At 31.6% G+C, this 60948-nt stretch overlaps 4 protein-coding genes across 6 annotated transcripts; 1 reads left to right on the plus strand and 3 right to left on the minus strand.

The window, feature by feature from the left end:
* Positions 1 to 21178: 21178 nt before the first annotated feature.
* On the plus strand, positions 21179 to 24476 carry LOC118031417 (vesicle-associated protein 4-1). Its single transcript, XM_035035828.2, has 7 exons — positions 21179 to 21659; positions 22214 to 22284; positions 22694 to 22775; positions 22897 to 23015; positions 23725 to 23802; positions 23938 to 24057; positions 24133 to 24476. Exons 1-7 carry the CDS (start codon positions 21323 to 21325, stop codon positions 24190 to 24192), a joined length of 867 nt encoding a protein of 288 aa, XP_034891719.1. The 5' UTR covers positions 21179 to 21322; the 3' UTR covers positions 24193 to 24476.
* A 5467-nt stretch (positions 24477 to 29943) lies between these two features.
* On the minus strand, positions 29944 to 32850 carry LOC118031418 (sugar carrier protein C). Its single transcript, XM_035035829.2, has 4 exons — positions 32566 to 32850; positions 32055 to 32374; positions 30757 to 31386; positions 29944 to 30651 (listed from the first exon to the last, which is right to left on the minus strand). Exons 1-4 carry the CDS (start codon positions 32696 to 32698, stop codon positions 30169 to 30171), a joined length of 1566 nt encoding a protein of 521 aa, XP_034891720.1. The 5' UTR covers positions 32699 to 32850; the 3' UTR covers positions 29944 to 30168.
* Positions 32851 to 41266: 8416 nt separating this feature from the next.
* Positions 41267 to 43866, minus strand: LOC118031419 (uncharacterized). Of its 3 annotated transcripts, none has more exons than XM_073412470.1 (2): positions 41951 to 43866; positions 41267 to 41451 (listed from the first exon to the last, which is right to left on the minus strand). In XM_073412470.1, exons 1-2 carry the CDS (start codon positions 43425 to 43427, stop codon positions 41285 to 41287), a joined length of 1644 nt encoding a protein of 547 aa, XP_073268571.1. In that variant the 5' UTR covers positions 43428 to 43866; the 3' UTR covers positions 41267 to 41284. The 3 variants fall into 3 exon arrangements, with proteins under 3 accessions (XP_073268571.1, XP_034891723.1, XP_034891721.1); XM_035035832.2 differs by having other exon boundaries at positions 41355 to 41483; XM_035035830.2 differs by lacking the exon at positions 41267 to 41451 and having other exon boundaries at positions 41688 to 43866.
* Positions 43867 to 49212: 5346 nt separating this feature from the next.
* LOC118031420 (protein TRANSPORT INHIBITOR RESPONSE 1) lies at positions 49213 to 55572 on the minus strand. The gene is made up of 4 exons (XM_035035833.2): positions 54645 to 55572; positions 52172 to 52664; positions 50484 to 51257; positions 49213 to 50037 (listed from the first exon to the last, which is right to left on the minus strand). Exons 1-3 carry the CDS (start codon positions 55142 to 55144, stop codon positions 50493 to 50495), a joined length of 1758 nt encoding a protein of 585 aa, XP_034891724.1. The 5' UTR covers positions 55145 to 55572; the 3' UTR covers positions 49213 to 50037; positions 50484 to 50492.
* Positions 55573 to 60948: the final 5376 nt, after the last annotated feature.

A 60948-nucleotide genomic window follows, 5' to 3' on the forward strand; every position in this document is an offset into this window, starting at 1 on the left:
TGTCGCCAACATGAAATAGCCACGTACTCCTCCCACCTTTAACATGCCCTTTGCTACAGGGTTTCTTCTTGAATTCATGCATGGCTTGAGCTTGTCGTGTCTCTGTGTGTGTGGAGAATCATGCTGTACCCTTTTACATCATTGATGGGCTACTCATGTTGACGAGGGCCGCTTCAAGAATTTTAGCTGGATTTTTATGGAAATGATTACCGAACTGATTTTTATGGAAATGATTACCGGGCTGAGTTTCAACCTGTTTTTTTTGATAAATTTTGAATTTTTTTTTGTTAAAATTAAATGCGGTTTGTATTTTTTGGATTGTTTTGATGTGCTGATATTAAAAATAATTTTTAAAAAATAAAAAAACATTATTGACATGCTTTTCGGCATAAAAAATTATTTGAAAAGCAACAGTTACCACACTCCCAAACACCTTAAGCAGTTTTAGTTTTGGGTGCAATAAATGAAGGAAAAGCATTTATGATGCAGATTGTGATAGTTCTCCTCTAATTATCTTTTCTGAGATTAGATTTTTATTTGGATTCATAGATGTTTCTACTTATCAGATTTTTTTGTTTTTATGAAAAATATATTTTTTTATTAACATTGATATTTAGACTAATTTACATGTACTTTGATTAATTTTATATGTTCTAAAATTAACGATCATATAAGTCTTCAGTAACCATTATATTAACAACTACAATACTTAAATATAAAACTATATAATTTTTTTTTTTTGATTTCAAGCTTTTTTTAAGACCTGTTTCATTTCAATGCTTCAAAAACAGATTTTATATATACATGTACGAGGCCTATTTCGTTTCAATCATTCGAAAAAAAAATGTCTATATCTTCTTAAATCATTCGAAAAAAATTGTCTATATCTTCTTACGATCATCTGGACTGATATAAAAGGCATGAATTATGGATTAATTCAAGAGAAAAGAGAACATTTTCCCTTGCTTGTTGTCATATATATATATATAAAGCAGATTTTTTTTCTTTTACAAAATTGGGAAATTTGATAAAAAGTTTGGAGGGTTTTTTTTTTTGAGCACAGAGGGATACCAAGGAAAGGAAGTTTGGTTAATGTGAATACGAGGACTATAGCATGCAGCCCAGCTGACTTAATGGAGTTATACAAAAAGCCAATTCTTATCTTTTTGCTGAGAAATTTCTTCCTCTTTTTTTCTTCTACTGTTTTGATAGGTTAATTAATTTTTTTTCTACTGATTATCCTTTTACACCAGTGCTTAAAATTTTGAACTGTGATTTAAAATTGAATTTTTTTATATACGGAAATAAGCACTTTTCTTATGGGAAATTTTCTTTCTTTCCGGATTTCTTTAACTTTTTATACTATTTTTCACTTTGATTGAAGTTGATAGTTATGTTTAGATCCAATTGTAGTCTGTTTTCATATTGGTTTCGTGTTTGGCAACCAAAAACGTTTCCCCCACAAAAGTTATATTATATTTCAATTTGTTGGGCCTTCTTTGTTATATGATTCATGATTAGACTAGCCTTGAGATCGATGCCTCTGGTGACATAAATAAATCGTGCTAGCTCTAACCATATGATTACTCCATAATTCAAGTGGAGATGAGCTAGAAAAATATGTGTTCATGCAGTTGCAGATTGTGATTTATGAACAACTATATATATATATATATATATATATATATATATATATATATATATATTGGAAGTGTTCCTGCAGGGAGTATATATGCTTTAATTTTATTAATTTATATTTTTCTGAGGAACTGTTCTTAGTCTACTCAGGAAAAAAAGCTATCATCCCTGAAAATAATTGCTCAGTTGATTTGTCGAAAGTCAATGAAGTTGAGGTCTTGACGTTTTGCTTGACAACAAGTAATCAAGTACCTGTGGCTTAGGAAGAAAGTGATTAATGGAAGGTGTGATATCACACACGTGTTTTGTAATCTGATAGTGTTTTTTTTTTTTTTTAATATTTTTTATATAAAAATATATTAAAATATTTTTTTTATTTTTAAAAACTATTGTTGATATTAACATATTAAAATAATCTAAAATATTTAAAATAATATTAATTTAAAATAAAAAATAATAATAAAATTTTAAATTTTTTTATCAACAGTATTAAAAAACTAATGATGTCCAACTGAGCTATTTTCCACTCTCGAACAGTGATAAAACTCTTTTTTTTTTTATTTTATGGCCCTTCTTTCCTTTTCTCATATGGCCTTTCGTTTTGTTTTTCAATAAACTCATAATAGCATTAAATATAAGGATCAATTTGAAATTGTGCCAACTTTTAATTATGTGATTTGTCTCTCCTTTTCAATCAATATGGATCAGACCTAACACGGTAGCTATCTATGTATAATATAATACAAATTAAGCAAAGTTAATTCGTTTGAAGCTTTTTTACTCATAAGTTGCCTCCAGTTCGAATGATTGGAAGGACAAAATTGACATAGAGATTTTTTAAAAAAAAACTTTTATGTCCAAGTCATGCCTTTGGATTATATTTTTTAAATTAAAATTAAATTTGATTTAATTAGGTAAATCATATATACACGACCTAATTTAAAAATTCATGATAACTTTTATTTATCATGAATCGGATTAAAAACTTTGAATAATAATGCTTAATTATAAGAAAATTGATATATTTTTTAACCATTAAACCAACTCATATAATATGTAAAAATTTTTTAGGGGTGTAGCTTAACTGATTAGGCTCTAGGTTTACTATCTAGAGATCACCAGTTCGAGTCTCATAAACCTCAGGTTATTGGAGACTTACATGATCATTAATTTCAGGGCCTGTAAGATTAGTCGAGGTACATACAAGCTGATTTGGATATCCATATTAATAATAATAAAAAAATAACAAAATGAATATATATGCAATATATGGTAATAAATCTGCTTAAAGAGCGGATGCTCTCATCGGTTAATTATTGGTATACTATGCATGCATGCAACTCACACGCATCATCAAAACCACTTGTTCTTTATTATAATCAAACTATAAAAAAAATGGATGATCATCCAAAATATAATAGAAACTATATATTATATTTGCATGAATGACGACCGCGACAATATAATATTACTAACAGTGCATATATATATATATATATTTTTATATAAATGTTTGTGCTTAATTATTTTTTTCTAATCAAGTAATCTCTGATTAGTCTAATCAAACGTGTCACCATGCGAGAAGCTTGATTGGCCTTCAAATTGAAGGATGTAAGCACTTTGTTAAATCCTCTAATATGATGGTTAGGCTATTATAATTAGTAATTTGACAGGGGGTGTCTCCATGACAACTAGCACGTAGACATTAGGCATGCCTGAGATTACGGACGTGTATTCATCAATCCTATCAGTCTTTTAAAAACATTGCCACGAAGAAAATATATTTATTATTTTCTTTATTTTTAATTTTAAAAAATATAATTTAACTAATTAACTCTAACTTTATTTTTTAGAGATTATCAATTTGAGTATCATAAACTTCAAGATTACTAGAAATTTATATGATTATATTTCAAGATTTCTAGAAATTAGTTGAGATTTGTGTAAGCTGATCTAGATATCAACACTTACCCAAAAAATTATATATTTTTATTTGTCCTAAATTAAATTTTCATGGGAAGCTAATCAAAGGATTACTTCTAATTAATCATGAATAGAATAATTGATCAAGGTTAGAAAGATATCCAAGAAAGCTAATGAGGATTGGGGATCGATAGGGTCAAAACTCAAAATTTATACCTAGAGAAACTACGGTAGAAATCAATAAATGATAAATATATAATAATATATGACCCCATTTACCTAATATTTTGCATTGATGGCTAAAGGTGGACAAGACAGTTTTTCATGATTTTTTACTGGTGATGAATAGTAAAAGTAATTAATTAGCATAATGTAGACTATCATTTATGCTCATTTCGTGTATATATGTGCATAAAAAATACTAGTAAATTAAAGAACATAATTTAATTAACTTGTTCACCAGACTCTTAGGATAAAGAAAAATGAACTCAGGAGGGAAGGAATAATCCTCTTTTTTCCCATGTATATGCTTAATTACAAGTGCAATAACACAAGTAAATTGCATTATTGTATACAATATATGTTTATGTTGCTTCATTATCCCACTAGAGATATGGTGGCTACCGGCTACAATAATCAACATTATATTATATATCATCATGCATCTATATATAGCTAGATCCATTGATGTCAAGGAGGCAAAGAATTGATGATCGATGAAAGAAAAAATAAACAAAAGAAGGAAAAACTTCTTGTCGGGAGCCGACACCAGGCGTCATATGTTAAATCGTGGCAGCCTGTTGATGGCCTGATCTTGCAAAACAATGTTTCCTGTGCGTGGTCCTGTTTGATACGGTAATTAACAACGTTTGCAAACGTGATCATATTCGTCTTTTTAAACATTTTATTTTTTTTATTAAAAATTATATTTTTTATTTTTATTATCATTTAGATATGCGCTGATTTCAAAAATAATTTTTTTAAAAATAAAAAAAATATTATTTTAATATATTTTAACATAAAAATACTTAAAAAAATAATCATAACTGCCGTTTTAAACAAACACTAAATTTACTTTGTGCCTTGATTACCCGTAGAAGTTGCATATGTATTATGGTGACCTCAACTGCTATCGATGTACATAGAAACTTGGTAGAATTAACTCAAAATATTTATCTCATAAAAAAAAACTCTCTTATAAGTATAGATTTTTACTATAGTAAATTAAATGAAAAGGATAAACTCTCTTTTAATAGTTTTTTTAATGCTATTATATCAAAAAATAAAATTTAGAATTTGAATTAATATGATTTTTTGAAATTATTTTTTAAAATTTTATAATTAATTTTAATATTTAAAATTGTTGGGATAAAACTAAATATCTGCTATTCAGTTTAATTTTAAATATAATTATTATATTATTCTTAATACTTTAAGCTGTTATGTGAGATTCTATGATATGATTTATATTATTTTTATATTACTTTATATTTAATTTTTTATCCAATAAATAAAGATTGTAAGTTTCAAATTCATGACCGCTTGGTTATCAATATTTTGATATTATGTTTAAAAACAATCTTAACCAAATAACTTAAATATTAGATGAGATTTTAAAATATAATTTATATTATTCTCTAATATATATTAACATATTAAAATGATATGAAAATATTTAAAAAAATTATTTTAAAATAAAAATAAAATTAATATTTTTAAAATTACTTTTAAAACATAAAAATAAACAAAATCAATCGGTGGGGAAAATTAGCAGTGAATAATGATTTCTTGGAAAGGTTAACGTGGCCAAAGCAGATTGATTTGAAACTGAAAAGCGCTTGCCAGTTCACATGTTAGACCTCACATTGATTGGTACAACAGCAAAGAAACAATGTATAAGACACGTTTATTGGACGAACTCGTTTTGGACACTGTGGCCCATGATTGCAAAAGTTAAGGAAGAGCTTGGAGGCTACAGGTCCACGAAGCAACAATGTAATTAATGTCGAGGTGTGTATGATTCCATAAGAACTTAACTAGCCCTATGATTTCCGATGAATATTTACGCCGGAATTATTCAAAGTCAAATATAGCAAGGTTGACAATTACTTCTGGCATGTTACAATAGCCCGTGTGAAATAAATTTTATCTCTCTGGGTTCTGAACTATAATTTAAATTTTTTTAATTTAAATTCCAACGAGATATTTTAGATTTACTTTGTCCCTTCTGTTGCGGTCCACATCTAATTTTTCAGAATCATATAATAAGATGATTATATAGTGGCATCAACTTGTCGGTGCAGCTAAGAAAGAAAATTCAAGCTTTAAGATTTTGTCGTATTGTCAATTGGGTGGCTAAAGTAAAAGGCCTTCACTAAGTATTTGCTATCACATGAAAAAACTGGTCAAGGTTTGTGCCAACCCATCCCTAACTAGGCAACATCTTAAGAACACCTTTATCTCTACGTATAATTGAGTCCTGATAATAGAGTTTATCAGATCTTGATTTTCTCTCCAAATCCTGATAATGGAGTTTGTGATCTCAAAACAGATACAAGATCCCAAAACAGATCGTTGAGAAGCTCTATAATTGGGATTTGTCGTTCTAATAAAAAAAATTAATCAAAACGAAATTGATAATCTTGAAATATAGTATTTTGTTGAAAGAGGAAATACAATAATTTGCAATTTAAAGGTCTAATTGCAACTTAAGTGTTTAAATTGAAAATTTCTAAAAAAAATTTAAAAGTTATTAGGGTTTTATTATATCCATAGACTCATTATACTATAATTTAGAACGGTATAATGATGATTTTACCTGTAATGCCATGTAATTTAAACTATATTTATACTTATTTCCAACAATCATATATCTAAAAATTCAAGTAATTTTTTTAATTTTGAAATATTATTTACCCTAATTTATCATCTTGTATTTGTCTGTAAACATTAAAAATAAATCAAAATACAATACACAAATTTATTATTAGATTACTTATCTCTATCCATACTAACTTACAATTTCTTTTATTCATTATTTCAAATGTTGTATTTTTATCTTTCATCACCTATAATATGTCCTCATAATCCTCATCTTTTTTAATTTAATATCCTTCATATTTGTCTCTAAAGCTTATTTTATCTTATATTGATTGAATGATTATTTATTCCAATAGAATTTGTTAATGATCAATATGTTTCTAATTTACTTTATTCATAATCATTAGAATTCAATTGAACTCAAGAATTGTCCCAAATTCTCTATATAATACTCATGTTCCGATTCCAACAATCTTTTTACATCTTTACCTTTCTAGCTTGACAATTGAAAATGCATTCATAGTTTTATATTAAACTAATTCACTCTTAGTATCACATAGCTTAATATCTTTTATACTCTCAACATTTTGTAATTCATTTTATGCTAAATTAGTACTAACGGCTGAACTATAGACCCAATAATCCATTTTACGCACGTTTATTTTTTCTCCATGGATGCAAATATTTCAAATAGTAACCATAGATCATACTCTATTCTCATTATAAATTTTTATTATTTTAATCCATTTAATCTTCTCAACATGGTAAGAGACTCCTTGATAAGTGTTAGCTCAATCCAATAGTCAAATTGAAAATTATGCTTAATAGTGTATAATCAGACAATAGATAATTTTACACCAAAATCAAAATTTACTTGTTCAACCTTTTCTTGAATCATATCATTTTATATATTGTTTATTTACTTGAATAGTCAAGATTTTTAAACTAATTCATCTAAAACTTTCATCCTTTTTCGGTTAAAACACGATTGTACTCGAGGTTTATATCGACAGTTAGTTTTATTTGCACATAAAATCATACATTAATTTGTTTGAAATTATAAGATATGTTTTTAGATATTTTCACCCCAAATTCACAAAAATTCTTCCTTTAAAAATACTTAATTTACCCAATGAAGAAATTTATATGATTATCACTAGTTAACATTTCACATCCTATTTTTATTACTTGGACTTAACTAATTTTTCTAGGAATTTTTCACCTCCTATACTAAAAATTTCCATTTTAATTTATTATTTCAAGTTGAGGATTTCCCTATTTAACATTGCTTTACCAATTTTTGAGTTTAGGGTTTACATTACCCTTCTAAAAAATATAAATGAACCACCAATTATAGGTAATACAATCTTTTTGCAAGGTTTATTAGTCATTATTATATTGAATAGGAATAACTCGATCTTTTCACATTTTCAAAGCATAGTAAAATAACTAAATTTTCTTAACATAAAATTCTCTTTAACTGGCATCATGGGTTTTTTTTTTTAAGTTATAATCAAGTTGATTGAGGAAAAAATTCATATTTTCATAAATATAGTATATTATTTAACGCCAAAATATGTTTGCGCATGCATTTCATGCATCAATGTGTCCATTTATCCTTTGTGTTCATACAATGCACATGATGGATTCTTTTTACCAGGACGACCTTCTTTATATCGTTATAATCTCTACACTATATAGTTTACTAACATTTGATTTGGCACCGATGTTCTTTTCTATTTTCCCCTCTATTTTCTCTCTCATTCTTGTTTTCCATACCTAATCCTTCAAATTTTCAAAACAGCACTTTAACTTCTTTTTTTGCCATCAAATTTGGTTTTTATTCGTTTAATTACTATTTGTTTTATTTAAAATAGTTTATCAAATTATTATTTTTTTAATTTCATCCTTATTGAATTTTTTATCTGTTATATTTGGTACTCATTCTTTTGATAATTATTTTTTAAAGATAATTTTTGAAGTTGATTTTTTTTTATTTTATCATTCTTCAGTTTTTTCCTATCAGATTTAATCCTTATTCTTTTGATTTTTTAAATTTTACTTTGATAGTTTTTTTTAAATTAATTTTTTTTTTCTGATTTTATCCTTAAATATTAAACTAGTTGAGAATTAGTCTTCTCAATTGAGCTCGAGTCTAGAATTTCATAAGTTACAAATTTGTAAGATTAATCTGGGTTTAAAAGATTCTTTTGGGTTTGTTTTTATACTTTAAAAAAAAAACCTCATGTTTTTCAGTTTTAATATTTAACTTTTATTTAATTGGAGATTGAGTTCTATTGTTTGTTCAATGTTCACGATAGAATGACAGTGAGTCTCTGGTGAGCTTTTATCTCTTCTCACCTCTAGTATAATATTGACAACTTATTTTTTATAATTTATTATTGTCAAATTTTTTTGTTTAATTTATCTATTATTATTATTATTTTAATTATATTATTAAATTAATCAAGTTTATTATATATAGTTAAGTTAATCATTCAAGTCTCTTATGTTTTTTTTTAAAAGTATCAGTGTCATTTCAGCATATATATATATATATATATATATATATATATAGAGAGAGAGAGAGAGAGAGAGAGAGAGAGAGAGAGACATTGTTTAGACAACAATCTAGGAGGCCTTTATTTTTAGTACAAAAGCTCAATTCAAATTTTGACAGAGAAGTAGCTGAAATAACTGGCATCAAATTAATTGAAAAAACCGATTCAAAGTATCAAACTGAAAAAAAAAATTAGAATATATATTTTTTTAAAATCAGTTTGGTTCAGTTTTAGAGCTCAAAAACCAAATTATACCAAACTATTTTTTATATAAAAAAAAAAAACAAGAAAGAACTCAAAAAAACCTACGCTAATTATTATATCAAAACCAATTTAAAAAGGCCAACTGTAAGGCCCATGTACACATTTTTTTAAAAATAAAAAACCAAATTGGTGGATTTGAACCATGTATTCGGTTTGGTTCAATTTAAAACAAATAAAAACCCGATCATGTCAGATTTTAGTTATTCAAACCGAGCCGAACCAACTGCATGCTTCCCCCTAGTTATAGCTGTAGCTAGATTTTACTCTTCGAAGGAAACAGTAACTTGGTAGAAAACTGCAAAAAAAAAACTGCAAAATATGATATATCGCATCCCCCTCCGTTTTCTTCCCCAGGACCATGAACATCTTTGAAAGATTATTCAAACAGTTTACATGCACAGATTATTGATCCTGGAAAACTCTAGATCAGTTGGCATGATGAATTAATGACGCACACAACATCAATGCATGACAAAAATGGGGGTTTCTTTCTTTGTTAAACCTACAGCTCAACACTCAATCATCACCTCACGAAATGTCATGCACTGCGTTGTTAATTTGGAAATAAACATTGCTGTCAAGATGAAGGACTGGTTCCTTAAGTCTGCCTTTCACATGCACGTCAAGATGCTGCATTTCCACTCTTGGAGGCCTTTCACATCACATGTATAGATATTCAATTAATATTGCCTCCTCCACATAACAATTTGTGAAGGAAATTATACTAGGAAGAATTGACCGGCAATGCTTGGAGAAATCCGTGCTCGCTCTATGACTTGTTAAGAGCAATTCATCTGGGAATTTGTTTTCTTCAAGAACAGCAGGGGATTGCTGTCAGCGTCTCCAAATGACTCTTTGGATGGGTACATCGAGCCAAGTTGAACCACATGGAGTATCCCCTGCTATTCATGAAGAAGATAAGAAAACACAGCTTCAGAACATCCATGGAAAATATGGAATATCATTCTCAAATTCTAAAATGTCAGTAGTAAACAATAAACAGCAGTTTAGCGCCCAGATGTTTTTGGGTCACCAAGCATGAGTTGATCCCGTAGCTAACATATAATACCCTGTTATGGAAATAATCAAGATATATACTCTTCATTATTTCATAATCAATAAAATGAAGAAATTAAGGAATCGAACAAATCAAGATAATTAAAAAATTAGCTTCCACTTCTGCAGCGACAACTTTATGTTTTTTTTTTTTTTTGTAATAATCGAAAGATAACTTTATGTTATCATGAGACCACTTTAAAATACTTTGTTTTTAATTCTGTTCTTTGTCTATAAAATATTTTATTTACTTTCCTCTTTAATGATATATCAACTCATAATTTATTGATTGATCTTCATTGATAAAACTATCACTGTGATTATTATGAAAGCATAACTGTGCCTTTTGTGTCATTTCTATTTGGAGTATTTACTGCTTGTTTGTTGTTATATCCGAGCAGCAAACATGAAAGTTTAACTTGGAACTTGATTTACGGTGCATGATTGTTTCCCATGATGTTTTTATCGTTATAAATATTTTGTATAATTTATTTTATTTTATTTTCTTATATGTTTTGTTGTTGTAATGCTATATAAACTTTACAGGAGTTAAGACAAAATCTATAATCAAATAATTGAATAATATCCTTTTCTTCTATTCTAAATTTCTACAACACTCAATAGCGTGGTTTTCTTCTGTAATAAAATTTGAATGGTTCACAATGTGGCATGATTCTTCACAAGTTTACTTCTGTGAACTGGGTTAAAAGATTGAAAAAAAGTAATTTAAAACCATTTTTGAGCATCACTCAATAGCGTGGTTTTTTGGTTTAAAATGATTGTTGATTCTTTGTTATAATATCAAGAACTTTAATGAATAGTTTCAATTTATTTAGTAAAATTTAGTACAAGATAGAGGTAGTCCTGATAATATAAAGCCATTCTTCAAGCCTCATCAATATATTAAGATTTTGGGTTGAGATAGTTCTTTATCAAAGATATCTGGAAAAATGCAGGTTGCAGATTGATCTAAGGTTTTATATCCAAAATGATTGGCATTTTCCCATCAAGGAATTCATGAAGTATAAGAAATCATCTCCAGGATCTGGTTATGTATATTGCCAGTAGTCACATGAACGCCCCTTGAAGTTTCAAGCTTCATGGACACATATTATGCCAACAGCATGATCCGAAGCCTATAGAATACATTTAGTTGAGGAATTAGGTCATGCTACAGCAGTTTTGGAGTTCATTTCTCTAGAAGGAAGACTGACGCTCTACCTAAAGCTACCATTCATCAGTACTTGCATAAACTTCATAGAAACAGAAGAACTTTTATCATGGAAAACAATCCGAAATTGATGTGATGGACTACAGAAAATAAAAGGATAGAGTTGGAAAAGCAGAAGCATAGAGCTGAAACACAAACAAAAGGGTAGAGTTTTGAAGAACAGATGATGCTAAGTATAAAATTATATGCACAAGAGCAGGGGACTAAAACACAGAGGTCTGCAGATGAAGAACCAAGACATGAAATCATATAGCATTTTTGTCAAATCTCACATAGTATTTTGTTTTGACAGATACTTCAAAATTCGCATTTCAAAAGACGAAGTTTAGGCTGAATTGTATTAAATAAACAGTGAGAAACTTCATTTATCACTAGAAATTTCGTGGTGAAAAACTTTTCACGAAACAGAATGTCTAAAAAAGTGCAGAAATCTCATCACCGAAGCATTTTCAGCTCCGGAAAATCAAGGTTAAAGTAGGCACGTATAAGTAGCTAAATGTAGTTAAACAGCAGATGAATCAGACTAAAACTTCCACAACATGTCTGCAGAAGGAGAATCTCTTTATATCAACATGAACCACCATTATGATCTCTGATTTGGAGGGGATGCTTTCAGATATTTGAACACCAGTAGTGGATTAGTGGGAAATAGCCTCCTGCCAGTTAGGGCAGCCCATGATACCTAATGCAATCTAGCAAACTTGGGTTCAATTTTTGTTTCTGCTAAAGACCTATCCAGCAACTATAAATTACAATAGAATATAAACCCAGAAACTCGGCATTGTTCTGTAAAACTGGCCATAGAAAGGCTATTCACTTAGCTTAATTGATCGTCCTTGGACGGAAAGCTTTTACCTGTGATCTTTGTGGGTAGGAAAGCTAAATTCATTCAAGGATGGCACCATCTAGATACTAAACCTAATTTCATTGGGACAATCGTTGGAAGCTAAGAGGATGTCTCTACAGAAACAATGAAAGATTATGTGTGCGTGCAGAAAACATTCCATCTGATTATGTGTGTAGCTTTATGATGGAACTATAAATATATATTTCAAGCATCATTCAGGAGTTTTAACATAAGTTTATTATACTTAGTCTCGTCAAATATATTCCATTGCATCGTCACATTGCCCTGCATTGACGATATTGTTATTTAATATGATTTTTATTATTGTATTTGTATAAACATATATTTATATTAATAAAGGTTTAATTTATTTTTAATATTATATAAATTTTAATATGATTAATAAAATTTTATTTAATTGTTTCTAAAATAGTTTAGGATATTTATAAGAATCTTTTAATATGATTAATTTTCTTATTAAATTTTGAGAAATGGCTTTTCAAAGAAAATTTGTATTAAATAAAATTTATGATGTTTGGGAAATAATTCTAGTCATGGAATAATGAAGTAGGAGCTTGATTGATTAAATTTATAAAATCATTTTCAAATAATATATGAATATTATTTAGGGGGTAAACTGATATTTTGTCTATTTATAAGGTTTTTTAGATTTCTCTATAAATAATAAAATATGCCTTTTATTTGTTGTTGTTGTTGTTTGTTAGACAAAAAACAATTACTTAAGTCATATAATAAAGAGCTAACATCATATATATAATAATCTTTCTCTTCTAAATAAGGATTTAGGATATTTCTCACTGGTAGTTCGTGTAGATTACCATTGGAGGCAGGATAATTAGGCCGGTCTATAGTTTGCGACAATCCAGCTTTTATTATTCAAAGTAGAAGAAGATCGTAATAAATTCGTAAACAACTCTAAATTCATTTAACAGGATCTTAGGGACTCATCAAATAATTTTGTTTTATTGTTTCTGCTGCATGTATGATATTCAGGAACCCAACAATGATATCAGAGCTTTTGTTAGATAATTAGGGTTGTTGATTGCATCAAAAATTAGATTTAAAAACTTTTTAAAGGCTATTATTGCCTCAGGCTGATTTTTTTTGATCTAGTCAGAATCCACCATTGAATTAAAAAAGAAAAGAGGTTTTAGACGGTAACAACTGCCGGCATGGCTACAATATAGGGTAATGTAAGGGTTGTTGCCTACGCTGCCACTAAATATAACATAGTGCCGCTACTGAGAGCTATGTGAGCAATTAGCAACAATAATAAAAAGAATATATATATATATTAAGAAGAAATTGATCGTGTTGGTTACTACTTAACTCTTAATAAGAAGATGACACATGGGGTTGTGGCCTAGTAGTTGAAGGGACTTGTTCCCTTCCTCCACACCAGGGTTCAAGCCCCACTTGTGTACGCCTGTCACCTCCGCGGTGCCTTACATGCTCACTAGGCTTGCAGGATGTTCAGTGAGCCCGGAGATTAGTTGTGGTGCGCCCAAGCTGGCCCGGACACCCCGGGTTACCAAAAAAATTCGGAAAAGATACAATGGTTACATAAATGCTTAATGCACATTCTATATTTGTGATGAAATGTTGTGAATTGATCAGTTTTGTTGGTACGGTTTTGTATAGGTGAATCTTTGTTTAATTTTTTTTTTAAAGAAGAAACAATTAGCCTATTTTAGGCTAATATAACTAAATCTATTCCATTTTTTCAATTACATCATGTCCCAAACTTGGTAAAAAATATCTATTATTTTTTTTTATTTTTTTTTATTAACGTAGGTGTCCGGGTTAGCTTCCGTGTATCTCAACTAATCCCACGGGCCTTGAAATTAACGACCATGTAAACCTCTAGTGGTCATCATATTAACAATTACATAACTCGAACCTGAAATTATAAGAAAATAAATCTTTTGGTCTCGAGCTTTTACCTCTAAATTATTTACTAGATGATTATTTTTTTTAGTACTTTTTACACATAGTTCATCTTGTTGTCATATGCGACAATATACGTGATAGTTCATTTTACTTGCTAGTTTACGGTGAGGGGTAAAAATTATCATGGGTTATTATTAAAATAAAACTCTTAAATGTCATGTCTCCAGAGAAAGTATTACAAAATTAAATTATATGAGGTCCTAATAAATTATTTAAATACTACCGAATAAATATAAAATTAGTCTTTTTATCTCTCCTTTTTTTAAGCATTTTTCTTGCCTTGTATACAAAACACAAAATCACCACTTTCCTCCAAAAACATTAATGTTAAGAAATTTCTTCAAATAAAAGAACCTTTTCCTAGTCTAAAATTAAAAATCATATCCTATTTAGAAAATTCTACTAGGGATGATTATTTTAGATTCGATTTTTATTAAAAAAAAAACCAAAATCGGTTCAAATCAACGGCTTCGGTTCGGTTCGGTTCTTTTTTAGAACAAAAACCGATTCAAACTAGTTTGGCACTGGTTTAACCAGTTTTTTTCACTGTTTTTTCACTCACCCTAGAAGATACATCAAGCATTATTCTCAAATTAACATTTGATGATCTCCAAATTAGTGGTACGTACAAGGCAAATTCCTCACCAATTAATTTACTCTAAATTTCTTTTCTATAGAATACAATATGTTTTAATTAACTATTATTTATTTTATATGTCTGTTTATACCAATGCGAATTATTATTGTGAATTGATTTATAATTGGAAACTTGATGTATTAAATTGAATATGATTCCTAATTAACACTACTGAAAAAAATAATTATGACCAAGTCACTGGTTCATTTTTCTTATTCTTAGAATCTAGAAATTTCTAGTTTTGAAAATTCTATATACAAGAAAAATGTATCGTGAAGAAAAATGAATTAAATCCACCACCACAAGTCGAAAAAGCAAGGATCGTTGATTTCCTAAGCATATCGTTTTCAATTAAATCTTACTTTTCTTTGTTCAGAAGCCGAATATTATTAACCATTCTCAAAATCCAATCACGAAGAAGGCATCATTTAAATACATTTTAAAAAACAACAACAATCCATAGCGTAAAACCTTCAGAAAATTCAAGCACCTGATTTTTCAACAGTCCTACGTAGACTTTCTCGTGTCCTTATCCAAATCTCCCTCTCGCGTAAGCGACACGTGTCACCAACGCACTTCCCTTGCCAACCTCCCCTGAAATGGTGAAATGTACCTCTCATGGCCTGAACCTTAATTAACTCTCTTGAAGTGCATGACAAAGTTTCCTCTAGATCATCGCCAGATCAAGAATCTTGTAGCTTTTAGCACGAATCTCCAAAGTTAACGATTTTTGAAGAATTTGAGGTGTTGTTTTGTTATTTACACATGACCAGGGTGTTGTATCAATCAGGAATGACAGTGGTTCAGAGAAAGAAGGAGCAGGCATCAATGTGTGATTCTAGCACCATCAAGTCTTTTAGAGATTCTGCTTCTTCATCTCTTCTTCAAAGCAGGCAAGGCGTTTCTCTTGTTCTGTTGATTCAAGTGGTTACAAGATTGCGAAGAACGATAAGTATAAGCAGGCTGAGGAGAGTCTTAGGACTGTCATGTTCTTGAGCTTCTGGGGTCCTAACTGAGCATCGTCAAGAAGCAGCAAGCTAGCTGTTGGTGTTCGTCTGTTTTAGCTCTTAGGAAAATATTTCTGTATCCCTTCGAGGTCTGTTTACCAATCAACTTCTGTACAAGTGTAAATACAAAATGGTGGTCTAGTGTATATTCAATTATGAAATCTTTATCTGTAGAGTAATTTTTGTTATCTCTGTCTGGCAAAAGATACCATTAACATCAAATTAGAGAAAGGAAGACTTAATTCGGTGATTTGACAAGTATACCATCTTCCCTGCCATTCATCTCTGGATCATGGAAGCCCGGTATCGATTCCTTCTGTGTTTAATGGCGATCGGCAAGATAACTAGGACTTGCTTGGGCTTGTACAGTTTGTGTGTGAGCCCAAAATGTAATTTGAACACCTGCTCTAGGTTCCAAACGGCCCGATCATGGGAGGAAACAGGACGGAATTTTTTCCCCGGCCATTATCCATCTCCAATCTCCACCACGTAAAGAAAACAGAACTGATAAGGTAGCCTGTCCAGTTTCTCTGTGCCAAAAACCTTGTAACCTTGCCTCAGAGCTCTCAGCTGAAAACTGAAAGACTATGAATTCACTTAAACTTTACAGGAGTTGTTATCAATCACCATTTCTTCCTAACCTCCACAAAAAGATGGTAAAACAATCCACTTTTGCTCCAAACAAGCTGGTTCACGGAAGAAAGCTAGCAGCGAGGGCATGCGGTGGACTAGAATCTGAAAAGAATTCGGAAAGACGAAGTTTCTTGAGCCTTGAAGAAGCTGGTCTAGTTGAAATGTCCGGTATAAGCATCCATGAAAGGTTCTAATGTTAAACAATCATGAACTTGACCAATGACCACCTCCACTCATTGAAGAAGCACGATTCTAATGTTAAACACTTGCGTTCAGAAAGCAGAGAGGGCAGCCCTTTAAGAATTTAACCTCCGTCTTGGCTAGAATCCGGCAAGGCTAAACAAGAATAATTAGCAATAAATCCCAGGCAACTTCTTTGACGGGACGAAAGTCCAGAAGAAGATCTTTCATCATGTCCCTCGGGAGTTCATAAATGTCGTCCTGATCAAGATAGTCATCTCCAAGCACTGAAAATTCAATGCCGTAAGCCACAGTTCGAAAATTCAAGCAGAGATTTTTCATTTAAAACAAAAAAAATATATGTTCTCATTTATTTGTTGAAAAATAATTTTTCTTAAAAAAATAAATTCCAGAAAAGTAAATTATTTTTCTATGGTTTATAGTATAATGAAAAATACTTTTCGGTATTTAGTTATGTTATGGAAAATGAGCCGGAAAATAATTTATTAATATTTTTTTTAAGTTTATTAAAATAATAAAAAAAAATCTTACAAATTAAAAAGTTGAATGAGAATGAAATTGAAAAAAAATATTAATTTCATAAATTATCTCAAATAAAATAAATAATAATCAAAATAATAGAAATCAAATTTAAAAAATAAAAAGAAATTGAAAGATAAAGAACTTAAAATAATAATAATAATAATAATTAATATTTCATAAATTATTTCAAATAAAATAAGTAACAATTAAAAGAATGAAAACCAAATTTGATAAATAAAAAAATTTCAATTAAAAAATAATAAGAAAAAATCAAATAACAATTATAAAAATGAGGACCAAAATTAATATAAAAATTAAATTTTAAGAGATGAAATTAAAAAATAAATATTTAAAACAAAATATATATAGCAATCAAAAGTTTGAGGATCAAATTTGATATAATCAGCAAAAAATAATATGATATTTCTAATTTTTTTCATAACTTCTAGAAAGTGTTTTCTGTTCAAAATAAAAGGAAAACACTTTTCTGAAAACTAAGCTAAATTTTCCTTTAACTGAAAAGTATTTTTCGTTGACTAACTTTTCTTAAGACAAACAAACACAGGAAAGTTTGGAAAATGATTCTTTTCTGAAAACCAAGCTAAATTTTTTTTTTTACTGAAAAATATTTTTTGTTAACCAACTTTTCTAAAGACAAACAAACACAGGAAAATTTGAAAAATAATTTTTTAAAAACTAGTTTTTAGAAGACAAACGGAGTATAAGCTTGACTTCTAACTATGTTGTTTACGCTTACACAAAATGATCGTAGGTTGTAATGACAAACAATTGGGATTTTGAAAAGTTAATAACAAAATTAATGGAATGATTAATGAATTCATATTCAAAACTTGGGAGAGCTGCAAATGCTGACTCTGTATTCTAGTTTTGAAATTCAATTCAACCTCAAGATCCAGATGACAAAACAATTGAACATGTACGTACAACACTGCAACATTTGCTATTATTCAAAGATTTTCCCGAGGGTCGTGCTCTAGCGGAGTGTGAGGGATTGTTTTTTTTTTGCTATTCAAAGTTCAACTCTTTATTTGTATGATTGTTATTCTCGCGGTGCCTTACCTGTTCATTGGACTTGCAGGGTGTTCAGTGGACCGTGAGAATAGTCGTGGTGCGCGTAAGCTGGCCCGAACACCTCATGCTAATAAAATATATATATATATATATATATATATATATATATATATATATATATATATATTCCAAGTTATGGATTAATTAGAACACATAGTTTCATAATCTAGGAGTCATTCTCCTCATTCTCTTATAAACTAGAGAAGATTTTGTTGCTTACCTAACAGTAATATCACTCCCCAATTTTGCCACTATCTAAGCCCCTACTATTAAAATCGGTTAGGGTTTGGACTTCTCCGATAAAATAATAATAAGAATAATAATTCATCTAGTTAAAACCCCAAGTTAAAATCCAGCTTTAAAGCGTCATTTTTCTTGAAATAAAAATAATAAAATCACATCATCTTAATATTTTAAGAACAATTTTTATGTGAAGCTGGATTAACTTTTTTTCTAATGATGATAGAGACATTGTCTTGAATACTGGCCACTGAAAATCTGAAAAAACAAGTTATTTTGTTTTAGGTTGACTCCATGTCTCCCTTATCAATTATTGATGCGTGAATTTATTTATTTTTTATTTTATTTTTTATTATTAATATGAATGTTCGAGTTAGTTTATTTGTACTTTGAATTAATCTTACTGACCCTGAAATTAATGACTATGCAAGCTTCTAGTGACTTTAATGTTTGTAAAACTCGAACTAGTGATCTTTAAAGAGCAAATCTAAAACCTAACTAGTTGAGTTATACTCCTTGAAAATTTAATCATAAATTTATTGGTAAACAAGAAGAACAACTTTTGTCCATTTATGCCACTTAAAAACAAATTTATATGTGTTAAGAGTAAAAACGGTCTTTGTCTTGAAATAATTAATAATCAATAATCAAAATGAAAACATGGGTTTAATCAACTAATCCCACCATCTTAAATAAAGTTAAATTAAATTCCAAAGAAGCCAAAAACACCAAAAATCCAACCACTTCCTTTTTCCAAAGTCAACTTACCCTGACGTCAACGCCAAGTTTTTTTTTAAAAAAAAAAAAAAAAAAAAAGCCAAATTGTTTCTAGCATCAATCAATGGAGATTGGAGACTAGCGAGTGGGCCAAAGATCGAAGCTTCCTTCTTCCAAAGTCTCATCGTTCTTAACGTTCAAAGGAGGAAAAGAGCTCCCGTGTTGATAGATATGCGTGTGTATAATTTAAAAATATATTTTGTTTTAAAAATATTAATTTAATTTTTTAATACTTTCTAATAATTTTATTTTACTAATATTAAAAGTTTAAAAACTAAAAAAAATATTCTAATATCTTTTTAAATAAAAAATATTTTTTAAAAAACATATATACTATAATACCAGAATGATTGAAAGTAAAAAAAAAAACTTTAATAAATTAACAGAAAAATGATTGAATCATTCGTGCATCCTTCTCCACCTGAAAGCTTGACAATTTTTGGATAATAGTTTTAATTTCTTTTTATTTTTCTATCAAAATATGTATATATATATATATAAAATTAAAATCAATATATTATGGACATACTTTTGATTTAATTAAGGTGTTGGCCCATACAATAACTAGATTTACCATTCCTCTTATTATTTGGTATAAAGACTAGTTTTCTAGTATACGTTATACTAGTTGGATAAAAAAAAAATTAAACCTAAAAAAAATATTTAAGCTGAAGGAAATTTTTTGATATTATTATTACACCTGATTTAATAGGTCAATCTTAAAAACTCTTGATTCAACTTTTTAACTAACATTAATTTTAAATTAGATCATATAAGAGTTTTCTTAATGTAACTTAGTTGATTTGATGAGTTCAAAAATAAATTGAATGACTAATATAAAATGTGATCAATGTTTTTTAATATTAAAAAGATAATATATTAAATATATTTTGAATTCATGTCTTAACCCGCCAAACCCATGACCTAGATCATGGATTTTATTAGGTTCAACAAGTTTGTTTTTTAAAATAGACGTTCATAAAATTAAATATCAACCAAATGATGAAACGATTGCTTGAGTTTGTAATATTAATTTTATTTTTTAAAATATTTTTTTATTTCATAATATAATAAGAAAATAGATGATTGTAAAAATTAAGCACTAACCAAATAACATGATATTTTTTTTAAGATTGTAACAATTTTATAGAAAACAGACCAAAATAAATTACAATAATTAATTCAAAATTAATAAAATACTAAAGTAATAAAATTATAATTGAAAATCAATAAGATATTGAAGTATAAAATTTAAAGAAAAAAAAATTAAAAAGTAGAATTAAAAAAAAAAGTTTGAATAAAAAATGACCATCAACTTCTCCAATGCTTATAGGATAGAGTATACGTGAAGAAAATAAAATTGGAAAAAATGGAATTAAAAGAAAGAAAAAAGGGAGATGCTTCACTGCTTATATATACATAATTAAAAAAATTTCATAATATTTTCTTGTTATTTTACTATTTATATAACAATTAAGCATAAGCACCATGAAATTTCCCAATCCTTCTAGTAACATGAACACTAAACACGGCGTGGACTTTTCCACTCCTTTTTGTAACATGAAGTTGAACGGTGATGCACCATGGATTTTTCCTTTTCTTAAGCGCGTCTATATATATATATATATATATATATATATATATATATATATTACTAATTTATTAAGCTATTTTCTTCTCCTTTTTGTAAAAAAAAAAAAAAAAGAAGACTTGGACATGAACCCGAATAATCAAACACAATTAAATCCCCTCTCCAAATCCACCATTACTCCTCACCTTCACCTTCAACTCTCTCTCTGTCTGTCTTCCCCCCCTCTCTCCCCATGTCTTTCAAAGAAGAAACCACCACCAAAACTGAGTCTCGAAGCCCCGCAAAAACGACCCTGTTCCTGATGATCTAATATGGTCATAGCGGACCAGAGATCACCCGCCGATAATACGAACAACAATAACAATAGCAATAACAAAGTTTGGGGACTTTTTAAACTGCCGTTTTTAGGAGGAAGCGACGCAAACACGACACCCTCTTCTTCTTCTACTACCACTGCTACCACTCCAACTATGATGATGCAGCAGCAGCAGCAGCACCACCACCACCATAATCACCAGCCCAACTCGCAAATTGAAGGATCTTCTAATCCTCCTCACCCTTCCAATTCTGTCTCTTCTGTTGCTAGATCGCTTTTGCCTACTCGTCGTCGTCTTAAACTCGATCCAGCTTCTAAGCTTTACTTTCCTTGTAAGTCTCTCTCTCTTTCTCTCTCTTAATTTTTAGAACGAACTTAAATTGCTAATTTTGAAGAAAAATTGAGATAATTAAGTTTCTCCTTCGTTGTCCTTATTAACAAGGATGAGTTTGGTTAAAACTCAAAGTCACCGCGCGTAATTGACTTTAGTTTCTTCAAATAAAAAAAAGTAAAAAATAATAATAATTTCCCAGATGCTTTCTTTTCTTTACTTAAATAAAATTGAAATATTAAGAAGAGAAAGCTCGAAAGTTACGATCTTCATTAGCTTGTTACTTCAAAATTCATGCAGTCAAATGATCAATGTAATTTAATGATGATTAATTAGGATGTTGTATTTTAAAGAAATTCCTTATAATCAATGCCCTGACTCATTGAATCATATTGAGAATCAGTAATTTTCAATTGGGGATCAGTGTTATATTTACAACTGCATTCGTTTTGGGAACTATTTGCTTTTGTTTGTTTCCAATTGTGTTACTGATTTTCTGATGCTGTTACTCTGATTAATGTTTTAAATATGTTTGTTTTGCGTGCTCTTTTCTAGATGAACCTGGCAAGCAGGTCCGGAGTGCCATCAGGATTAAAAACACTAGCAAGTCACATGTAGCGTTTAAGGTACACTTAAAATTTTTCTTTCTTGTTTTTGTGGTTTATAGCATAGTTATAAGACTTGATCCGGCGGTCAACCCTCCCCAAGGAGGGCTCGTGTGTCGGGTGGGTTCACCTGGTCAACCCAGGCTTCTTTTTTTTTGAAAAAAAAAACCAAAATGATGTCATTTTAAGAAAAAAGAATGGCTCGGGTCAAGCCCGGGGTCACCAAGTTGGTTTGCCAGGCTAGGTCCTATAACCAGGGTTCATAGAGTCTACATGTGTAGGTTATAGATGTATGTACGTTGTAGATGTATGTACACACAGGTTTCGTTCTAGTTCACTTCGTTTCTTGTTGTGCTTGATATTTTTTATTATTGTATCAGGTGCATGACTGGATTTTGTAATGAGTTGTTTTTGTTTTTTCTTGATTTAGTTTCAAACAACTGCACCGAAAAGCTGTTTCATGCGTCCTCCTGGGGCTATTCTTGCACCTGGGGAAAGTATCATTGCTACAGGTAATTGTTGTTGCATTATCTGTTCATATTATCTTGCTTTGAGGAGAGAATGTATCTTAGCTTTTTTATGTGTCTTTCCACTCTATTCTTACAAAATTATCTTCTTGATTTTCGATGCCAGTCTTCAAGTTTGTTGAGCTGCCAGAAAATAATGAGAAACCAATGGAACAGAAGAGCAAGGTTAAATTTAAAATCATGAGCCTGAAGGTGAAAGGGGTTATGGACTATGTACCTGAGCTGGTGTGTAGAATGGTTCCTTTGTCTTCTTCTTCGTCTTTTTTATTTTTTATTTTTATTTCCCCCCCATTGATTTTAGTGTTTTAATATGAATCTACGTTGGTCAACAATAGTCTTTGCGATAAATGATCATCTTGGTCCCATTCATTTTTTTTGATATATTTGGGCCTGAAACATGTTCTGCTTGGGGTGAGTGTTATGTCATATTGCAAATTCTTCATAAAAACAGGCAAGTATCTTGGTTTCTGAGTAGGTCAATAGGCACAATGAGACAGATAGATATCTTAGGCATCGTTTTTACTGTTAGTTTTGATGTTTCCAAGGGCTGCACGTTCATTTCATTTGGTTTCATCTTTCTTAGGGGCTTTTTTGATATAAATATGTTATCTGGCTTTGGCCAGGCTGCTCACCGTAATGTAATTATGTGAAGTGCAGTGACACAGCTTACACGTAATGGGATGTGGCATCTTGTGTTGAAAGCCAGATGCCATCATTTTCACTTGTTGATTCTGGAGAATCTGTGCCTGTTTTCCTTGCAGAATAACCATGATAGATTTCGGATTCAATTACATATTGTGGCAGGCTTCTTTTGCTGGATGGACACTTAGAATATCTTTACAAACTGCTTTATGGTCTACTTGAAACTTTATTTTCATGTTTGGATCTCCTGTTGCAACTTTATGAAGTGACTTTAGATGCTTTGTCTCTACAGTTTGATGAGCAGAAAGATCAGGTAGCAATAGAGCAAATATTGCGGGTTAATTTTCTCGATCCAGAGCGTCCTAGTCCTGTAAGTATCAATAACATGTCAATAATCATGGAATCAAATTAATCCGTGCTTTAGGATCCATCCTTTTCTGTTTTCTCATATGTTACCTCCGTTCTCTTATGTTTGGCACATGACATACAATTCATACAATTACAGGCTTTGGAAAAGTTGAAGCGCCAATTGGCCGATGCTGATGCAGCTGTTGAGGCACGCAAGAAGCCTCCAGAAGATGCAGGCCCAAGGATCATCGGTGAAGGACTAGTTATAGATGAATGGGTGAGCTGTCAAGTGTTGTGCTTTCCAAACTTTCCCTGTGAAATTCCCTAATCTTTGTCCATTCCTCTTGTACAGAAAGAGCGAAGAGAAAGATACCTTGCTCGGCAGCAGGGTGAAGGAGTAGACTCGGTATAGAGTGTCTTCAAGGTGCATTTGTGTACGATGAACGGAATTTATACGATCCACCATTCAGTAAATTCCTCCACCCTTTTCATTTAATGCAAAGGATATTGTATTCAGAAAATCATGTAGGAAAACTTCAACATGGTGTGTAAAGAGAAACTGGGAAGTGAACTCTGTGATTTGAGGTGCTAAAACTTTTTCTATCTCCATCTGCCTGTATATACTTGTGATTTTGTGTTCCTATTTCAGAAATAACTGATCTTTACCCAAAGTAAAGCGCATAATTTCAATTTTAATGAGTGCTGATATGGTGGGAAATTAGATCCCATTTTTTATTTATTTATTCTGTGTCATTTCATTGGCACTCTTCCATGGTATCTCCATTGCTGTTAGTATGTGCTGTGAAAACATTGGCCCATGAGCAGCCTGTGACATGACCCGGGAAGGACAGCAAAACCTGATGCCTCATCTGGGTGTCTCCAAACTATGAGCTGTTTGCAAGCATCCTTTGCCCTTTCTGAATTCTAGCTGCTACACCATCGCCTCGGAATTTTTTAAAAATTTCAGGTTTTTTTATATATTCGAAGATTATTTTGATATTTTAATATTAAAAATAAATTAAAAAAATATTTTAATACATTTACTATATATATATATATATATATATAACTTGCTCAACCTGCACCAGTCTGGCAATTAAGGAATAATTTACTGTATGACTAGGAACTCAGTAATCAAATTAATAAAATTATTATATGCTTAAACCTCGTTAATCTTTAGCGTTAATCTTTAGCATGAATGACCTGCTTTAAGCAAATTAAGATAAAAAAAAAAATAGTATTCTGAATAATTTGCATGTAATGAGTTCATATTCTGAATAATTAGTATTCTAAATAATTTGTACGTTATAAACTTAACCTAAATATATATAATATATATATAAATTAAATTAAAAATATTATTTTATTTTTAATAAATAAAATTACATAAATATTATTTAACATAAATGATAAAGTTAATTTCCGTAAATCCAAAATAATCTGTCCACAGTCCGATAAACAGTGAGTGAAAAATCTCCATGTTCTCGCAGTTTAGTCCTCTAAATGCCGGATCACAATATCCAGCTCTAATGGTACAAGAGCTAGCAGTGAATACTGAGAGCAACGTTTGAACTGAAAGTTAATCAAGCACCACCCACCTGAAAAGACGTTCGGAGTACATTTTCGTCTTCAACAGTATTTTAATTTAAAAAAGATTAAATTTTTATATAAAATATCAAAATATAATTTATATTATTTTTTAATATATTTTTTTAAATAAAACATTTTTAAACTTAAAATTTATATAAATTTATACTATTTTATATATAATTTTTATTAAATAAATAAAAATGATAAAATTTAAACAGTTTGATTATGAAGATTTTATTACTACGTCAAAAAACTATTTTAATAATTTAATATTTTAAATAAAATTTTAAAATAAAATTTATATTGTTTTATAGAAACTTGTTTTACTTTGCTGTCGACTGCAAGAATCGCCACGTTTTTTTGGCGGATAAGATTTTCCCAGGCATTCTTTCGACATCACCATGGCCCCCCAGCAAATGGAAATTCAATAAAACCATGGCTTCCGCTTCTGGATTTGCTTCCATTGTATGATTGTATCTGTAAAACCGCCTCTTTGGCCATACCACACCATTCAGTCACTCCTTTTATATGCAGGCATGCTAATCCTTCACTTTTGTAAGAGAAAAAACGATAGTCACAACTTCATGGAAGAAGAGAGTTCAAGAAAGAAGAGTAATTCTAGCAGGAACTGCATGGAAGCTAGTTTGGCAGGGATTGAAGGCCAGACTAGTCATGGTTCTAAATCAAACTCACCGTTTCGATCTTCGAGTTCCAGGAAGAACAGCTATTTCTCTGGTGGTAATGGGGGCCGTGATGCAGAGAGCAAGAGAAAACAGGCTGAAGATTCCTTTCAGAGAGTGATGTACTTGAATTGCTGGACACAAGGCTGCTAGTTAGTTGAGTTCTTGCTAGTCTTTGTTGCCAATCTTGTAGTCTGTGGCTTCATGGTTCAGGAGAGATTCTTGACTCCTGATGAGTTAGTATGTTGTTGCAGAGATTTGTGCTTAGAATCTCTAAAGAAAGGCAACATGAAAGCAAGTCCATCACTGGCATGTAAAAGTTCTGTGAATTTCAATGTTCTGAATAGATAAAAGCAGAAAAAGTTTCAAATGATCGATCTAATATGAACAGATATGACCAGCGACGGACCTGCTGCCCTCTAGATCAAACAGTCGAGAGATACATATGAACAGCCCCATATATATATAGCTGTATTAATTAAAGTAGATTTTTCAGACCATTTATTAATCTAAATTCTTTTCTTTCCTTCCTTTTTTCCCTTAAAATCTTTCTTAAAACTGTGATCTAATCTAGTTAACAGGAGCTAACTATCACGGCTGGTGATAATACCTCTCTTCTTAAGAACAATATTCTCAAGAACAACGGCAACGGCGTGTTATCATGAGAATAAAGATTGTTGAGAGTAACATGTCTTCGTTCATAAAGCTCCAAAACCTCCATAAATGCCCTCTAAAAAGGCCATGGTCTTATTTATTCCGGATCATGAGCAAATAACAGGTAGAATGTGAGCTTCATTACCCCTGGCATGGCACGTCATACAGACGTCGACATATATCCGGTCTAAGCAAAGGGTTATTTGTACGATCAAGTTATTCATTTAATAATAATAAAAAAAACCTTAAAAATAAGTACGAAATAAAAATCATCCAAGACTTCACTTGTGAGATATATATAAAAAAAATAATAAAATATTTCTTAAATATTTTAAAATATTCTACATGCACCTTAAACCGTCTCTAGAGACCTATACGTTGAATCAAATCTTTATGGCCGGTAAGCTTTATCCAAGCGTTCAATCATGTATAATAAGAACAAGGCGAATCTTCACTCAGATTTTTATTTTCCTGAGCAAGACAGAAAAATTGGACTCAGCTAGCAACACACAAGATCACATCCATGTATGTATGGGAGACATTATTAATGGCTATCGAAGGAATGTAAGCTAAGCACGATCGATAGAAAAAAATATCAGCACATTATTCCCTCCATGAAATATATAATTAATAAGATAAAGCACATATGGGTCGCATCCAATTCCAAAATAGGTCCCTGTGTGGGACATCATGATTTTGTGTTGAAAAGCATGGAAAATTGAAAGGTATATAGTGAAAACTTTCAAAGTTTCTAGACTAAAATGTTAGGTTTTTCAAGATTTACAACCAAATATCTCTATTAAAAAAGTTTGAAATAATTATTAACACTAAGATTAAGTCCTGCTTGTTTTTGCTTGTTTTTTTAGTAAGTGCTATAACAAAAACATTAAAACTTAATAAAATTTATGTTTTTACTATGATGGCGCTGCAAAAAGACAAACACCCTATGAATATATATAGATCGTGTTCTTTAAAATCTATATTTTAAATAATAAGATGAAGAACAAATGCATTTTTGATTTTATACGAGGAGTAGCATTTGTAAAAAGACATGGCACATGATTCCCAAGTTTGCTTTCTCAGCATCTCAAATCGAGGGAGACAGTGAGAAGGACAGGGGAGCACTGGAACTAAATGCACTTATCCATTATCTTCCTATCCAAAAACATATCCGTAGAGGGATATTGGAGAAGAAGAGGCAAAAGGTGCCCTAGCTAGTACAATAAAAGACCACCTAGTCATGCGATTCTCCTTTTGTTTCATTGCAAGACCGTGACCACACCAAATTCATTGTAATGTCTCCCTTTTCCTCGAAAGATGTTATCCATTCGGTACAAATATTGATTCAATTCACCGTTGCGCTTATCACCGAAAGATGTTATTGATGAGAGAAAAAGAAAAAATGCTACTCATAAGGCATGTGAAAACTCGATTCTCCACTTGCAGTAAAGTCGTGAATTTTGGCAATATTTGATCCATTCGTTTGATGTGAAGTGCCACCCATCCTGCCCACCTGCATATATGCTCTCCATTATCTATGTTGTGGCGATCATTAATTATAAATCAATCGCAGCTACAGTTAATTAAGAACCCATTTTGGACTGGGTTTCGAATCTCAAGTTCTTCGAGGCCAGTTTATCGAACCCAGCTGGGCTTATCGACTGTGAAATCATCATTTATTTTGAAGGTAGGTGAGAGGTTCGATACTGGGCAAACCTCAAATCAATTCAGAACAATAAATCAAGTCTCAGTTGAGGGAATCATTGAGAGTCTTAAGGGCTCTTCAAAGACTTGAATGAGATAAGAGAAATATATCTGGGGACTCAATTGAGAATTATCCCTCTACAGTTAGAGGAGTTATTTGAGGTTTGCCCTTCAATTTTTATCAGTGAACAGACGGGGAAATCTGTTGAAAAAAACAGGAAAAAAAAAAAAAAAAAAACCCTTGGCATCTAGTTTTTAAAGATTGCCCTTGATGGAGTAAGGGGATTTTGGAGTAAAAGTCATCACCACTGCATTTGGACCCATCTCAGTGGTAGCTCAAAACACTATTTAGAGTCAGTATCCATCCATCATGCGTTTAACTCAACAATGGGCATCGATGGTTTTCATGGGATTGACAAGCAATGAGGAAGAGGACGAGCATAATCATGACTCTGCAGTGTCCCTTTTGAGCTGGACAATGGGGTTAATCTTGATAAAATTATGGCCAGGTTAGAAATAATTATACAAGTTAAGCAAACATAATCTTCCCAAATTTGCTCACGTAATATCCAATAGATTTTGTCAAGGAGATATGGCTTGACTGTAAGAGATTCTCCATGAGCGCGTTGGCCAATCATAGGCACCAACAATCGCCACACTCGTTAACTAGCCTAGGTAACTAAGAAAGGTGCATGGCTTTGCAAAATTCTCGAAGTAAGACAAGGACAGTCACAAACATATAAATATATATATATATATATAGTATATATATATATATTATATATATATATATATATATATATATATAAAGTGTTTTAGTAACCCTAAAATTTATGAAACTCAACTTAATAACCTCTAAAAAGCAAATACAGAAACTTGACTAGTTAAACTATACCCCTTAGAATTATAGTTTTGACATTTTACTTTGATCTGACTTGGTCTAAATCTTGAATTGTTGGTTCGCTAAATCAATTCATGGGATTAATATGGATTTATTCTGAAACAATATTTATTTTATATCCAAATGATAATTTTGAAAAAAATAAAATAAAATGATCAATTAAGATAAAAAATTTAATTTTTTTTTTTAAGTTAATCATTGAGTGACTTCAAGTTAGCGTATCCTAATCGAAATTAATAAAAACAACAAGTAATATATATAGAATGTAACATATGAAGCAGAATTTTGTATTGTTTCTTTGTTTTGGTTTTAAATTTTTAATATTCGCTAGTCGTTTCTTTACATATGACCTACCTTCTTTAAAGCTAGGTGAAGCCAAAAAAAATATTCAAAAAATTCGGCTGAAGATGTATGCATGATATATAGTGTGAATTAATGGATAATCAGCCAAGAACAACACATCATGAGATGTGAATTGTTCCATCTAATTCATTGAGGCAGTGATGAATTAAGCAAACACCATAAAATTAGATGCTAGCTAGGAAATTAGGGTTCTTCTTGTTCGCCCTTCGTGCATGCACATCAGTAAATTAAGCAATTATTTGTAAAACAAGAATCACTGCACGAAGGGGAATTAAGAAATTATTTCTGCACTAAACTTGGTCTTAATAATATTTCCACATAATAGATTCTTATCGATGCACTAGAATTTCTGTTGACATATAGCTCTGGACACTCGTCTTTTTGGGACAAATCTCAGAGCTGTTTCATAGAATTTATGACATGAAAGCAGTAGGGCATGCGCTGCTACCAAAAACCAAAAGAGACAACTAACTAATCCAACCCAAGTTTAATTATACTACACACTCTTCGGACCTTGTCCTCCTTCGGTCATCTCATAGCCTCCTCCCATGGGATAATCTTCATCGGTAACATATCTTGCCCAGAACCAGTGTGTCGTCCATACTTGTCCCATCTCTTCAATGGGAATGCCCTTCGTCTCAGGCAAGAAGTAGTAGATAAAGATGGACATCAGCACCACAAAGAATGCAAGGAAGAGGAAGATCCCAAACTTCAAGTGGCAAAGCATTGTTAGAAAAACTTGGGCAATTATGAATGTGAAAAGCATGTTGACAGACACGGTGACACTTTGTGCAGCTGATCGGATCTCCAACGGGAAGATTTCACTTGGTACCAACCAACCAAGAGGACCCCAAGACCAGGAAAATCCAGCAACGTAAATGCAGAAGAAAAGCACCACAACAATACCATACCACTTGGGCAATTCACCAGGGTTCCCATCAATTCCAAACTTGGCACCAATACAAGCTGCTACAACTATCTGGACATTGACAAGAGTTTTTTTAAAAAAAGGGTGTTAAGAGCTACAAAGTTACAAGACAACAGCTCGAAAAAAGTTAATTTCTTGCGTAAACAAGTCAATTACCTGGGATATCAACATCTGACAGCCACCTTGAAGGAAGAAAAACCTTCTTCCCCACTTATCAACACCGTAGATAGAAACCATGGTAGCAACAACATTAACAATACCGGTGATCACAGCAGACATGAGCGCAGCGTCATTACCAAAACCAATCGTGTTGAACAAAACAGGAGCGTAAAACATAATGACATTGATGCCAGTAAGTTGCTGAAAGAATGGAATCATTACAGCCATAGCTACGTGGGGCCTGTACTTTCTTTGCAACAAATTTTTCCATGAATTTTCAACTTTCTTTGAAGCTTCACTAGCAGCAACAAGGTCATTAAACTCCTCGTCAACATCATCAACACCACGAACTCTTTTCAATTTTTCTCTAGCCTCGTCATGCTGGCCACGTTCGATCATAGAGTTTGGAGTGTCAGGAAGGACTAATGATCCAACTGTGATTATGAGTGCAGGAACCATAGCACCACCCAAACTCAATCTCCATCCCCAACCACCATGGATTTTAGAAAAGAAATAGTTTAATACATTGGCAATCAGGATACCAGCTGTGATTGATAATTGAAAACCAATGTTGAGTGCACCTCTGTACTTGTACGGAGCCATCTCTGAGAGGTAGAGTGGCACAGACTGTAATTACAAGCAAAAATCAAAACCATTAAATCTCTGATCACCCTGTTTTCTATTGCTTAGATTAACAATTAAGCCGCTATCAAGTTGCAACTTTTCTGTTCAAAGCTGTAGCGTCAACAAGTTAACTTTTTGTGGAGAAAAAGTGTCAGAGATGTCATGCAAGAGAAAAACAAGGCAACCGTGACTTCCAAAAGATAATAAAATAACAAAGTACCTCACTTTGTCTTATTTCTTATCATTCAGTCGAATTCTTTCACTTGTATTGCTATTTGCTACATTAGCGGAAATTGGAATCACCTTTTTTCTTTTCCTTTTAACTCTTTTCCTACTTTTTTTCTCAGGAACCAAACAAAGCATTGAATCTTGTTTAACTTAAAAAGGACTACAAGCCCATATCCGGATCAGAAACAACTCAACAACATACAAGAAAACAAAGATGACATGCTTCAGTACTCAAAACCCAGAAAGATTCCATTGAAAACAATGAAATCATGTACAGGAAAAATAAAACATGTGCAGCACCTTTTATTTTTGCTTCTGTATATATATATATATATATATATATGCTAAAACACAAAAAGTTAATAAATAATCCCTAACAAAACAACCCCATAATCACTAGCAACTAAAAATCAAAACGAGACAAAAAAAGACATTAAGAATACCTGATTGGTAAAGCCTATACCAAAACCAAGCAAGATTCTACCAAGAATCAACATCCATACAGCTTTAGCAAAACCATTGATGATGGCGCCAGCACAGAAGAGAAGACCTCCAAACAACATGGAGAGTTTCCTTCCATATTTACGAGTGACTATGGATGCCACAAGTGATGCCAATAAAGCAGCCAAATACAGGGAAGAAGTGAACATGGTTAGTGTTTGACTGTCATATTTGCAGTACTTGTTTGTAATGGAGTCTTGCTGTTTATGGTAAACAGATGGAAAAAACTTCCTCAAGAATGATGGCATGGACGTAACTCCACCTGAAAAATCACAAATTCACTTAACAAAATCATCAATATTTATATATATAAAAAAAAACATTCTTGAGAGTAATATTTGTGGACAATACATTCAAGAAAAGCATTCTTCAAAGTTCGTGACTATATTTTGAAAAAAATCCATATGCCAAAATCAAGTTTCAAAGCATTAAACTTGGTGTAAAAAGAATTACCAGAAATCCCAATATCGTAACCAAAGATCAAGCCACCCATGGCTGCAACAACACATGTTACAGTGACAAAAGGAGTCAGGTTGCCCGGATATTCCTTTTTGTTGTCACCAACAGCTATCCCTACTGAAGGCATTTTTGCTTGCTTCAATTGCACCAAGAAAATGATATAAGAAGATCAAAGAAATGGTAGCTAGTGTTTAAGAGGAAAAAAAAACAAGAAGAAGAGGAAGAAGAAGACAGGTTAATTTTAGACAAGCTTGGCCAGTCTATTTATAGATAGAGATTGCCAAATTGTTTTCATTAAAGAGAATTATTATTGAACTGTCGAAAACTAATTCCTTATTTATGAATCAAGTTCATTAATATTTTTAAAAAATGTGTGAACATTTTGAAGATAAGATTATAAGAGATAAATAGAGTAAGGTCTAAAAATATTGGCTAGTATTTATTAATTTGTTTTTCTTTTTTCACTTCATATCTTCAAGTCTCCTGAGCTATCTACCTTCTGGATGGCAGCAAAGCTCAGTTCACACAAATTAAATATCCATTTGGTTATGCTCACCAGAAGATTTTATGTTGTGATTCTTACAAAATTACTCGTAGGTGGGGACATTCTTGGTGCATATATAAGAAAATTAAAGTTGTAATTATTATTATTCTATTAACAAATAAGTAATTCACAAATTATTATTATTTTTATTAATATAAATATTCAGATCAATTTACATATTTTTCAATTAATCTTATTTAATAACATTATCAATTCGACTCGTTAATTTATCTATAATACAAGTGCGACAAGTGGATGCGTGAGTAAAGGCTGCATGGCCTTGTTCCATACAAAAACATAAAATCAAAATAGAGATTTTTCCCACGGCCATTGATTTTAGACACACACACACACGTCCATTTCAGGTAGTTAATTATCACATACTATCAGATTTATTAATCATAATGTTTTCCATACCAAAATTCAAGATTTTAATTTATTTCTTTTTATTTTTTATAGCCTGATTTGATACTTACGTGCCCAAATGTGTAATATTCTCTTAAACAAATAGGTTTCTTTTTATTATATTATTCACTGAATTAAACTATAGGGAATGGAAGAGAAGAATTGGGTGAATATTGTTTCAGAAAAATTAATTTGCAAATCAGAAAATATAGAGTCATCATGCTGAGTCAACAAATATTTGCCTATTCACCTGATTAACCTTATCAATACTTGGATAATGTTGTTCGGCCAGACTTTTTCTGAAATAGAAAGTGGAAAAAACGTGAATTTTAAGAACTTTACAGAAAAGTTATTTACCATGTGATACCTAGATTTTACACACTCTATCATATTTTTTTTTTTAAAAATAAAATAAAAATTAAAGGGTGTAAATTAATATGTAATAAATCTAGTTATAAGATATAATTCGGTCCGACTCGATAAATTAATTTGGCAACTCGTATAATTACATTTAGCGGAAAAACCTAATATTTTTTTTTTCCTAAACGAGATCGTTTCATCATTGAAAAGACCCTATCTCCGGTCTCGGCTAAAAGTGATGGTAACTATGTTGTTCGAGGGGATTACAAGGGGTATTTATGTCTTCAAGTTAATGGAGAGTGATGCGAAATGATGTCTTCCACAAGAGTTATGATGTCAAGTTTCCTCAAGTAAAGGAATACAGTGATGACTCAAAGCAATTCCTGACCACAAAAAAGAAAGAAAGAAAAGTTGCTGAACTGATTTATGGCTATTTTCAACTTATATATATATATATATATTGAAATAACATGGTTGGAAAAAAATTGAAAAATATGATATTTATAACTTGTATCTATTTAGAATAACAACATTTTAAAAAAAAATAAAATGAGCACAAGAGAGGAAAAATAAATAAAAAATAGACCCTAAAAGTACATCGAACTACGATTATGACACCATTAGTACCATAAAAAATATTTCAACGAAATGAATCCAATAACATTAAAAAAGATCACCAACGATGATCCGATTATGTCACACTTGACATCTAAAGGTGGTGAATGACTCACTTGTCTTTGATAGGAAGTGTGGCCTACTTGGATCATCTTTGGAGGGTTTTTTTTTGTGTCATTGAATTTGTGTGGTCAAGATCTTTTTTATAGTACTAATTGTGTTGTAATCGGAGCTTTGATGTGTCTTATAAATCTTTTTATTTTTTTCTCTCTCATCTCTCCTACCCATTTCATATCTATTTTTTAAAAGTCGTTATTCTAAATATTGATAATCTATAAACATAACATTTTCCAATCACAACATGTATAAACTATGTTATTTCACCAATTCTTTTTCAAATTGTGCAATTTAGCAATATTTTTAATTTATTGTGCTAATTGTTTTTAAATATGTTTTTACCATTAACCTATTATTTAATAAGTCACATTAATATGTTATATCATTGTTCATAACTATACTTTTCTTTTAGATCCCTAAATTTTTCCTACACTCAAATCATTGAACTTTATTTCATTTCAATTTTATCTTTATATACAAGTTATGTTTGCATGGTTTTATATGTTAAGATATATTTTGATTTGCATGTTTTCGCGCATCTGACATATCATAAAATAGTTTGAAATTAAATTAAAAATTGATTTTATGAAAGATAATTTTATGTTATTATTAAAAAAATAAAAAGACTAGGAATCAAAACTAAAATAAGAAAAAATAAGATGTCTTTACACTTACACTTTTCAAAAGATAGGAAAATTCAATTTGGTCCCTCAAGTTCACTCTTTTGCATTATTGGTGCCTATTCTTTTTAACTTTTATATTTTAGTTATGAATAAATCAATAGAAGTGGTCAAAAAACATGAACTTTAATTTTTGGTCATCAAAGCCACCTTCGATTATTGAAAGATATTACAAGTAGATGATGTTTTGTCTATTTTCTTTGTGTTTTATTTTTAAAAGATAAGGACATGCGACGTATTATTTGTCTTTAAAAAAAGATAAGCAAGCATATTTGACTTCCAAACCCAAGCATACTTGACCTTTTAACTTTAGGTGAGGCTCCTAGACTCATCATTTCAATCCAAGGGCACTTGGCTTTTTTTTTTTTTATGTTTTTTTTCTTTTCTAAATTACCTTTAATTTTTTTATTTGATTTGTTTTCTTACCTTTTATAATAAAATTTTCTTTAAATAAATTTATTAAAATATTATTTAAATAACTACCCAATCAAGCCATAGTTTTCAAATAATATTAAAGTATTTTATTGCAAAATTAACAATTACTTTCTGAATAATTATAAATAAACCTAATATGCATAATTTTAAAAAATATTTGCTCATGAACACTCAATGCGAATAAAATATCTATTTTTCTATTTTTTATTGTAGATTTTTTTATATATTTTCTAAAATTTATTATTCTTATATGTTTTTATATATTAGCGTAAAAATTATCGATTCATGATTTTTTAATCAATTTTTATATTTGGCCAAATACGAAGTTTCTCCTCATATTACATGATAATAACTAAAAAAACCTTTTAAAAATATCAAATTGCCCTTTGATGCTAGTATTGAATTTTTTTACTTTTAACGATATTTTGATCTTTTCACCGTGCTTTTAAACTAATAATAATAAAAAAAAAAAAACATACTTGTCTCTGATTAATTTAATAATAACTTATGGGTTATGTTAAAAGACATTAATACCCCATTAGCTCATTTTAAGTTTTCAATGAGAGAGACGAATACTTCATTACACTATTCCGACAAGGAATGCCAATGAATGTGTATTACATTATTTTTCAACCAAAGTTTAGCTTTTGTTAATTCCTGCATGTTTATTAATAATTCTGAATTCATTTATCCAAAAAGTTGATGTAAATTACCTAAAAAGGAATTAAGGTACCCGGTGTTAAACCAACACTTTCAGCATGAATTTATAATAATAAGTCTGCTTTCTATGATTGTGCATATTTTGGGGGTTCAAGATACATTGTGGGATGCCTCTGGCCGCCATCACTTCCCCGATTGCTACATTGAAGATGGAGTAGATCTTATATATAGTGTTGGCCAATCTTTTTACGAGGTAATGAAGATTTATCATGTATTAATCTTAATTTCTACGCCAAATTGATTAATTATGCATGAAAATCATTTTCTAAGTTATTAATAGTTCCTAATGAAAAAACTCTTGCCATATAATTTATTTTTTAATGCTTTGATGTGCATAAGATGCCACTACACTGTATACTTTGTAGTGGATTGTGCACTAAAATCTTATACCATATACAATACAAAAAACCATCTAATCAATTAAAAAGAATCCACATATTTCAATATGTTATAGAGGTTAGAGAATAATTTCACATAACAGTTTAAGTTATTGGGTTGAAACAGTTCTTTAACATAATATTATCGAAGCCTTAGTTATCAAGCGGTTACGAGTTCAAATCTTATTATTCATATTTATTTGATAAAAATTAAGCACAAAGTAATGTGAGCATGTGCAAGATTCAAACTCAAAAGATTTTTATTCGAGGGGGTATCTTAAAAAAATAATATAGATTATATCTCGGGATCTCACCTAACAGTTTAAGTTATTGGGTTAAAACAGTTATTTGATATGTTATCGAAATCTTAGTAATCAAGTGGTCACGAGTTCAAATCTTATTATCCCTATTTATCTGAAGTGGTTGAGCCCGCAGGCTGGAGTTCTTGGCATTATCAGGGGCATGAGCTGTAGGTTATGCAGAATTCAAGAGCTATCCACGATGATTTCCTATTTTGCATGATTTAATTTCTTTATGTTTACTCTGATTTCAATTTTCTGTTTTTCAAGGCGTAATTTTACCAATGCGGAGGTTAATTGTAGAGGACGAGGATCAGACATTTCAAAGCGTGTGCCATGGGAGAAGAAGCTTGATGCACAGTAGATCAATCCATTTTCAAAGTCATCCTTCATTGACCAAGATGGCTGGCTTGCCAAACTCCCTCCTTGATCATTGTTATAGAACCATTTTCTATGTACTTTTTTTCTCTAGAATTAATGGCATGCAATCATCACTGTTTAATTTAACAGTTTTATTAACAGAAATTTTTTTGTTAATATATTTATAGAATAATATATAATTTATAAAAAAAATTTACAACTTTCAATTTAATTAGTGTATATTTATTAACCAAATCGAACCGATTTTTGGTCTGTTCAGGTAACATTCTCAAAAAATTATAACTTTCAATTCAGCTAGATTTTTTAGCTTGAATCGAATCGTGAACAACCCTTACCCCTGGTTTATATTGAATTTTTTTTTTGACACCCACAAGAAAATTCATTCATGGTAGATCAATATGGAGCATATAAAATTTATGTTTTGATTCACGATACTAACAATAAGAATCAACCTGCAAAAGGATCAAACAAGGTTTCAGCGGTCCACGTCTCTTACTATCAAGCAAGCAAAGTTTTGCTATCTCAAAATAAGTAGGCATAGACTACAACTGTAAAGTCCTTTCCTGTTAAGACATGGGACCAACATCATCGTCATGTCTGCCTGATATTTCAGCTAAGCAAATTGATAGAAATCAACAATTCTGTAACCCTAACTGTCTCCAGCAGTCAAGGTAGATAACTTGGACCGTTAAACCACATTTTAAACTGATTTTATTTATTTTTAGCATAAGCTCAAAACATTATAAAATGTTTTTTTAACACGAAAGTGCCGTAGCAAGAAAGGTATGGGAAAAGACAGGAGAGAATAAGTCAAGCAATCTGTCGATCATGGTTGGATGGACGAAACTTGATAGGAACTGTTCACATGCCTCTCTGGGTTTCTTGTCTTTCCCATGTCTCCTTCATCACAAACGCTTACAAAATTGTATATGCTTCTACACAACACACAATTATATATCATCGAATTCTCCACTCATTAATACCATTTTTTACATCAAAATAAAGAGAAAGGGTCATCACTCTTTTCTCACTTATCAAATATTTCTCATAGTATATTAATTTAAACATACTATATAGATCTAGATAAAATACATTGAATTAATTTACAATTTCATATCTCTACATTAATTACATAGAATGATTTGATAAATGGTCGCAAAGTTGAAACAACTGGTTGAGTGTACCTGTAACACACAAATAATATAAATTATAAATTATTCGTATCCATATCCATGAATCTAGAACCTTCACCAACTTAAAAAAATAAAAACATAACAATACATATACATACATACATACATACATACATACCCATTACCATAATATTTCTATCAACTTTAGAAACAATTGTATCACTTGCGATCCTCTCAAAATATATTCCATCTATAATATATTTTCATTTCACTCCAATCTTTTCATTTAAATACCATGTCTTAATTTCTCTTTACATCATGCATAGTATACCATCATAGTATTCATCTTTTCTAGTTCTATATTCTTACATTATGGACTTTGTAGCTCTCTTTTTGTTATTAACGTGAGTGTTTGAGTTAATTTGCGCGTATCTCGATTAATCTCACGGGTCTTGAACTTAACGACCATGTAAGCCTCTAGTGGTTATCATAGTAGCAACCACAGGGATCGAACCTGGGATTACAGGAGGAACAAACTCCTTGATCCCAAACTCTTACCACTAGGCCACCTGCCAGATGATTTCCTTGTAGTTCTTTTCATCATACTGATTGAATAATTATCTACTCAAACAAGGACTTAATAGTAATTGAGCATAACCATAGCCTCATTTATTCTCAATTCTAAGAATTCATTCGATCTTGAATTTAAAGACAATTCACTAACAATAAATATCATGCTACGATTCCACATTTTTCCTTTCTAAATTGGCAGTCAAAGTTACATTCGGAGTCCATCAATCCAATCCACCCTTAATAACACAAGTCTTAATATCTTTTATACATAATATCTTCAGCTTATTTTTGTTAATAAGGGTTTATACACAAGCTCCATGCATATGGTCGATATCCCTAGATATTCAAGGCCACATAGCCATGACTATCATTGTGATACGTACTCTATATCCTCCATACATTATCTATTATTAAATCTCCAAATTTGAATTTGTATTTCACGTCGATAATGTACTCCTTGGCCAATCTTGATCACTAAAACTTATGTGTTTTTTTTTTATTTTTAATTTGATTCATTTGTTATTATTATTATTTTTTGTATTATCCAATTAAAATAAAATCAATTTATTTCACCCTGTTCAGTTTATAATTTAAATTACAAATTAGTTTTTATCCTTTAAAATATACTTGCGTTCCTGAACATTATTTTTTTATGTAAAAAAAAAAACATTATTTTTTATGTAAAAAAAAAACTACGGCATTATATTAATACCAGGTAGTCTTTATCTATGTACTCATTTATATTTATAAAAAGTAAATAAAAAAATTAATTCTAAATCCCATTAAACATATAAATCAATCACAAAATCATAAACATTTGTTTAGTTTGATCTTTATTAATGGAAGTTAAGTATATAATTGGTGTTATCGTAGTTTTTTAGATTTAAAAAAAAAACTATAAATCTTTCTTAACCATGATTTTATAACTATAATTTAACCACACAGCAATACACACTCCTAAAGGGGAGCCAAAGTCCCCCCTAAACGATGGAAGGCAGTCAAGACACGAAGTCCTAGGTTTGCTGTCGGACCAGTCCATTTCACTTTCAAAAAGGCCCGACTTAAATCCATCCCATCTGGACCATCTTCTCCAATTTCCTAATTAGACAGAGCCTTCAGACATTGCTTCTCTGCTCAGAGAATCATCAAAATTTATGCCTCAACGATGGCTGGATTGCTTGGAGATGTGGAAGATAAGACTGTTCATGTCTACAAATGATACTTTCTTTCACACCCACAAGAAAATTCATTCCATAGCAGAGTGTGGAGCTTAGGAAATTCAATGTTTTGATTCACAATACTGACGATGAGCAACAACCTGCCATGGATTCAAACGAGGTTTCCGTGGTCCTCATCTCTTACTATCAAGCTAGCAAAGTTTTGCTATCCCAACATTGCGTTCCAAGTAGAGAGTAGGATAAATTTTCAAATTTTTTTATTTATTTTAAATTAATATCTTTTATATTTTTATATCATTTTAATGTGTGAATATTAAAAATAAAAAAAAATATTTTGATGTATTTTCTAGTAAAAAAATACTTTGAAAAACACTATCATTACACTTTTAAATATTCTTAGAGCGCGTTTGGAAACGCTGTTGAAACCAAGTTTCCTTAAAATTTAAATTTTTTTACTAAAAATTATTTTTTTATATCGTTTTAATATATTAATTCATAAATAATTTCTTAAAATAAAAAAAATTATTTTAAATAAAAAAAATTTTAAACTACAATCTATTGCAGAATCCAAAACAGCCTTTAAACTAATCTATAGAAATCAACAATTTTGTAACCCAAACTGTCTATAGCAGTTAAGGTGGTGTCATTAAGAGATAACCTGAACACTTAAACTAAATTTAAGGAGGAGCTTGGAAAACGATAGAAATTATATTTTTGAAGTATTTTTTATTTAAAAATATATTAAAATAATTTTTATTTTTTACATCAATATATCATAACAATTTAAAATTTTTAAAAAATATATTTAAAAGTAAAAAAAATAAAAATAACAAAATAATAATTCAATAGCAGCTTCATATGGTCCCTTAAAACCAACTCTCTTTTTTTTTTTTTTTTTAGCATAAGCTCAAAACATTATAAAATGTCTTTTCATACGAAAGTGCCATAACAAGAAAGGGAAGGGAAAAGACAAACGCAAATATGTCGAGCAATTCATCCATCACTGTCTTTGGTGTCCATCTTTTTTCTTGATAGGAACTGTTCACATGCCTCTCTGGGTTTCCTGCCATTCCCATGTGTGCTTCATCACAAATGCTTACAAAAATAAAATTATAACGTAGATATCATTTCTATATCTTAAATAACTGTAATTACATCCTGTTTTTAATATTTTATTCAATTAATATCAACTGTGACTGCAAAAATCAACAATGCCAGAATATTTCTAAGCTGCTCTAAAGCTGTTTTTGCAGATAAAAGAAACAGAGATAAAGACTTGTAATAAGTGAGATTAAGAACTAAGAGAAGAAGAAAAAACTTTGAAACCACTCTCTTAGATATACAGTGAAAGAAGGAGAATCATAATCAAGAATGCCAGATTACATTTAATATGCTACGGAATCTATTTGTGGAGAGCTTCCTGACAAGTCTTTTAGCATCAGAAACTTCAGCTTCTGCAAGTTTTTCTATGTTCTTCAAATAACCAGAACTGGCAATCTTTTTTCTTCCACTATTGCAACTTGTTAAGGACAATAATATAGAGATCAGTAACTTTTTGCTACCTGAATTTGCCTCTTCTTGGTCGAGCAATTGAAGAAGAAAGCCCACATTGCGATCGTCCTGCACGAATCTCTTACGGTTTTTAGGCACCGAAACTAAGCTGGAGAGTGCCACAGCTGCCATCTCTCTAACTTCAAATGATTTTGCATCAACAAACTTAACAAGCTCTGACATGAATCCTGCATCCCCCATTGCCTTTTTAGTTTCCTCTGATTTTCCACAGAGCCTAAATACTGCTTTCAGTGCCAATTCTTGAACCGAAACATCTCCATTTCGAAGAAAGAAAAGAAGCTGATCCATAAAACCATAATTCATCAGCATAATGATATAAACAGTTGAAGAGAAACATAGATTCTCAATTGCCCTTAATGCCATCTCTCGAGATTCTGAAGAACAAGCGCTTTTCGGATCAAAAACCCGTACTAATGCCCGAATTCCACCTTCTCTGGCCACCAACTGCCTCACTGAATCGTCTACAGATGCAATATTTTGAAGGAACTCGATCGAACTTAGCTGCACAGCTTCATCTTTTGATCTTGCCAGCTTGATTAATGCAGGAACTGCACCTTCTTCAATCATAAAGCTCTTTATTTCATCAACACCAACAAGATTTCTCAATATCCCACAAGCAGGGCAAACAAGTGCTGTTCTAGAATCAACACTAGTACATATTTTCAGTAGAGCTGTCACACCCCCATAAGCTGAAACTGACCAAGCATTTTCAGAATTCTCAGTTAATTTTTGCAAGCTTCTTGCAGCACCCTCCTTGCTTATTTCACTGCCACTCTCCAAAACCCTGATCAAAGGCCCTATAATCCCAGCTCCAATCAAAACAGATTTGTAGGAATCGAAGCCCGAAATCACTGACACGACCTTTGCAGCCTCTTGTTGAATTTCCAATTCCACTGAATCAAGAAGACTAACCAGTATATTCACTATGTCACCAACTTCGACAAGTATCTTCACATACTTGTCATCTTCAACAACAACATCATACAAATTGAGCAAAGCCTGTCTCTTCATTTCCAAGTCACCAATTTTCATTCTTGTCAACAGATCTCTAATGTAAAACCTCATATCATCTTTGCAAGCATTGACACCAGGCCTAGACACAACAATGGCAAAACCCTGAGTCAAAATGCCTGTAGTACAAATCCCAAATAGATTCTTCACATGTCTCTCAAACTTTGCAACCATTACATCCAAATCACTCTGCATCAAGAGCTTGCCATTGTACGAAAGATCCACGCATCTTCTAGCAAGATCATAGCAGTCACTAGCAGAGGCTACGATAGCAGATATCATGCCTGAAAGTATTGGATTCTGGATTGAATCACAATTCTCTAGGGCAGTCAGGCTTGAGCATAGCTCTTCTAGCTTGTTTCTAATCAGTTGCCATTTCACGGAAAAAACTTTAATTGGATGAGAGTAGGAGATCAAAGAAGAAATAACCTCAATAGCTTGCCTGAGACTGCACATTGGCTGTGAAGATTCTTGAAAGATCTCGTCTTGTTTGTGAACTTTCTCTTCCCAAGTTTTTGTTTATCAATGATTTTGCAACAATCCCATTTGGAATCTACCTATCAAGGGAGGAATCTAAGCGGTGAAATCTTCTTTAAGATAGAGATAGATAGAGTGCGAGCCTGCATATCTATCCATGTAGCAATGCCATCTAGCTGTCTATCTTCCGACTTAAAGTTGTGAAGTTGAAACTGAATTGAGTTGCTAACTAGATGCTTTGGTTGTTCATTGGCAAATTACATTAATGTCATCAAGGTTGGAAGGGCATTTTGTCATTTTAGAGGGAGGAAATGGGGTTTCTGCTGTGTTGACTGTGGAGTCTGTTGGAAGTTGGGGAGAGAGATCAGAAATGGGAGATGGTCAAAGGTTGAGTTAGTTACTTCCATTGGTGGGTGATGCCAAGGACAGAGGTGGAGAGGTTTTATCTTTTCTTAATTCTAAAAAAAATTATGTATATTTATAAAGTTGTTTTATTATGTTTAATTCATCCTAAATAAAATATAATATAAAAATAACTATTTTACCTTGTAACTTATTAGCAAATATAATTTTTTTTCAACTGTTATTCTAATTAGTGTTTTCGATATATTTGTTAAGAGTTATTTGATGATATTAATATGTTTATTTAAAAAATATATACATTTAAAAACATTACCATATATTTCATTAATACCATTTATTTTTATTTGAACATTTGATTTTTACTCTTTAAAATAATCAACAATAAATTAATGAGATTTAATTCATATACACAGATGATGCTTAGCAAGTGTTTCAAGAACACTCGTTAGCTTTTCCCATATTTATGATTTCATCGGTTCTTGATTCTCTTCGCCTATGTGGAGATATACATATAATAAAGTGTGGTAAATTTAAGACAATAATACATCACACGTGTATTGCTTAATTATTCTTTTCTTGCACTTTATAGTATAGGTTATATTAATTAGTTAATTGCTGCTTTCCACCTACCCATATATAAGTCTTGTTTAAAAATATGGTTTGCGATTGATTTTTAAAGTGTTTTTTATGCTGAAATACATTAAAATTATATATTTTTTTATTTTTAAAAAATTATTTTTAAGATCAGCATATCAAAATGATCTAACATATATAAAAAAATTTAATTTTTTTAAAAATATGGGTTGGCCCGCATTTCTAAAAGGAAATTAAAGTAATATTTTTTGTAATATTTTGGCTTGCTTAATTCTCCCAAATTTCATCAATGGAGAGAGTTTCGGTTTATTTATATCCATGATTAGGAGAGGAGCGAATTAAAATTAACTCCTTGCCCTCCAACTTGCTCTTGATAGCAAAGGGAAGAGACAATGGTGAGAGAAAACAAAAACCTTATGGTCCTATGGACCACAGCTCTTAATATGGACACCACCTTCGTTATTAGGTGGAAAGAAGAAAAAAGAGAAGCTCTCATTTCTCCAACAATGGAGATAACAAACACTCCACCCCACCATGTGAAGCCCTATGCTGGATGACTTGAGCTAGCAGCCACCTTTCCAAGAGGAAATAGAGATGAAGCTACAAATAAAACCATCGAGAGAGAAAGGTGCTAGCTAGTATTCTTTTCTAATCTTTTTTGTGAGGGATTGATGGTGAGAGGAGCTAAGGCAAAGGGCCAAAAGCTACTCTAGTCCACATCAATATATTGCTAAAGAAAACGCAAAGGTTATTGCCCTTTACGCAAATTAACTTGAGGGACAAGCTTTAGAGGGATTGATGGGAGTTTTTCAAAGAAAGCTCGAGGATCATGCACATTAAAAAACCAGGAAGATGACAAGCGAACAAATTGACCCATGACATGATTAGGTCAGTGTCTATTAATGTTGTACAGATCCTGTCTTCATGCATGCATGACAAAATTATCCACTGTTTTTCTTGTCACGGATCCATTTTTTTACATTTACCTTTCCAAAATTGAGTATGATTTATGCGGAGTGTTTTGGATGTATTGGCTCTGGTTTTTAAGCTCTCTGAAAAAGTTTTTCACGTGGCAAAAGAGGGCCTCGATCCTTTCTTGACTGTCTTCAGAATTTGACTTTCTGTTTGTAGGCCAATGAGCTGCATTAGTGACTCCATGAGAGGATCTTCGTTGCCTTCATCAATTCACAGTATAATTTGACCTGCACATGGTGGTGGGTCTTCATTGTATTTGCATTAATCTGTATAATTTACACTTAAGTTTCTGAGAATCCAAACAGATCGTAGGATGATCATTGACTAGTGCTAGCTGGTCACTTTTTTTTGTTAGCTGGAAGATGGTATAATTTATTGTTTGACGTTATAGGGCTGCTGTGAGCCTAGCTAGCACGAGCCCTCGTAGCAATGGTGTTTTGGTTGATTAATGCACTATTGCTATGTTAGGTGCAAACGGGATTTGTGTGCCAAAGCAAAGAGTGATATCTTTAGACAGAACTTTGAGTAGAAAAGAAGTGAAATTTAACACACAAGCTAGCAAAGGTACAATTTACCTTGGCTTTGAAGAGAAAGATGCATGCATAAAAAAAAAAAAAAATTATGTTCATCAAAATTAGTGATAAAATCTTTGAGTTAACCTAAAACTATATTAATATTAAAATTTAAATATATTTGAGTCTGGACCTTGACGGGGTCCACTAAATTAAGCCATTAGCACTGAAAATGGCCTTCCCAAAATAATAAAGTCCTAATCTTTTCCTTGGAGCCCTTAAATTTGACTAAGAAGTTTTAAGCACTACAACCGTGGAGCTAACTCTTTAAAAAGTCTAGTGGTTATGTGGTGGATTAGCTAACTAGACATTCATGCCAAAGCCATTGACAACTCTTTTTTCTCTTCTTTTCTTTATGTAAGAATAAATAACGCAACTCAAAGTGAAAGCAAAGCTAAACATATACATATACAATGTGGCTGGCCTTGTTAATCACCAGCTACAATTAAGTTTTTATGAACATGTTGGGATTTACTAAATGATGCCAACCTTATTGTATACAAATATAGAAATTTATAATCGAATCAATCCTTTTCAAAATAGCTAAATTCAAGCTTTGAGCTTGATATATCGATAAAACTATAAAATTTAATTAATTTTTCAATAAATCTAAGTAGTTTGATAATATATATATATATATATATATGAGCAAAATCTCTACACACGCAATAATAATTATTAAAATCAAAATCATAAATAATTTCAAAATGAGAACAATTAATAGTAGCATGTACATTTATATTATAACATATTGCAAATAATCTTCTCAATTCTTTAAAATTTTCAAATTCTTTTAAATAATAGTTCTTAACAATATAATTAAAGTAGAGATGATTATTTTTAGTTCGATTCAGTTCAGTTTTTATTAAAAAAAAAAAAAATAACCAAACCGGAAAAAAACAAAAAAAAAATGAAACTGGTTTAAATCGACAGGTTTTGGTTCGATTTGATTTTTTAAACGAAAACTAGTTGAAACCGGTTTGGCTCGATTTGTTCCTGTTTGGCTCAGTTTTGGCTTAGTTTAACTTGGTTTTTTTTAATTTCTCTGTTTTGACTCGATTTTTTTTTTATTTTAGCTCGGTTTTTTTTTTTTTTGGCTCAGTTTGGATTTAATTCGGTTTTTTCGTTGCAAGCTTATAAAACCGAACTGGTCGATTTTTTTAAAAATCTAATCGGTTTTATCTGGTCTTTTTCACGGTTTAGTTTTTTCAATTATTTTTTTCTAGTTTTCTCGATTTAATCAGTTTTTTAATTTTTTTACTTACCCCCGAGTTAAACCTGACTTAGAGCGTGTCGGTTGCTTTTCAAATAGCTTTTCGTGCCGAAAAGCATGCCAATGATGTTTTTTTATTTTTTAAAAATCATTTTTGACATCAGCACATTAAAACGATCCAAAAAGTACAAACCGAACTCAATTTTAGCAAAAAAAAAAAAAAAAATTCAAAATTTGACGAAACGCAGTTACAAACGCAATGCCAAACACTCTCTTAAAGTCATATTAACCAGTCCTTTTCTCATTGCTTATTGAATTGAAGATATCGCGTACTTAAAATTCATTTCAACTCAAATACTGTAAATAATTCATTGAATGTATTTTTCAGTTTTTATATCCTTCATCTTATAATTGATCAATCCAAAACTTCTAAGAGATCCCTCCCTCGGTGTAGTTTGTATAGAATCACCAAGTTTCAATTTCTCAGCTCTACACTTTCTCTTTTTCACACACAAATCAGGAATGGTTTCTAACTACAAAAAGCTTGAGGTTTGTGGTCTGCAAATCTCTCTAATGGTGATGAAAATCTTAGAGCTCAATCAGCTTCACTATCTGTACTGTTAATTACGAAAAAGACCTATAGAGTGGCTTGTTTCTTACAGCTTGCCCCAGCAAGAAAATGACGTGACCTCATGGCATCAAGCATGGAAATAAATCTTGGCCAAAAGACTGATATGGCTATCATTAGCTTCTGGCTTGAACGAGACAGCTTGCCAGAACGTTAATGGCTGAAAGGAGAGTCATGAGAGCACGGGATCTTAATTAAACAAAGTGGCTCGCAAGTTGCATGAATTGGCTCTGTACAAAATTCGCAACAACAAAGAAATTATAAGACAATTAAGCCATAGAACTCCTGAATTGCTATCAAAACATTCAAGATTTTTACACTAAATATAGCTTTTTATGTTAGCTTGTTTGGAAATATAGTTACAATTAGTTTTTTAAATAATTTTTCGTGTCAAAATATATGTCAATGATTTTTTTTTAAAAAAAAAAAATTATTTTTGACATTAACATATCAAAATGATTTGAAAACATTAAAAATATATTAATTTAAAATTAATAAAATATTTTTGAAACGCAGAAATAAACCGTTCATTTTTTAAAATTGTTTTCAATGAGAATAAAATATTTATTTTATTGTATTTTTTTATAATTTTGTAGATTAATTTTTTTCTTACAATCATGTAAAAATTATAAGTCATTGGGTTTTTTTTTTTTAAAAAACAAAAAAACTTGCTTTTCAGATTACAACAAGTTTTTATTTAAAAAAATTATTTTCTAATAAAAAATGATGAATAAAAAAAAGGGAGTTTCAATTAAAGAGATGCATTTTTTTTCTCCTCGATTTTAATTATTGATATTTTTACTAATAGTTATTTTAATTTTCTTTAATTTTTATTTAAAGACATGCTACTAATAAAAAAGATGATTCCATCATTACAATGCGAATCTCTATCTCTTTGGGGCTATACAAAAAATTAAATGTGTTCTAACAAAATATATTTTTTCCTTAAAATTTAAATCACTATCTCTCTTTTAAATAACTATTTTAGTTGCCATAAAATTAGATTTCAAATACTATCTTATAGCATTGTGCAAGCACAGCATATACAAATTGAGTGTTTGGTATCATTTAAAAATATTTTTTAATTAAAAATACATTAAAAAATATTTTTTACATCAAAACCATCTAAAATATTTTAAAAAAATCAATTAATGAAAAAAAATTAAAAGACAGGTTATAAACAAAAACAAACTCGCTTGTAAATTTGGGTCCGTGAGACACAATGTTCCCGGGCATTTACCACGAGTAAGTTACCAAGCCTGCTAAATCCGGCCCATCTTAGTCCAGTCCAGCCTGAATGAAGCCCAATTTCAGGCTTGAATTTCATCAGAGGAACTAGAAAACGTCTCTCTTCAGGGCATGGGAACTAGGCAAAGGTGTCAGGTTATAACTGATGTAAAAAGCTAAAAAAAGGGAGGGAGAGAAGAAAAAATCACATATTTAGCACACAAAAATAATATTTTTCACATAAGCTACCTCTCCTTAGATTAATGCCAGTAAAAAGTGTTCGCTCTTTTTTTCTAGAAAATGCTAACATTATTATACCAGTTGCTGCAACCCCCAAATACACCGTAGGACAAAGCACCGGCACCGACGGGCCACTCCTTTGTTCACAGGTCTATACAATAATCCCTGCAGAAGCCATGCCCCTAACAACTCTGCTTTTCTCCTTTCAAGTCTCTCGACATCCCAAGTATGAACATCATTCAACCATGTTAGAAGGCAATAGCCATTGTTGGCGACGTGGACTTGCTTCAAACCACGCAGCAGGATGCACTTAGCTGCAAAGGCCCTCGATATATTTGATGTCACCGAGTCTACAGATATTGCCCGACCTACTGAACATAACTAGATGGTATTGGGAATCGAATAATTGAGGAAAGCAAATTTGAAAACGTGATATGTCCTGGTGCTTCCTGTTTTTGCAGGACTTTGACAGGGCCAAGATGGCAATGCATAGTGGGGATGGATCTTGGTTCGTTAGTGACCCATTACAACGGCTGCTTCATCCACTTCTGTGCATAGGAAACCTAGCAAACTCGCTCTTCAGGATATCAGGTAGATAAAGAGAACTTGCATGCAGCCATGGAGATTATTGATGCATAAGCTTTGTATGTAGTATATTTAGCTTCCAAGTTTCAATGGTGTCCATCCTCTTCTTGTTAACCATCCAAGTCATTCAGCTGCATGAACTGCATCCTAATCCCTGCATACTGTGGCTTGTCATGTTGTCTGAACGAGATCCTGTGATGATACAGAAATGGCCAGTGAGATTATTGACACAACAGAGCTTCAAGAATGCAAAAACTCTAGAAAATTCAGAACCCTGTTAAGTTGATGGAAGAAGAATAACAGAAACTTAACACCACGTACACCAGTGACCCTACCGCACAGGATCATTGATATGGGAGGAAAAGGTTTTTACCACCATACATAAAAATACGACATTAGTCAAGAATTAAGCAACAATTTCCAGGTAAATAGTTTCACTCAACCAGATTCAGGAGCTAGACATCACTATTTCTGATCAAAATGCAAAAAAAAAGCCGTCAAATGGGACCTCAACCTACTGAAAGAAAGGAGGCACGTCAGTAGCCAACAGTGTCACTAGCACACTATATAGTTGAATTCCTTCTTTTTTTTCTTTTTTTTTTGTGCGTGTGTGTGTGAGAGAGAGAGAGAGAGATTACCTGCATATTTTATAAACCTGAGAGAGTCAGTACACAAGGCGGGGCATCTCTTCTTGGTCCCACAACAGAACGATAAACATAAACTTTATCAGCCTGAGAATCATCACTCCCATCCTCTTTCATTACCTCTACATTCAATCTGGGCATCTCCCTTGCCAATACCCGACAGCCATTCATTGTCACATTGCAGGCTGACATCCAAAGAGACCTCATTGACTCGTATTTCTCCAAACCTGAAAGAAGTGCTGCATTTCCAAATGGGCAGTCCCTTATCTCAAGTTTCCTCAACTTTGGACAACCTTCCAGCATGCACTGCATCCCCCTATCACTACTGCCAGCAAAAGCCACTGACAGAGTTTCCAGATTTTTGGCATACTGCCCAATATACTCGAATGTCAGGTCAGTCAAGAGACCTGAAACAGAAAGCCTCTGTAGTTTAGTGCATGTCCTCACTACCGCCCCAAAAGCTTCATCCATGGGTTCGTTTGTCAAGTAATCTGGTTGGCCTGGATTCATTATGCAGAGACGGAAGTGGGTGAAATCTGGGCAGTTCTGCACAATGGTGGCTACTGCAGCATTAGTCATCTGCCTGCAAAAGTAGAGAACATAGTGGAGTCTCCGACATCCGTAAGACACAGCAAGAAACCCAGCTTCAGTCACCCCATGGATAACTTCCTCATCAAAGGGATCGGCAGGGAAGACACGGAGCTCCTCAAGCAATGGACAGTTAGATCCAACAGCCTCCAAACCTTTGTCCCCCACAGTGTCCAAGACCTGCATTAATGATATGAATAAGCCTCCAAACAGTCAACCATCTAGAGACTAGGACTCCATGTTTTGGTGTGATTAACTGCAATTGACAGTTGAGCTTCTTTTTTCAGTTGGGGGCTGCAAATGAAAGGGTGCTACCCTATTTGATTCGAAATGTTGCCCTGACTTTCTAACATTTGAAGATTTGCCTCTTAGCACTAGAACCCTGTGTTTAGGCTCCATATGCTATTTTATTGTATGGGGATCAGGTCCTCCCATAAATCTATGACAAGTTCTCTTTATTGCTTAATTTCATGATAGCCTTAGCAGCTCTGTGAATTAATTTAAACAAAGGGTGAAACTCATGCACAGCCACATTTTCTTTTTCTCTATCACAAATTTGTGAAACATTCTTCCTTGCATCAAAGATACTGATGAATATCCTAATCCAAAAATTGAGTGTATGTCATGTTAATGCAAAGAATACAACTATCCATACATTGCAGTCATTATTAAAGTAGATGGTGAATATAAACATAGGCAACTTGATGTATAAAACTGTTCAATATAAATAGTAACATTATACAGGAAAAATACAAAATCAGAAGTTTTATACCGCACAACATATTTGAAACAAAAGGAGCATCAGATGAGTCAATTCTGAGAAAATTAACGGAAAAAATATCAGAAATTAAAGGTTGAGAGTTTGATAATATCCATTGAGCAAAAGGAGTCTTAATATAACAGTGTTATTAATTAACCAGAGAAAGTATATCATCCCTAAGTAGAGTTGAACAATAAAGTCAGAAATCTAAGGCTCTGTGCCATGAAAAACTTGTAAGTGAAGATGATTAAATAAATTACTCATGTAAAAGTTAAATGATTGGTTTCCAAGAATGAAACTGATGGGAAAGAATAAGAAAAACAAAGACCCATACCCAGAGGCGTTGAAGACGTGGACATTGACAAAGAAGACTCGCAAGTTCAATACTTTGCAGAAAGGCATAGCTCAAGTTTAAGAAAGTCAAGTTTGTACAGGCAGGATAGAGAACTGGTAAGTATGGTGCTGTTGCCTCCCATAAACCAGAAAGGGTATTTAAATTCTTCAACTGGTTAAATGAACTTCCAAGCTCAGCGTACTGGTGAGCTGTAAGCTCTGGCATGAATGAACCAGTACCAAGCTCTGTTAACTGTGGAGCACAAACCAGCAGCCTTTGTAGGTGTTCCAAGGAAATACTTTTGTTGGCCTTCAGAACCTTCAGTGATTTGCACCGACTTACAAGCCTCTCAAGTGCATCAAAATTGACATCAGTGTTCAAGTTGGCAAAGTTTAGTACTTCCAATGATGTGAAGTTTTCAGGGAAGCAGCTTAACCAGTTGCCACTCTTGTCATCAATGCCATTCTCTTGTATATCAAGCTGAGTCAAATTCCTGACAAGAAAGAAGTCAAAAGTTTTCTTAAGCAAGTGAAAAATAATGTAATAACACATATAACACATAGTCGTCCAAAGCACAATAGAAATCATAAATCATAAAATTAAGGGTTTATTAACCAGCAAAAGAATGCTCAGTAACATCAAGAAAAGGAAAAAAATATAGCAGTTGCATATACAGTAAAACACTTTTTTCCCATCATTAGACGTACCTTTTTAACCCTTGCAAGTACAAGATAAGGTTTCACGTTACAGTAAACTAAGATGAATACGTTGAAGGATAATAGTTGCAGCTATGCCTGATGGCCAACTATTCAAATATGCAAAACAGCACAGTGAAACCAGATCGATGAAATAATTTATAAAAATTGGCTAGGAAAAGGATACATCATCACATAATGTGCTAGTTATATCAAGTTCTCACTACAAAAGCATGGTACATAATTATATATTGTTATAGGGACATAATTTTTTAGGAATTTCAACCTTTGCTATAATCAATATTACTACTTTCTCCATTTCTCAAGTTAAAGTCAAGTTTCCAGCACATCTCCACTGGACTACTTTGATACGATTCTCATGAAAGAAACCACTTCCAGGAGCACCATCAATCAAATAACAGGCTAAATCACAGATAGCAAATAAGCGTGGATCAACAGGGCTTAAGGTTCAGTGAATGAAACCCATAAACTTCATAGTTGCATAAAATCCAAAATTCTTTTATGCCAATATTCTGGACACGGCCTTTTCATTTATTCCCCTCCTTTCCAATTACAAAGCATCTGAGCCCAAGCAGATATTGAATGACATAATGATTTTACTAGACGATGGGGAAAAACCAAAGATGGATGATGTATCAGTACCACCCAGAAAACATTGTAGAATCTTGACAACCATTCAGCATTTTCCATGGTCATCACTATCTAAACCAACAACCAGTAAAAAAGGTGCATTTGAGCAGGGGGGCTACAAGTTGACAACAATACTATGACATCAAGTAAATGCACATCTAACAGATAAAATGTCACATCAAGAAAAGACAAACAAAGCACAGGACAAAAGAGATGAAAAAGCAGAACCAACTTCTATTTACATAAACTAATTTTCAGGTAAATTCTTCTGATCCAAAAACAAATACATTTGCCTTGCAGCTTCCCAATATATGTCTGATCAATCATTAGATCTATTAAGAATTCAACGAAATACAAAGAACTCATGGACAGCAAAACCAGTTATGAGACTCGAGAAACCTGAAATGTATCAGTGATAATTGTGGAAAAACATTGAGTTTGTAACAACTACACTTTTCTTCTTATATCTTTTTTCCCTTTTTTTGTTTAACCAACAGGATAACTCTCCTCCTCCCTTGATCCTCCCATGTCATGTTGAGTACAATCCGATCTCAGGTTACTTGACACAACAACAAATAACTTCACAATCTAAGCTAGCAAGCACCCAACCTAGAACACCATTATTAATAGTATCTATTTATCAAACCCCCGCCAGTTAGCAACACTATCGTCCATGAAATATTTGACCGCACAATCCAGAAAATGTAACACATAAAAAATTACAATTTCCACAGTAGATTAGAAAAAGGGTTTTATTTTTCTTTGCGGAGAATGACATCAATTACATGCCATGATCCATTAAATCATCATTAATAGGTCAGAAGTCACATCAAGAAAAAGAAAACATAAATTAGAAAAAGAAAGTAAACAAACAACAGTAGAACCACTTCTTTTACTGTTTAAACTCTTCAACCAGTAACCAACAAGCATAACCAGAAACAGCCAGGTTACTTCAAAACCCATTAATCAAAAACCAAAAAAACACGGAAAGTTTTTTACTTGATCTAAAACTGAATCAATCACTCACAACTTGTTTTAGATCTAACCCAGGACAGGAAAGGATAAAACAACAAAAACACAAGATTTTAAGACAACCAAGCAATGTAAGAAACTGAGAAAATCCTTACTTGCAATGAGTGGCAATAGCAGCAAGCCCATCAGTACTAAACCCATCACAGCTCAAAAGAGAAAGAACCTTGAAATTAGGAAAATTAAGAGCCAAAAACTCCAAACTTTCATCGCTAACAGCCATTCTCTTAAGCCTTAACTCTTCCAAAAAGGGATACTTTGCAGCGAAAACTACAAGCCAAGGATGAACATCAGCTCCCCAGTTTTCAGGGACCAGATTAAAATCAGAAAATCTCGGCTTCCCTTTGAGAGTCACGCTCTTAATTCTTGGGAATCTACGTGCAACAATTTCAGGAGAGACTGAATAACAGTTTCCTATAAAAACATGAGTTCTTGACCAGCTCTCTGCGTTGTACCAATCCTTGCATACTAAAGAGACTGCGCTACGATCTTTGTGTGATCTCAAGAGTGAAAGAACTCGTTCCAGTACTTCATCTGGAAATGGAGATGATCTTGTTGAGTCAAGAAATTCCTTTCTCATCTTTGGATTCGAATCCATCAAAGTAAAAGGCTCAAACTTTCTCAGTATTTAGGAAGGTGAAAAACTTTTCATGCTTAAGATGAATACTGTAGATTATTTTCAGCAAAACCCATTTTAGAATTTGAAAAATAAAGATGGAAAATGAAGAAAAGTAACGTTTCTGCAAAATCTGAAGTGATTTTTCTTGAGAGAACTTTATAAAAATCCCATTTTGGTTTTCGAAAAATTGCAGATGAGAAGAAAACTAACGTTTCTGCAAAATCTGAAGTGAAATGCAGAAGTTGTGAATTGGAGAATTTGGAATCACTCTCAGGTTGGTTTCTGCTCTCTTTCTTTCTTCCTTTGGTTAAGGGGTTTCTTCCTTTGGTTAAGGAGAGGAGGAGGTTGAAGGGCCAAGCAAGAAAACAAACAGAGAGGTGTGGTGTAATATAATAGGAAAAGCATACAAAGTACAGGGAGGAGAGAAATATAACATAAAACAATTTATCATTGGAGAGATAAAAGATCATATAATTATTCATTACTTAATACTATTAATTATTATTGTGATTTATTTTAACCACTTGGTATTCTTTTTCTTTGTTTTGTATTTTTCAAGATTTTCTCTTTCTTGTAAATCAATGTAAGATATTAACTGTATCAACTAGTGTTCGAAAGAGTAATAAATAATACTTTTTAAAATATTTTTTATTTTAAAATATTTTAAAATAATATATTTTTATTTTTAAAAAATTATTTTTGACATTAGTATATTAAAATGATCTAAAAAATATATATATTAATTTTAAGGAAAAAAATAAAAAAAAAATTAAAACACTTTTAAAATACAAAAACAAATAGACCCTAAGATTTTCCCATTTACATTACAGTTAAATTTCATGTTTGTTCATATATTATTTGATCCATAAGTCACATAATCATTTGTTGTGAGTACACTTATGAAAAAGGTGGAAAAAAAATCCTTGTAGAATAGATAATAAGTTTGTTATAAACACTCCAATAAATGAAACTGTAAATATTGATTACTTGTATAAGAGGTTCGGATTAATATAAATGAGTGTGTGTTAAGAGTGGATATATTACCACTAGAGTTACATGACTTTGATGTCATCCTAGGTATGGACTGCCTAGGTATGAATAAGGCTCGAATGGACTTTTTTGTGAAAATAATAACTCTCCAAGGACCCGATGGTAGAAAAATTGTATTATTCTGGCTATGACCATAAAGAAGATAATGAAGAAGTTGTGTAAAGCTTACCTTAAGTATGTTTTAGAGACAAAAGGAGGAGAAATTCAATTGTTGAATGTTCCAATAATAAGAGAATTTCTCAATGTATTCTCGGATAAGTTGTCAGGAGTACCTTTAAAGAACGAAGTAGAAGGCATTATTGATGTGCTACTTGATATGTCTCTGATAGCCCAATCATTGTATCGAATGGTGCCAGTCGAGTTTGTAAAGCTAAAGATTCAATTACATGAATTACTAGATAATGGTTCATACGTCTGAATAATTCACCATAGGGAGCTCCAATGTTGTTTGTAAACAAAAAGGACAAAACACTTAAACTCTGTATAGATTATAAACAATTGAACAGGATAACAGTAAGAACAAATATATGTTTCTGGATATAAATAATTTGTTTGATCAACTTGAGAAGGCCATAGTGTTTTCAAAAATAAACCTAATATCAGGATACTATTAGTTGAGAATCAATTACATTTATCATAGTGTTATAGGCATTGCGAGTTCTTGGTAATGTCGTTTGGGTTAACAAACACACTGGTCATGTTTATAGACTTGATGAATCAGGTTATCGACCACACTTAGATAAGTTTGTAGTGGTATTCATAGATAACATCTTGGTTTATTTAAACTCGTACTTGAAGCATGAATGACATTTGAGGCAAGTATTATTGACATTGAGGCAACATCGATTGTATGCCAAACTTAGTAAATGTGAGTTATGGTTGAAAAAGGTAATTTTCCTTGGAAATGTTATATCAGCTAAAAGAATATTAATAGATCCTAGAAAAGTTGCGACAATATTGAAATGGAAAAGACCTATAAAAAGTGATTGAGATTCATAATTTTCTTAGATTATCAGAGAGTTATCAAAAATTTATCTAAAGGTTACCCACCATAGTTATTCTCATAACCTGACTAACCCGGAATAAGACAAATTGGAAATGGATAAAAGAATGTAAAGAAAGCTTCCAAGAGTTTACAAAAAAAGGCTTACTATTACACCTATATTAACATTTCCTTCAAGAACAAAGGGATTAATGGTTTATAGTGATGCATCAAAGAAGAGTTTAGGTTATGTATTGATGCAATACGATAAAGTGGTTGCTTACGTCTCAAGATAGTTAAAGGCCCATGAGATCAATTACTCGGTGTATGATTTAGAATAAGTTGTTGTAGTGTTTGGTTTGAGAGTTTAGAGGCACTATTTATATGGGTCTTGGGTTTAGATATTTATGGATCATAAGAGCTTGAGATATCTAATAACTTAGAAGGAATTGAATTTACGGCAAAGATGTTAGGTGGAATTATTCAAGGATTATGATTGTGTAATGAAATACCATTCAGGAAAAGAAAAATTTACCACAAACGCTCTTAGTTGTAAAAATAAAGTAGTAAAAGCTCAATGAGATAATTAAGAGGAAAGGGAATTATTAAGGTTGAGAAAGATCGGTGTTTAAATAAAGGCGGGGCCAAGATAGTCTTTGATAAATCAGTTAAGAGTAGGGATGATGCTATAGGATAAAGTGCTTGAGGCTCAACAAAAAGATGTCGAGGTTGGTAGGATAAAAGACAAAGTGAAGTTAAAAGTCAAGACGTCATACCAGATTCTAAAAGATGAAATGATGTCCTTAGAAGGCGAATATACTTGTTAGGTGATGAAACACTAAAAAAAGAAATTTTACAAGAGGCCCATGAATTGAGGTTCACGACGCACCCTGTGAGTACTAAAATATACCCATATTTTAAAGAATTTTATCAATGGTTGAATATAAAAAAAGAGGTGTTAAATATGCGAAAAAGTATAGGATTTATCAATAAGTAAAAGTGAAACACTAGAAACTAGCCAGGGTTTTGCAACCACTACTGATACCATAGTGGAAATGGAAAAACATGACTTTTGTATTGAGGTTACCTAAAGGAAAATGGTGATGTTGTTTGGGTCATCGTCGACCAATTGACTAAATCTACACTTTTTTTTGTTAATGAGAATGACAAACACAGTGGAAAAATTATATACAAATGAAGTTATGAGGTTACACAGAATGTTGTGTCTATAGTTTCAGACCGAGACTATAGATTTACCTCTTGTTTATGGCCAAGTGTTCAATAGGCTTTAAGAACAAGGTTAAATCTAAGCACAACTTTTCATTCTTAGATTGATGGTCAATCTGATAGAACCATTCTATATATTGGAGTTCGGAGGAAGTTGGGAAGATCATTTGTTGTTAATGGAGTTCACCTACAACAATAGTTACCAAACCACAATATGAACGACTCCCTATAAAGCCTTATATGGTAAAAAATATCGAATGCTAGTATCCTAAAAAAAGGTGGGGGATAGGCAGTTAATTGAGCGAAAAATTGTATAGGTTACCTCAGAAAAGATAAAGATCATAAAAGATAGAATGAAAATGATCCAAGATAGGCAAAAGAGTTATGCAAATAACATGATAAGACTTTTAGAATTTGGTATTAGTGATAAAGTATTTTTGGAACGTTACCCCATGGAAACAAATGTTAAAATTTGGTATGAAAGGAAAATTAGCTTTAAGATATATTCAACCTTTTAAAGTCACCACAAGGATTGGACTTGTGGCCTACAAATTGGTTTTGTCTCCATATCTAGCCAAGATTCATGACATGTTCCATGCCTCTCTCTATTAAGAAGGGTTGAAATGGATCCATCTCGAGTCTTACCTTAAGTTCCTCTAGAAATTAATGAAAATTTGATACTAAAAACGAAATTGAGAATGTGTTAGATTATAGTGAAAATGAAATAAGGAATAAGAAAATTTTGATGATCAAAGTGTTATGGAGAAACTAGATAATTATTCAATCATAATTCATAGTTTTAAACATGGTTTAATCATAATTTGCATCATTTAAGTGATTAATACTACAAATCCCAAAGTTTGCATAATAACAATAATTGAATTTCTTCTTTAAAACACATAATAATAACAATTAATCACTTTGAACATGCTTATTATATTAGTTGAATAATGATTTAAGGAATGGTTGTAAGAAAAACCTGATTTTTTTTTCCTTCTATTTCAAACCCTAGCTCGTAATTTTCTTCAAAACAACCCTCTAACACTAAAATCACCTCTCTTAATTGACTAACTAGGTTTTAATCACCTTTAGGACAACTCTTTTGATGTATTTTGGAAGTAATTAAGTAGAAAATTAATTAAACCCCCCCTCTTTCTATCTTGATTCAAACTGTTAGCCAAGGAAAGAAGAAATGAGTTATTTATATTTCATTTTTTGTTCGATTTGTACACTAGCCCATTTTATTTTTTATATTTTTCTTTTTACCCTACTAATACTCTTTTTTATAAATTTGTAACATAACACCTTTTCTTTTATTCAGTTTCATCCTCCTCACATTTCTTAGAATGATTTTATTTACTCTATCTTGTATTTATTTTTGGATTAATAAAATAAATTTATTTTTATTTTCACTCAAGTTATATTTTAAATAGGTTTTTATATTTTCTCTCCTAAGAAAAATTTGTCCTCAAAATTTAAACCTTATACCTGAATCTAAAAACAACTTAGGGTATTTTTTTTTCACTTTATATTCTCTTTCTCAAGTCTCCTTTTTAATTTGGGAGGTCTTCTTTTTTTTAACCATCTAGTAGGTGGCCTAGTGATAAGAGATTGAGATCAAGGGGTTTGCTTATTCTGTGGTCTCAGGTTGGAGCCTTGTGATTGCTAATATGATGACAAATGGAGGCTTACATGGTCATGAACTTAGGACCCGTGGGATTAGTCGATGTGCGCGCAAGCTGATCCAGACATCTACGTTAATAAAAAAAAAATTGATGTATTTAGAAGAATTAATATCTTGTATTCTATACTTTTGTGTTTAAAAATTGAAATATATAAATTATCTTTAATTAAAGATGTAATTTTAGAAAAAATTTCTTATTTAGTTTATAGTTTTGTTGTATAGTTATTTAAACATATTTATTTTCAAAAGAAAATTATGTAAGTGGTGAACTAATTAGTTTTAAATATTTATTCTATATAAATATTACAATGCTAAACACTATAAAAAATAAGAAGTTAATATTATTGTTGAGTGATGAAAGTTAGTATGATTAGACGAGAATTGTGATTGTTGTTTGTAGAAAACTCTAGAAATTTCGGTTATATATATGCATGTATTAAATGATACGGTACATAATATGCCCCATGTCTACGTGGCTAAGCTGAAGCTGACACGGACATGGCAGAGAAGAAAATGAGAGAACCCCACAGCACCTAACCCGTGGCATGGCATGAAATGAGCATATCCACTGAGATCCGGACACGTAAACACATTGGATGTTAAGGGTGCGTATTACGCATGCGGTGTAGAATAGAGTGGGATCGGAGGCTTGCGGGCGGTTGGTAAAAATGTTTAAACCGTACTGATCATATGGTGAGGACCCCTTTTACTGCCTCGTGCATCTAATCATTCCAGCGAATTCTTATCAGCTTCCTTTTATTCTCACTTCTACCCATTATTATCATTATTATTATTATTATTATTATTACAACCACTAACAAAGGACCGTGTTGCTCCCTT

Source organism: Populus alba, chromosome 11 (genome assembly GCF_005239225.2).
Source record: "Populus alba chromosome 11, ASM523922v2, whole genome shotgun sequence".
NCBI lineage: Eukaryota > Viridiplantae > Streptophyta > Magnoliopsida > Malpighiales > Salicaceae > Populus > Populus alba.

What these genes read in the sequence shown, in the direction of transcription:
- LOC118031420 (XM_035035833.2), bottom strand. Translation starts at nt 55,144, where the DNA reads ATGGATTCGAATCCAAAGATGAGAAAGGAATTTCTTGACTCAACAAGA. An exon ending in GCTATTGCCACTCATTGCAA is followed by an intron (nt 52,665 to 54,644) that starts GTAAGGATTTTC and finishes CTTTCTTGTCAG; the next exon opens with GAATTTGACTCAGCTTGATA. An exon ending in CACGTCTTCAACGCCTCTGG is followed by an intron (nt 51,258 to 52,171) that starts GTATGGGTCTTT and finishes TCATTAATGCAG; the next exon opens with GTCTTGGACACTGTGGGGGA.
- LOC118031417 (XM_035035828.2), top strand. Translation starts at nt 21,323, where the DNA reads ATGGTCATAGCGGACCAGAGATCACCCGCCGATAATACGAACAACAAT. An exon ending in TTCTAAGCTTTACTTTCCTT is followed by an intron (nt 21,660 to 22,213) that starts GTAAGTCTCTCT and finishes GCTCTTTTCTAG; the next exon opens with ATGAACCTGGCAAGCAGGTC. An exon ending in GGAAAGTATCATTGCTACAG is followed by an intron (nt 22,776 to 22,896) that starts GTAATTGTTGTT and finishes TTTCGATGCCAG; the next exon opens with TCTTCAAGTTTGTTGAGCTG.
- LOC118031418 (XM_035035829.2), bottom strand. Translation starts at nt 32,698, where the DNA reads ATGCCTTCAGTAGGGATAGCTGTTGGTGACAACAAAAAGGAATATCCG. An exon ending in TTACGATATTGGGATTTCTG is followed by an intron (nt 32,375 to 32,565) that starts GTAATTCTTTTT and finishes GTGATTTTTCAG; the next exon opens with GTGGAGTTACGTCCATGCCA. An exon ending in GTATAGGCTTTACCAATCAG is followed by an intron (nt 31,387 to 32,054) that starts GTATTCTTAATG and finishes TTGTAATTACAG; the next exon opens with TCTGTGCCACTCTACCTCTC.
- LOC118031419 (XM_035035830.2), bottom strand. Translation starts at nt 43,427, where the DNA reads ATGTGCAGTCTCAGGCAAGCTATTGAGGTTATTTCTTCTTTGATCTCC.